The sequence below is a fragment of the Zingiber officinale genome, chromosome 7A, assembly GCF_018446385.1.
Source record: "Zingiber officinale cultivar Zhangliang chromosome 7A, Zo_v1.1, whole genome shotgun sequence".
In the NCBI taxonomy this organism is placed as follows: Eukaryota; Viridiplantae; Streptophyta; class Magnoliopsida; order Zingiberales; family Zingiberaceae; genus Zingiber; species Zingiber officinale.
Genome location: NC_055998.1, coordinates 54512806 through 54584894, shown reverse-complemented (window position 1 = coordinate 54584894; position 72089 = coordinate 54512806).

Genomic DNA, 72089 nt, shown 5'->3' with positions numbered 1-72089 from the left:
TCTTTTTCCAACTTTCTCCCGGGCGTAAAAGAACGAACTGGCTCTTCTAAATGGGGAGGGGGGAGGGCAATTCTATTGGATGACATATTTTTCATCCTACCCTCATACCAGGTAAAATATTCCCACTTCTTCGACTTGGTCGGATTTACCTTTAGCTGGATTGAAGTTTTCTAAGAAGTTTGAGAGTTCATGTTTCAGCAGGCTTCCCTTCAAGTCTAGTCAAAGGAGGTGTCAGTCGACTGACTAGACATGAGTTTATGTTTAGTTGAGTTACATAGCTTAGGTAATATTACGTGCTCGATCAGGCTTTTGCCTATTAAATATATGTAAAACTTATTTGTTTTTTATTTAACTAATGATACATATTTTTTAAACCATATAAGACTAAATGCCCCAAATGCGATCGATATATTATACACTCAATCAACTCCATTAACCTCGGTTGATACAAACTTATCTTTTATAGACGTATTAACTCAGCCTATATTGGCCTGTCTCTTATGCACGTGTTAACCCGACCGATATTAACTTGTCTATTATGAACGTGTTATCCCGGTAGACATTAACTTGTCTATTATAGACATGTTATCTGTTGGTGCGGTTAGCACTAACGGTCTAACTCAGGTTTTGATGAATGACAAATTAGGTTAAGTTAGGTTTGTCGTTATCTAACACTCTGAAAGAGTGTGCTAGCAAAGTCCAGACAGGTCGACGGGCTGACCGGATGTTTGACACGAAGTCCAAGCAGGTCGACGGGCTGACCGGACACTTGGCATAAAGTCCAAATGGGTCGACGGGCTGACCGGACATTTGGAACAAAGTCCAAGCAGGTTGACGGGCTGACCGGACGCTTGGCACGAAGTCCAGCTAGGTCGACGGGCTAACCGGATATCTGGCGAGAAGTCCAGATGAGTCGAAGGGCTGACCGGACGTCTGGCGGATAAGTAAAGGTAAGTCACTGGAGGGGAGTGACTGTAAGGACGCATTCCCGGGAAGGGAACATTAGGGGTCGATCCGGCTTAGATCCATTTCGGATATCTAAGTCGAGATCGTGACTAAATTTCGATCTCGGAAAGATGAAATCTAAGTCATACTCTTTATATTGAACTTATAAACTATGCTAACACTTTGTTTTGCAGGATATATGTTATCTACTTGCCTCGGACTAACCTTGTCTTGCAGGAGAAGATTTTCTCTGTAGAAAGGTGGTCCGGGCGCCCGAAGGAGATCCGAGCGCCTGGAGCCAACTTCTATCTAGTTCGCGGCGTAGACATGCGGAGCTCACTGGTTGGGCTTGTCACGTCACACCAGGGCGCCCGAAAGGGATCCGGGGCGCCCCGAGCCTCCTATATAAGGAGGGTCTAAGGAGGAGCTCAAAACAACAACTCTGAATTGACAATCAGCTCTCCTGTGCTCCTGCGACGTTGCGATTTCTGACAAGTTCTTTTCTACTGTCTCATTTCTGTTTATTGTCGGTTTTTATTTTACTATATAATTCCTGTACTGCATTTGTAAACACCCTTTTTGAATTATTAGTATTTGCCCATCGAAAGCACCCTTGTGTGCGGGCCTTGGAGTCGGAGTCGCCAAAGGCTCCGAACCAAGTAAATCCTTGTGTTCTCTTTGGCTTATTCTTTCTTTTCCACTGCGTTTACTTGGCGAATTTTTCATAATCGATATTCACCCCCCCCCCTCTATCGAACGATCACGGTCTAACAAGTTATATCAGAGCAGGTACAGCTCTGATTTGGTGCAACCACCAATCAGACAAGGGGGTGATCTATTTTTTAGATTTTTTTTCTCTTGCTTTCGGATTTCAGTTTTTTGTATAATTCCAAACTGGTATTATTATCTTTTTGGAAATCTCCTTCCGTCGTAATTAAATCTAAATTGGTACAACACCAATTTAGTTATTTTTATTTAATTCTTCCCGCACTACTAATCCAAGACCAAGTCTTGGAACCTCTCTATTTATTTTTTTTTTTGCAGATTAAAATGTCGCAGATCGAGGGCTTCAGCACAGTGCGACCTCCCCTTTTCAACGGGGATGATTTCCCGTACTGGAAGAAGCGGATGGAGGTGTATCTCAAGAAAGATTTCAACCAGTGGCTAAGCATCAAAAAAGCTTATAAACGGCCAGTTGACAGCTCCAGGAATCTATTGGATCCTGAACAATGGACATCAGACATAAAGAAGAAGGCATCAACGAAGAACAAGGTGATCAATACATTACAATGCGGATTAACAAGAGAAGAGCTGAACCGGGTCGGGCCGCATCAGAACGCTAAAGAGCTATGGGATAAATTGATCGAGTTGCAAGAAGGAACTAGCGACGTTAAGGTAACAAAAAGGGATTTATTATTAAATAAAATATTTAATATAAAAATGCAAGAAGGAGAAACAGCGAGTCAGCTGCACATGAGAATCAAGGATATCCTCAACGGGCTCCACGCAATAGGCCACCAGATGGACAATAGAGACCAAATCAGATATGCGTTAAACGCATTTCCACGTAATAATTTGTGGGCATCCATCGTGGGTGCCTACAAAATTTCTAAGAATTTAACTAAACTTAAATTAGATGAATTGTTTTATGAATTGGAGTTACATGAGCAGACTAACGCTAGAGCCGAGAAAGGTGTTGCTTTATATGCAGGTTCCTCTAAGAAGAACAAGCCTGAACCTGAAGAAGACTCTGACCAAAGCTCTGAAGATGAAGAACACCTAGTGAACCTGGTAAGGAAGATGTTCATCAGGAGAAAGAGAAGCTTCAGCAAGAAGGATCTACAAAAGATCAGTTCTCCAGCCAATTCGAGGAACGTAACATGCTTCGGATGCAATAAAAAGGGGCACTACAAGAACGAGTGTCCAAGACTGAAGATTAACAAACTAAAGCCAACCAAAAATAAGGCCCTCAAAGCGACGTGGGACGACTCCTCCTCGGACGAATCGGAAGCAGAAGAACAGAAGTACCAGAGCCACCTCGCGCTGATGCCCCGCGAAGCAGAGTCAAAAGATGAATCGGAAGATGAGTCCAAACCCGAATTGAGCCACGAGTCCGTACTCGTATCCGAAGGTTCCGAAGTGGTATTCCTAACCTTAAACTGAAAGTTTTTTAAAATTATTTCTTTCTTAAATAATAAGTTAGTTAAATTTGAAAATGGAAACAAATTGCTCCTCGAGGAAAATCAAATCCTCAAGGAACAAATTGTAAATAATAATCCAACTCAAGATCTAATACTTGAGGAGGAAAACCTATCACTAAAATTAGAAATTAATAACTTAACAGAAATATTAGAAAAATTTACCACAAGATCAAAAAACTTAGATCTAATTTTAAATAATCAAAAAGCATGTTACAATAAAATCAGACTTGGATATAAGTCAAACTCAGATAAAACTTTTAAATCTTTAATAACCCAACACAAACCAATGAATAAAGCCTGGGTTCCGAAAGTGTATTTGACCATGCAAGTAGGACCTAACCAATATTATATCCCTAAAGATAAAATATATTACGTAAAGTCAAATAAATCAAATAAAAAATCAGAATACAAACCTAAACAAAAAAAATTTAAAATCTAAATATAGTAGAACTCACCAAAACTTAAACTATCACCAAGTAAAGTATAACTATAAAAGAAATAGACATAAACTTAGAACTAAGTTCAGTGGATAGGACTATTTGGAAAACCTCGAAGGCATGGTTACTCTAATGATGTCCAAGTGACTCACCATAGCCCAAAAGTTTATCCAGAGAACGCCTATTTATTGATCCCAACGCTAAACCTGAATCTAACACAAGTTAAAAACAAACCCTAAAATTGAACCTAATTCATCTCACAAAATTATAGGATTCCTTGAATGAAAACATAGATCAGGTGAGATGACTAAGAACCTAAATGAAATTAATTAAATTAATTGAATTAAAATAAATTAAATTAAACTTAATTTAAATTAAATTAAGTTAAATTAAATTAATTAATTAAATTAAAATTAAATTAATTAAATCAATTAAGTTAATTTGTTAAATTAAACTTAATTTTTTTAACTTAAAAAATTATCTTTAAAATTAAATTTAATTTTTTGAATTAAACTTAAATTTTTTTAACATAAAAATTCATCTTAAAAATTAAACTTAAATTTTTTTTTAAATTAAAAATTTATCTTAAAAATTAAACTTAAATTTTTTTTTAAGTTAAAAATTTATCATAAAAATTAAACTTAAATTTTTTTAACTTAAAAATTTATCTTAAAAATTGAACCAAAATTTTTTTTAACTTAAAAATTTATCTTAAATTTTTTTTAATTTAAAATTTTATTTTAAAAATTAAACTTAATTCTTTTTTAACTTAATTTTTTTTTTAAAATTAAACTTAATTTTATTTAACTTAAAAATTTATCTTAAAAATTAAACTTAAAATTTTTTTTAACTTAAAAATTTATTTTAAAAATTAAACTTATTTTAACTTTAAAAAGTTACTTAATTTTTTTTTTTCTTTCTTTCGTTTAATTAAAAAAAAAGGGAGGAAGAAACCAGAGTCAAAAACCAGGGGCGGGCGCCCCTAGTATACTGACCCGGGATGCCCAGAAGGGACTCCGGGCGCCCCGCCCCACTTGACCCCGGGCGCCCCAAATGGATCCGGGCGCCCGGAACCCTCTATATATAGGGGGCAGGGGCGCCCCCTCCTCTCGCACCATAAATTTCTCACTTTCATCAAGGCTCTTTCCGAGCTTTATTACGAGACTGATTAAAATTAAATTTTACTTCGTTCTGCGGTTAATACGTTGTGCGAATCAACCAGGGTCGTCATTTCTAAATATATTCTGTGATGGCTCCTCGGTAAAATTCTTGTTCTTTGCTTAAATTTTTTTAAAGTTGTTGCATGTTTGTTTTTTTTAATTAGTATACTTTTGCTTCATAATTTAGGAAACATTCTAAATCTGGTGCTGGGTCAACCACTGCTAGCATTGACCCTAGGTTTCGCACTGACGAGCTTAGGATTAAGTTTGAGTCGACCATTTATATGGCCATTAGGACTAAATGTGTAGATAGATTGTTCTTTTTACGTTCGTGTGTTCCAGTTATAGAGGTTATAAACCACTATAACTTGCGGAACCTTGATGACTATACTAGTCTTTTAAATATAGGTTTGTGTGCTGAATTTTGTAACAACCTAGTAAAAGTAGATGACCTTACCTATACTACTAGAGTAGATGGCACTGATATCATGCTATTTTTAGTGCGGGAAGCATCCGACGATCGAAGCTCAGTTTCGATAATGGCAAAGGGATTTAAAGTTAAGATTTCTTATTATATAACGTGTTTAAATAAGGTTTCAGGAAAGTCCTAACTCTGGTTAGGCAGGTGAAAATCCTAAGGGGGGGTAACCGTAGGTCCTAGGGGGCGGTAACCCTAGGTGAAGGAAAACCCTAGGGAGTGGTAACCCTAGGTCCTAGGGGGTGGTAACCCTAGGTGGAGGAAAACCCTAAGGGGCGGCAACCTTAGGTCCTAAGGGGTGGTAACCCTTGGTGGAGGAAAATTCTAAGGGGGGGGGGGGGGGGGGTAACCTTAGGTCCTAGGGGGTGGTAACCCTAGGTGGAGAAAACCCCTAGGGGGTGGTAACCCTAGGCGGAAAATCCAGTCAGTCTGGAGGACCGGACTGGCATCAGGTAAATCTCCAGAGTAGAGTAGGTGAGGACGCGTTCCCCGTAAAGGGAATAGTAGGCGTCGGGTCGACCTAGGGTTTCCGGTTGAAAATCCGAAGTCAGACCCGGACAGTCCGGAGATTGTCATTATATTCTGTTATCATATTTACTGTTGTTTTGTGCTAACTTTATGTTGCAGGGTATGTGTTTAGGACTAACACTTTTGCAGGGACAAAGGAGCACAAGTTTACCTCGGATGAACAGTGGCCGAGGCGCCTCCATGGAGCTTGGAGGCGCCTCGCGTGCAAAAGATGAGCTGGCTGCGAAGCAGGCTTGGAGGCACTTTGAAGGAGGCTCAAGGCACCTTCGACAACTTGATGAAGGCACCTTGGAGAGGCTGAAGGCACCTTGAACCTGATAAGGTTCGACCAGTTCAGCCCTTATCTCCGCGGCTAACTCGGCTCATTCAAGGCGCCTTGGTGAATAGTAGAAGGCGCCTTGAACACCCTTTATAAGGGATCTCAACCAGCAGCTCATGATAAGTAATTCCAAGTAATCTCTCTGTGACCAGCTGCTAACGACACGATCCCGAACTGTTGTGACAACCACCCGACGACCCGGAGCTCCGAAACTTCAGTTTTTCTCACTGTCGTCGGTATAATTCAATTGTCTATTGTTAGCTATTGTACTTCATCTTGTAATCATTTTTGTCGAGCTTATAGTTGTTGCCCATGCAAAGCTATCAAGGATCGCGGGCCTTCGAGTAGGAGTCGATCTAGGCTCCGAACGAAGTAAAATCCCCTGCGTCTTTCTGTGTGATTGTTCTCTATTTATTTCGCTGCTTTATCTCTTACGCATTTACGATTCTGATAATCGAAACAAAATAGCCGTGAGCGCTATTCACTCCCCCTCTAGCGCTTCTCGATCCAACAATTGGTATCAGAGCGGGGTCACTTCGAATAGGTGAAACCACCGTTCGAGCATTTTTTGTGGCTTGTTTCATCTTTTTAGGCTAAAAATAAAACCTTACGCCTTTCGTTTTTTTTCCCTCCTAAATTGTTTTCGAAAAATTCATTCTCATCTCTTCACCACTTATTAGAATTGATAAAATATTGCATTTAGTAAAATTTGAAATAATATTTTTTTAATAATATTTTTTTATTATTTTATTATTTTTTCTCAAAATTTATGAATTCCTATTTCTATCTTTTTCCCGCACTACTAATCCAAGAACAAGTCTTGGAACAAGTTTTATTGTTTTTATTTTGTGAGATTCCTTCTTAATGGCCTATGAAGATGGGTACAGCTCCACATGCCTACCACTTCTGTCCGACGAGAATTTCAGATATTGGAAAGACCAGGTGGAGCACCAACTGAAAACTGAAGCAGAAATATGGACCATAGTCCATATTGGATTTATTCCTCCCACTGAAGAAGGTGTACCCATCACGTGTGACAAGTGGGATGCACAAATAATAAGGACATTTGAGACAAATGCAAAAGCAACTTGCATTCTCCTATGCGGACTAACAAATTCAGATCTTGATCGAGTTGGAAAGTTCAACAATGCTAAGGAGCTTTGGGAGAAAGTGCTCAAGCTTTATGAGATCCCTTCAGAGTTAGAAGATCGAATAGAACCTGAGTCTGAATATGGATTTGAATCCTCAGAGTCAGCCTCCGAACCAGACTCAGAAGAATCAGAGCAAACCGATATCATTGCACTGATGGCCAAAGACGAGATATTTGAATCTGAGTCAGAATTTGAAATGGCAACAGTCAAGGGGGAGGATCCTATCATGGATCTAAAAGGTAAAATTATAAATTCAAATTGTAAATCTCTTATAATCTGTTTTAAATGTAGGGAGAGAGGGCACTATAGAAACGAATGCCCCACTCGTAAGACTCGACTGGCACAATCGGAGGAGAAGGAGAAAATGATCAGGAGAGGGAAGAAATACATTAAATGCTCCAAATGCAAACTAATGGGTCACTGCAAAAGACAATGCCCAGAAAGAAGACCCAAGAATTCAGAGGGAGAAATCAAGGTTAGTACATTTACATTATATGAAAATCCAGTTATTGCAACACATGATTTCACTAGCTTAACTAATCCTGCTTGCTCTAGTATAGATTTCTCTTCAAAATTAGATTTGCATGCTAATAATGCAATGAATAAAATTAATTCAAATAAAAATAAGAAATTAACTCTTAGAAAACTAGAAATACAAAATAATATTTTAAAAGAAAAAATTGATAAATTAGAGAAGATTGTTAATAATTTAGTCAAATCATGAAATCTAGACTTGGGTTATAAGTCTAAAGTAAAACTTAAACAGTACAAACCAAGCTATAATCAAGTACCTTTTATTTACTAAACTTAATTTAAATAAAATGTAAATCAATAACATAGGAGGAGGCTCCAGAATAGCTGGCACCTCCGAAATTAATCCACCCGATAAGGGTAAACAAGACTAGACTACCCGGCAGGGTAATTAAGGTTAGATTAAAAGGAGATAGGTTTAAGTTGACCCACGGTACTGGTGAAGCTTTTGGATGATAGTACGTAAGGGAAGCTTGGGTCTCGTATGTCTAAGAAGATATGGCTTCGACCTGGTGCATTTGGCCAAGTGGAACTGACCGAAGCTACCCTTAAATGGATCCTAACTAGTTAAACCAAGGTTTAGTATTAAGTTCAATGGGTAGGACTATTTGGGAAACCTCGAAGGCATGGTTAATTTAATGAGTTCCTTGTGACTCACCATAGCCAAAAATCTTATCCAAATAATGTTTACTTGTTGAACCCAAAGCTAAACCTGAATCTAACACAAAGTTAATCATAATCCTAAAATTAAACCTCAATTCATCTCACAAAAATTATAAGAGTCCCTGATTGAAAATTTAGATCGGGTGAGATGACTAAGGAATTTAAAACTTCATTTCAAAATTATTTGAAAAATCTTTTCAAAATCATTTCAAAATATTTGAAATTTTTTTTTCAAAATCATTTCAAAATTATTTGAAAAATCTTTTCAAAATTATTTAAAAATCTTTTAAAAATCTTAAAACTTCATTTCAAAATTATTTGAAAAATCTTTTCAAAATCATTTCAAAATCTTAAAACTTCATTTCAAAATTATTTGAAAAATCTTTTAAAAATAATTTCAAAAATCTTTTAAAACTTCATTTCAAACTAATTTCAAAAATCTTTTAAAAATAATTTCAAAAATCTTTAAACTTCATTTTAAAAATTGTTTGAAAAATCTTTTAAAAATCATTTTAAAAAATTCTTTTAAAACTTAATTTCAAAATTATTTGAAAAATCTTTTAAAACTTAATTTTAAAATTATTTGAAAAATCATTTTGAAAAATAAAGTTTAAATATTTGAAAAATCATTTTAAATATTTGAAAAATCATTTTTAAAATTATTTGAAAAATCATTTTAAAATTATTTGAAAATCATTTTATTAATTATTTGAAAAATCATTTTTTAATATTTGAAAAATAATTTTAAAAAATATTTGAAAATCATTTTAAAAAAATTATTTGAAATTCAAAACTTATGTTTTATATCAACTGCAAAGACAACTCCATCTCACGCTCACTCATATGTTAAACATGCTTGTTAATCTAGAATGAGTTAGATGGAAAGTTAGGAAAATAAATTTTTCTTAACCTCTCATGCTTGAACTCCTGAACTCAAAGTGTCACGCCCCAGGTAGTCCCTGTCCGAAGAAATTTCGGCAGCATCTCCCCTGTACGGGTGACAATATGAATCCAGAATACATATATCTCTATACCTCGGCCACACCCGGCCGGAATAATACAATACAAATAAGAAACAATCCAGGCAGTTATATTCAGCATTTCCACACAGATATAATATGAACAATCCACGCAGTTATATAAAGAAAGAACGATATAGAATCCTCAAAGATATATGTAAACATCCTACTCCACTACAACGAAGAAAACAAAATCCACGAAGTAGTGAGAAAATCCGCAGCGAAAAACAAAAGTAGTAAACCCGAATGTACAATGTCCACAATACAAACCCACAATACAAGTGTATAAGATGCAAAAGCAAAATACTATCCGACAAAGAAAATCCTCGCGATAATGGGGCTAGCGACTGGAATCTCTCCTGATGGCCTCAACCTGAAAAATAGTAACAACGGGGTGAGTTCAAAGAACTCAGCAGGTAATCCAATAGGTATGTACAACAACATATAACTACCAGTAACATCCTATGGTACAGTACACTAAACCATAGAGCCTACAGTACAGTTTCCTAACAGTACAACCTACGGTATAGTCTCCTAACAGTATAACGAATATGCATAGCTGAAATAAACTGTAATAACCAGCAATAGGCATAAAGTACAGTCTATAGCAAGAATAATAGGAAAATGCATAACTGAAATAAACTGTACTCACCTGCGAGGCTTGGGCAAATGACTGTTGACATACATAGACAAAGATAGTCAGAGCAATAAGCATGTATCCTGTATGCATGTCAATCATATGCAGTCACTCAAGTGCATCATCCAATATGCAACAATCACAATAAATGCAATATGTGCATATGATGCAATATGACATGGTCACCCCTGACGCCAGTCAGCATCTCACACACAATGGTGAGACCGCGTGGGTAGGGTTGTGACACCGTGCACTCTGCCGTCACTACCCCTGAAGAGTGACCGAGTGGACGGGATGCTGTCGGAGTACACCTATCCTCCTACCTCAGACATAGTGAGGGAGCGCAATGCTCTCATCTCCCGGTACACAATGACGGGGAGGGACCCCTGTCCTGCTACCACGCTGCGTCACACTAACCCATGAGTGTACCAGCGGAGCCCTCGATAGAGCAACCTACCATACACACCCTGAGTGCTGTGCCACTACCCATATAGTGATCACGTGTGTAGAGGTCCATGTAGCCGGCCGACGAGCTCAACAATAATGGAGTCGTCAATCGCCCAGCATGCAATCATGCGATATGGTGCATGCGACTACAGTATGTCATACCTGAACATATCCTCCTCCATATGTGTAGATGCCAAACAGACAAACACATATATAACAATGATAATAAACAGCATAAGTCCAAGGACATCACATATAACAATGATATAAGTATCATAAATCCAAGAGCATGTATCAAACATGTAAAGCAACTAATCTAGTATAGTGGAGCACTATAAATATCCATATCCACGAACATATATACACATGGTAAGAAGTAAAGGTATACCAACCTAATGTATAGTAGATAACAGTAGAAGCATGTAGCAGGTATCAACTAAACTAAACTCAGGAAAATATTAACCACCAACACTAGTAAGTATATATAAACTGCACATATCATAAGACACTATCAAAAGATAAGTCAAAGGGTACCCGCCTCAAATAGAAGGTACGATCAAGCAATCCAAGGTCGAGACATCTATCTCGAATCAGAGTCCTGTGTCAAACAAACAATATATATTTTATTTAGCTAAATCCAAATGAATAGCTAAATAAAATCCCTAAAACTAAATTAGGGCAAAACCCTAATCACACAACCTCAATCTACCTAATTAATCTAATGGTTAATTAGGATTAGTTACCTAATCCCTAATCACCAACTAGATTACCAATCCAAATCTAAATTAAATCTAATAGTTGACTAGGGTTAATTATCTTAACCCTAATCATTCCATTAGATTTATCTACGCAAATAAATCTAATTACAAATTAGCAACTAAATACAACATGTATCAACTAATGATATACTAACCATCTAGTAATCCATATCATCTCCAATTCAAACTTACACATAAACCTAATTCATCCACACTAAGATCAGTCATCTAAAACAAAGAACAAAACCTACACACCTTACCTCGATTAAGCTACTGTGGATTGTTGAAACCAAAACAATATGCTAGATGAGATTACTGCTGGCACGGAAACACCACTGGAACCAAGACAACTCCATAGATCAGATCCTCACTGCTGAATTAGGTGCCTGTCGAAACTAAAGACACCACAACAAGGACAGAACAGAACCTCACCTCCTTGTATCGGATCAAGATGGGATCAAGATTGGAATCAATCGCATTACAACAGTTACAACAGGAATCAAGCAGGAATTCATTGATCGGATCAATATTGAAATCCAAGAATCAAACAACAGCTTATCGAATAACTAAATCTTACCTCACTGATCCCCAATGTCTCCAAATCCGTAACCTAATCCAGCCGCCAGGAAGAAGAAGAGAAGGTGCGTCGGTGACCTAGGGCTGTGATGAGCTCGCAGGTGATCGGAATCGGTGGCGTCGCCGACAACACTGGGAGGAGAAAGAGATCGATGCTCTCACCTAAGACTGGAGAAGGTCATCCACGATCGGATTTGTACCGGCGTCTGCTCCCCTAGGTCGACGGCAAAGTCGGGATGGTGAGGCTTCGGCGACGATCGAAGGCGATCGGAAAGAAGAAGAAAGGATCGGGCAGGAGAAGGGACTTTGCCTAGATCTGAGCGTACTGGTCGATGCCGGCAGAAGGAGATCACCGGAGCTCTCGGCTTGCTTCGTCCGCAAGAGAGAACAAAGGAAGGGGAGAAGAGAGAATCGAGAAGGAGGAGAAGGTTCGGGTGAATAGGGTTCGGCGATGGGTTTGGATAAGGAAAAGAAAAGAATTTATAAATTAAAACTTTTCCTCACTTAAATAGGTATCCCAAACAAGCTTTATCCGTGCCCGCCGATCGATCCCCTCTAAACCCTCCATACGAACTCCGAAAAATTCCCAGAAAATTTCTAAAAATTTCGGAAAAATTCTATAAGGCTATTTCTCAAATAACCCTATTATTTAAAATTTCGAGATCTCACACAAAGAATTTATTAAAGCATTAATTAAGGGAGAGTGATTTTGAGTTGATTTTAAAATTAGTTTTTCTTTAAAATAAAATTTTGACTTGACCTCAAAATTAAAAACTATTTTTGGCATGTCTTTGAAAATTCAAGTTATTTTTAACTTAGCTTTAAAATTTAAATTATTATGACCTAGCTTTTAAATTACAACTCTTCTAGAATGGTTTCAAAGCTAAGCCTTTATGTAAAACCTCTTTAAGCTAAGTACTTAATCAAGTATTCTTTAACTAAACTTAGTTAGATTATACTCTAAACTTAGCCATTTGGCAAGATGTTTTCTCAAGACAATCAGTTTTAAGATGAATATATAGCTAAGTATTTTCAAATTTAGCTAAATATTTTTTTATTTTTTCAAAAACATTTAGCTAAGTACTTTTTAAAGTTAAAAAGAAAATTAGCTAAGTGTCTCTCAAAGCAATTGTTTTCAAATGCTAAGTTTTGCTGAAAATGCTAAGTATTTTCCAACGCATTCTCAAAATTTCATCAAAACAATTTTTTTAAAAAACTAAGTCTTTTTAAGGTTAAATACTTAACAAAACTATTATCTTCATAAGTTTAGCTAAGTCTTTGATAGAAGTATTTTAAAAGTAGAAATCTTAGCTAAACTAAGTCTTGATCAAATTTTTTTTTAGCTAAACTCCCTCTTTAAAAACTAAGAATTTAAAGTGTTTAGATTTTCTAAGACAAAATAACTCTATCTCAGCTAAAAATATCTCTCAAACTAAAGGAAGAATTTTGCTTTCAAAATTTATGATAACATTTTTTATTTCACGTAGCTAAAAGTCTTACAAGAAAAACTAAGTGTTTATCAAAGGTATGCTTAACCCTCTATTTTTCTCTTTGAAAGATAAGATAAAAATTATCTTTCAAAGTTAAGCTAAGGCCTAGTTTTTATTCACTCTCTTGGGTATTTTGATATATGACAAAGGGGGAGAGTAGGAAGAAATTCAAAGAAAATTAAAATTTAAAGGAAATTAGAAAGAAATTTTTGTTTTGAATGTGCCTATGCTTAATTTATGTCTGTGCTTATTTATGTTTATCTTTATTGCATTTTTTACTTAACTTTGAATTTCGGTTGCCATAATCAAAAAGGGGGAGATTGTTGGTGCGGGAAGCATCCGATGATCGAACATCAGTTTTGATAATGGAAAAGGAATTCAAAGTTAAGATTCCTTGTTATCTAACCTGCTTAAATAAGGTTTCAGGAAAGTCCTAACTGCGGTTAGGCAGGTGAAAATACTAAGGGGGGATAACCTTAGGTCCTAGGGGGAGGTAACCCTAGGTGAAGGAAAACCCTAGGGAGTGGTAACCCTAGGTCCTAGGGGGTGGTAACCCTAGGTGGAGGAAAACCCTAAGGGGCGGCAACCTTAGGTCGTAGGGGGTGGTAACCCTAGGTGGAGGAAAATCCTAAGGGGGGGTGAGGGGGGGGTAACCTTAGGTCCTAGGGGGTGGTAACCCTAGGTGGAGAAAAACCCAAGGGGGTGGTAACCCTAGGTTCTAGGGGTGGTAACCCTAGGCGGAAAGTCCAGTCGGTCCGGAGGACCGGACTGGCATCAGGTAAATCTCCTGAGTGGAGTAGGTGAGAGCGCGTTCCCCGTAGAGGGAACAGTAGGCGTCGGGTCGACCTAGGGTTTTCGGTTGGAAATCCGTAGTCAGACCCGGATAGTCCGGAGACTGTCATTATATTCTATTATCATATTTACTATTGTTTTGTGCTAACTTTATGTTGCAGGGTATGTGTTTAGGACTAACACTTTTGCAGGAGCAAAGGAACACAAGTTTACCTTGGATGAACAGTGTCCGAGGTGCCTCCATGGAGCTTGGAGGCGCCTCGGGTGCAAAAGATGAGCTGGCTACGAAGTAGGCTTGGAGGCGCCTTGAAGGAGGCTCAAGGCGCCTTGGACAGCTTGTTGAAGGCGCCTTGGAGAGGCTGAAGGCGCCTTGAACCTGATAAGGTTCGACCAGTTCAACCCTTATCTCCGCGGCTGACTCGGCTCATTCAAGGCGCCTTGGTGAACAGTAGAAGGCGCCTTGAACACCCTTTATAAGGGATCTCAACCAGCAGCTCATGACAAGTAATTCCAAGTAATCTCTCTGAGACCAGATACTAACGACACGATCCCGAACTGCTGTGACAACCACCCGACGACCCGGAGCTCCGAAACTCAGTTTTTCTCACTGTCGTCGGTATAATTCAATTTTCTATTTTTAGCTATTATACTTCATCTTGTAATCATTTTTATCGAGCTTATAGTTGTTGCCCACGGAAAGCGATCAAGGATCGCGGGCCTTCGAGTAGGAGTCGATCTAGGCTCCGAACGAAGTAAAATCCCCTGCGTCTTTCAGTGTGATTGTTCTCTATTTATTCCGCTCCTTTAACTCTTACGCCTTTACGATTCCGATAATCGAAACAAAATAGCCGCTTGCGCTATTCACCCCCCCCCCTCTAGTGCTTCTCGATCCAACAACTATCCCCTACTACCATCCGGGACTTTTTGGAGTTACGCCCATCTACCTGTCTCTTTCAGTGCTATCCTCCCAGGGATCTACCATTTGGAGATCCCTACTCGCATATTACTCTTGATACAATTTATTCATATTTTTTGGTGGCGAGCGAGTACCCACTGTGACCCAGTTTATGTCAGTTGCCCTTTGAGTCCAAGACTACGCCATTTACAGGGTCTTAGTCTTTTGCATTCTACCACTGAGCACTCGTGACATCGTGGTCATGCATCCATTCCACTCTTTTCTTCTCTATGCCCTATGTCATAGGTTAGATATTGACATCAGCCTACATATCTTTTCCACCATTATCTACTCTACCGGATACGTGACTAGTGGACGAGTTCATATGCCTTACTGTCACATTCTGACAGCATATATGTCCTCTTTGGACATTGATGTCGCCAGAGGTGACATCCGCCCTATGACCGAGTTTGACATTATAGGAGCTAGGAACTTTTCCCTAGCTGGTGTCCATATAGATGATGAGGGTATCATGTCTTGGCAGACGGGGGCACAGCACCAGCCCAACCCAGATGCCCAGCAGGAGGAGGCAGAGCAGGATGAGTTTTTTCTAGCACTGTTTCCTTACGAGGCCGCTCCTGCCCCACCACCAGCTCGAGCACCACGTCCCACTCCTCGCACTCTAGCCGATCGAGTATCCAGACTAGAGAGAGCTATGTCAAGCCTCCAGCAGGAGTCCTCTGAGTTTCACCGAGACATACGACGAGAGGTGTGTTAGCAAGAGCCCTAGAGCCAATCATTAGATGATTGTAATTTGGACTTATTGTATCATATTCTATATAAATAAAGGCATTTGGATTTTGGTTATTATACTTACTTGTATTTCTGCCAAATAAACTAAGTATAATAATGTCCTTGAGTAGATGGTTCTCACCTATATCAATCGGTTAGTTGAACCGATAGTGAGATGATATAGGGAACACTACTCTTAATCATTCCTAGTCGAGTATTAACATTCAGGGACAATGTTAATGCAATAAGACTAGCATGTAGGTCAACTCGATGACTTGATCTCACAAGTCATGGATATAGAGATATCAAGTTGACACATGGGTATACATTAGAGAATGTATACTGAATGACCTGCCATGAGAAAGTATCATGGATCGTTATATGAGTGTCATATACTTTCTCATGTGGCTATTAGTATGACTACCAGTCCTTAGACCTGAAGTCACCATAGATCCCTACATAAGGAGTTATGTACTTTAGTTTCGTCAAACGTCACACGTAACTGGGTGGACTATAAAGGCGATTACTGGGTATGTAACAAATTATGCGGAGGGATGTGAGTGATGTAGATGGGATCTATCCCTCCAAAATGACGGGAGTGACATCGATATTCTTGATAGAGTGAGACCACGAAGTGCATGGCCATGCCCAAATGAGTCAATATGAGATATTGAGCTCATTTGATTGAGTGAGTCTACTTGGAGTTCAAGATTTAGATTGGTCAGACGATGACACGGTCTATGCCTCACATTGATCAATCTAGATGCCTAGGATAGAAGGACACTTGTCATATATTGTGAGGAGTCTCAATTAGTAGTCACAAGGTGAGGTTGGATCTCAACATTCTTGTAACTTGGGTAGTAATGATGTGTTGCTAGATACCGCTCATTACTTATGCTCCTAAATGGGTTTAGGGGCATTGCCAACGTTACAAGAACCTATAGGGTCACACACTAAGGACAATTAGATGGAGATTAGGTTAATATGATGAACTAAGAGGATTAGATTCATTTGATATATCAAATTGGATTAAGAGTAATCCAAATTGGGCTAATTGAGTTGGACTCAAGTTGATTCATGTATTCAATGAGCCTAATTTAGATTATAACTCAATAAATCAACTTAATTAAATGAATTAGATTCATTATATTAAGTTGGCTTGAATCAAATGGTTAGATTAGATCAACCATGGAAGAGATTTGGTCAAGTTTGACTTGACTTGAGAGGAAGATTAAAAGTCAAGTTTGACTTGACTTTATGCCACCTCATTGGTGAGTTGGCATTGATGTGGACCAATGATGATGCACCACATCATCATGGTTGCCACCTCATGGGAGTTACTAGTGAGTGCCACCTCATGGAGGTTACATTCCCTCTTTGATGACAACTTAATGCATTAATGAGGGGGTTACATTTGGGAAATGTGGCCGGCCACAATTTGAATGAAAATGGATTCATTTTCATTCAAGTGATTATTATTGCATCTTCTTCCTCTCAAGCTCTCCCTCTCCTCCTTCCTTGGCCGAACCACATAGGTGCTAGCACACCTTGGTTTTTGGTCATCTCCACCTAATTAGTTCGTGTGGATACTTCTAGAGGAGTGTCTATTTTGACACTCTCGAAATCCGGCACCGTTTGGACGAGCGGGAACGCGAAGGTCTTCGCTACAAGGGTAAATTTCTAAACATGTAGATCTAAGTGTAGATCTAGATAGTAAACTCGTACTCGTAAGTTTTTCGTAAATTTTCTTCGCACGGATCCATGGCTAGGGGCTTTCGGGGTTTCCGCGACGCGGAAAAGCGGTTTTCGCGGCCCGAAAAACCCAACAGTTGTATCAGAGCCACGTGCAAGGCTTGTACGAGTTTAATTTTTGGTTTTATGAAAACTAAACCTTCTGTGATTTTCTGTAAAATTTAGTTTTTTTTATGTTTTTATGGGTAATTTTTCCGTAGAAGCGAAGCACAAGTATCTCGGCACTTGTAGGCTTCGGCTACCGGGAAATTTTTCCTTAAACGGCTTCGTTTTGCCCCAAATCCGTTTGGGACAGCGGGCTTGGGTGCCATTAGATCACAAAGGAGCAACTCACGATGGTTAGATCGTGGGTAGGGGTACTGCCCCTAACCCCGCAAGGGGATTTGCTCCGCGATTGCACCCGAAATCGCTAAAAACGAACCTGCCGGAAAGATTTTTTCCGAAACGGCAATGTCTCGACCCAAATCATTTTGGGACAGCGAGTTTAGGAGTTGTTGGATCGCAAAGGAACCCTCACGATGGTTAGATCGTGGGTAGGGGCGCTGCCCCTGGCCCCGCAAGGGGATCCGTTCGTCGATTGCGCCCGAAACTGCTAAACGGGACCGCCGGGAAATTTTACTCGTAAAAATTGTAAAAAATTAATTTTAAAATTATAGAAAATTATGAAAATATATAATTTTGAATTATATATTAATTTTGTGATAGTCATGGCCCAAATGACCCAAATTAGATTTGGATATTGTGTTGTAATTCATAATACGGTCTGCGTGCCGTTATGTGTTTGCGCGTGTTGTATGTTTTTATTTTTCCGCGACCTGCGCGTCGTGCCTTTCTCATATATTCTGGTTGTAAATTAGATTTAGACTCGAATGTAACTCGAGTTTCAAATTGTAATGTACAAATTGAAGCGGTGGAGGGTCCACACGAGACGGAGTTCAGAGGCGGGCACGAGCAACACAAGGTGGTCAAAGGGAGGAGCTTTGAGAAGCTGTTGACCCTAGGTTGACCATTCGATCTTCTTATTGGCTTGAGAAGATCATAGTGGGGCCATGACTAAATCACAAATAGATTAATTAGTTAATTGCTTATGTATATGATGCATGTTTAATAAGTAATTAATTAATTAGTGCCTTACGATTAGATTAGATCTAAGTCGTGGACATGATGCACCTTTGCGATTAGATTAGATCTAAGTCGTGCACAAGATGCATCCTTTTCGATTAGATTAGATCTCGATCGAACCAACTCTAAATGCCTAATCGTGCCGTGATACCTATCACTACCTCGATCACATGTATTGTTGAATCTGCCAAAGCAGAGCAATACATATTATCTTGGTAGGGTACGGAGGGACAATCTTGGTCCCGCCTATCAACGCATGGGTAAATACAAACTCAATTAGATTGAGTATTCCTAGTTGCTCGGTTAGATCAAGTCAACTATAGGCATTCTTCCAACGGTTGGAAAAGATAGGTCAAAATCACATCTATATTAACTCTTGGGCGTATTAGTCAAAGCTAACTTGAGTTTTAATATAAATGCGGATATTGATTTTATAAACAAGAGTTGCATAGAGATGTAATTGGTAATCGTTACCTACCGATCATACTAAGCCTTGGGCGTATTAACCAAAGCTAACTCAAGGGTTAGTATGATGTGGATCTTGTCCCACAAGAATTATAGAATTCAGTGGGAGCATCATTTAGTTAAAGGCCTAATTAAATGATTAAGAATATGATATTTATTTCTGCTTTTATTCTGTTGTAGATAACCATGACGTCAAATACGAACACCTTCTCCCTACGATCTGTCCTTGAGAAGGACAAGCTCAACGGAGCAAACTTCCTGGACTAGTACAGGAACCTAAGAATAGTTCTCACTCAGGAACGTAAACTGTACGTTCTGGAGCAGCCCATTCCGGAGGCTCCTCCTGCCAATACCCCGCGAGCTGACAAAGATGCTTACAAGAAGCATCAAGATGACGCATTAGATGTGTCATGTCTAATGCTCGCGACCATGAACTCTGAGCTTCAGAAGCAACACGAGTTAATGGGCGCTTACGATATGGTTGAACATCTTCGTCAACTGTATCAAGGTCAAGCGAGGCATGAGAGATTTGAGATCTCAAGGGCACTGTTTCAGTGCAAGATGTCAGACGGGGCTCCTGTAGGCCCATATGTACTCAAAATGATTGGGTACATAGAGAACCTACAAAGGTTGGGGTTCCCACTTGGCCAAGAGCTGGCCACTGACCTGATCTTGCAATCCTTGCCGGATAGCTATAATCAATTCGTTCTAAACTACAATATGAACGAGATTGACAAGCCACTGCCCGAGCTGCTCAGCATGTTAAGAACTGTTGAGCTAAACCTTAAGAAGGCTAAGCCCAACACTGTTCTGATGGTTCAGAAACATAAGGGCAAGGGCAAGCCCAAAGGCAAGGGAAAGTCCCAAGCCAAGGGCAAAGGCAAGGCACTGAAGCCGAAAGGAGGGGTCGCCAAGGATGCTACCTGCTTCCACTGCGGTCAAACCAGGCACTGGAAAAGGAACTGCAAGGTATACTTGGAGGATCTTAAGAAGAAGCGAAGTGAGACTTCCACTTCAGGTATATATGTTATAGAAGTCAATCTATCTATTTCTACATCATGGGTATTAGATACTGGATGTGCTTCTCACATTTGTACTGATGTGCAGGCGCTGAGAAATAGCAGGGCATTGACAAAGGGCGAGGTGGACCTACGAGTAGGCAATGGAGCACGGGTTGCTGCTGTTGCTGTAGGGACTTACTTTCTATCTCTGCCCTCTGGGCTTGTACTAGAGTTAGTCGATTGTTGTTATGTGCCTGCATTAACTAAGAACATTATATCAGTTTCTTGTTTGGACAAGAAAGGTTTCTCGTTTACTATAAAGAACAAATGTTGTTCCGTCTATTTAAATGATATGTTCTATTGTAGTGCACCTCTGATAAACGGACTCTATATTCTAGACCTTGAGAGCCCTATCTATAACATAAATACCAAGAGGTTCAAGTCTAATGACATGAACCAAACCTATCTCTGACACTGTCGCTTAGGTCATATAAATGACAAGCGCTTATCCCAGCTCCATAAGGATGGTATGCTGGACTCATTTGATTTTGAATCATATGAGGTATGCGAGTCATGCCTACGAGGCAAGATGACCAAGATTCCCTTTAGTGGGCACAGCGAGAGAGCGACTGATTTGTTTGGACTCATACATAGTGATGTATGTGGCCCTTTCAATGTTGCTGCTAGAGGCGGTTATATGTACTTCATCACATTTACTGATGACTTCAGTAGATATGGTTATGTGTACTTGATAACACATAAGTCTGAATCCTTTGAAAAGTTCAAAGAATTCAAGAATGAAGTACAGAACCAGCTTGGCAAGAGTATTAAGATACTTCGATCCGATCGAGGTGGAGAATACCTTAGCCATGAGTTTCGTGACTATCTTGCTGAGTGTGGGATTCTATCCCAACTCACTCCTCCTGGAAAACCACAGTGGAATGGTGTATCCGAAAGGAGGAATCGTACCCTATTAGATATGGTACGATCTATGATGAGTCACACATATCTTCCGACATACCTTTGGGGCTATGCTCTAGACACGGCAGCTTTTATACTCAACCGAGTTCCATCCAAGGCCGTGATAAAGACACCATATAGGATATGGACTGGGAGAGATGCCCATGTGTCTTTCATGAGGATTTAGGGTTGTGAGGCTTACGTTCGACGTCAAGTCTCAGACAAGTTAGGACCCAAATCCGACAAGTGCTACTTTATTGGATATTCCAAGGAAACTAAGGGATATTACTTCTACATTCCCAGTCAGCACAAGGTAGTTGTGGCAAAGACTGGGGTCTTTCTAGAAAGGGACTTTGTTTCTAGAAAGACTAGTGGGAGCGCGTTCGATCTTGAAGAAGTTCAAGATGCGAACAATAGCACTGATGCCTCGATGGAAATTGAACTGGAACCACAAAGTGTTGTGGATGATGTTGTTCCACAAGGAGTTGGGGAACAACAACCAGTTCAAGTAGACATACCTCTTCGCAGGTCTGATAGGGTACGTCGTCAGCCTGAGAGATACTCATTTCTCTTGTCTGATCATGATGATGTTGTGCTCATAGAGGATGAGCCTACCACCTATCAGGAAGCTGTGATGAGACCAAATTCCGAGAAATGGCTAGAGGCCATGAGATCCGAGATGGAATCCATGTACACCAACCAAGTATGGACTTTAGTTGATCCACCTGAAGGGGTAAAACCCATTGGGTGTAAGTGGGTCTTTAAGAGAAAGACTGGCATGGATGCACTTATCTATAAGGGTCGCTTGGTAGCTAAAGGTTTCAAGCAGATTCATGGTATTGACTATGATGAAACCTTTTCTCCAGTAGTGATGTTTAAGTCCATTCGGATCATGCTTGCTATTGCAGCCTACCATGACTATGAGATATGTCAGATAGATGTCAAAACCGCGTTTCTAAATGGAAACCTACTCGAGGATGTGTACATGACACAACCTGAAGGTTTTGTAGATCCACAGCATACTAGCAGAGTATGCAAGCTGCATAGGTCCATTTATGGACTAAAGCAAGCTTCTCGGAGCTGGAATCTTCGATTCGATGATGCAATCAAACAGTTTAGTTTCATCAAGAACGAAGATAAGCCTTGTGTCTACAAGAAGGTTGTAGGGGATATAGTTGTCTTCCTCATATTGTATGTGGATGACATACTACTCATTGGGAAGGACATCCCTATGCTTCAGTCTGTCAAGACTTGGCTAGGGAGTTGCTTCTCAATGAAGGACTTAGGTGAAGCATCCCGCATTCTAGGGATACAGATCTATAGAGATAGATCTAAGAGATTGCTTGGCCTAAGTCAGAGTACATACATTGACAAGGTACTCCTTTGGTTTGCCATGCAGAACTCCAAGAAGGGATTTCTGCCGATGTCACATGGCGTGAGTCTTTTGAAGACTCAAGGTCCCTCTTCTAGAGAGGAGAGAGACCGCATGGATCAGATCCCTTATGCCTCAGCCATAGGATCGATCATGTACGCCATGCTATGTACTCGACCTAATGTCTCGTATGCTTTGAGCATGACGAGCAGAGACCAGTCAGATCCAGGTGAAAGTCACTGGATAGCGGTCAAGAATATTCTTATGTACTTAAGAAGGACTAAAGAATATTTCTTGATATATGGAGGCAATGATGAGCTAGCTGTAAAGGGTTACAGTGATGCTAGCTTCCAAACCGACCAGGATGACTATAGATCGCAGTCGGGGTTCATATTTTGCATTAATGGTGGTGCTGTGAGCTGGAAGAGTTCGAAAAATGACACAATAGCTAATTCTACGACAGAAGCCGAGTACATTGCAGAATCAGAGGCAGCAAAGGAGACAGTTTGGATCCGCAAGTTCATCACTGAACTTGGGGTGGTTCCTAGCATTGCTGACCCCATTGAGCTCTATTGTGACAACAATGGAGCTATAGCACAGGCGAAGGAACCTCGCTCACACCAGCGGACCAAACACATACTACGGCTCTTCCATCTCATTCGAGAGATCATCGAGGAGATGTGAAGATTTGCAGAGTACCTACAGAGGCTAACATCACAGATCCCTTGACCAAGGCTTTGGCACAGAAGAAGCATGATGGTCACACTAGGTCATTTGGGCTTAGAGCCTACACTGATTGGCACTAGTGCTAGTGGGAGATTGTTAGCTAGAGCCCTAGAGTCAATCATTAGATGATAGTATTTTGGACTTATTGTATCATATTCTATATAAATAAAGGCATTTGGATTTTGGTTATTATACTTACTTGTATTTCTGCCAAATAAACTAAGTATAATAATGTCCTTGAGTAGATGGTTCTCACCTATATCAATCGGTTAGTTGAACCGATAGTGAGATGATATAGGGAACACTACTCTTAATCATTCCTAATCGAGTATTAACATTCAGGGACAATGTTAATGCAATAAGACTAGCATGTAGGTCAACTCGATGACTTGATCTCACAAGTCATGGATAAAGAGATATCAAGTTGACACATGGGTATACATTAGAGAATGTATACTGAATGATCCGCCATGAGAAAGTATCATGGATCGTTATATGAGTGTCATATACTTTCTCATGTGGCTATTAGTATGACTATTAGTCCTTAGACCTGAAGTCACCATGGATCCCTACATAAGGAGTTATGTACTTTGGTTTCGTCAAACGTCACCCGTAACTGGGTGGAATATAAAGGCGATTACTGGGTATATAACGAATTATGTAGAGGGATGTGAGTGATGTAGATGGGATCTATCCCTCCCATATGACGGGAGCGACATCGGTATTCTTGATAGAGTGAGACCACTAAGTGCATGGCCATGCCCAAATGAGTCAACATTAGATGTTGAGCTCATTTGATCGAGTGAGTCTACTTGGAGTTCAAGATTTAGATTGATTAGAGGATGACATGGTCTATGCCTCATATTGATAAATCTAGATGTCTAGGATAGAAGGACACTTGTCATATATTGTGAGGAGTCACAATTAATAATCACAAGGTGATGTTGGATCTCGACATTCTTGTAACTTGGGTAGTAATGATGTGTTGCTAGATACCGCTCATTACTTATGCTCCTAAATGGGTTTAGGGCATTGCCAACGTTACAAGAACCTATAGGGTCACACACTTAGGACAATTAGATGGAGATTAGGTTCATATGATGAACCAAGAGGACTTGATTCATTTGATGGATCCAATTGGATTAAGAGTAATCCTAATTGAGCTAACTTGAGTTCGACTCAAGTTGATTCATGTGTTCAATGAGTCTAATTTAGATTTTGACTCATTGAATCAATTTAATTAAATGAATTAGATTCATTATATTAAGTTGGCTTGAATCAAATGGTTAGATTAGATCAACCATGGAAGAGATTTGGTCAAGTTTGACTTGACTTGAGAGGAAGATTAAAAGTCAAGTTTGACTTGACTTTATGCCACCTCATTGGTGAGTTGGCATTGATGTGGACAAATGATGATGCATCACATCATCATGGTTGCCACCTCATGGGAGTTACTAGTGAGTGCCACCTCATGGAGGTTACATTCCCTCTTTGATGACAACTTAATGCATTAATGAGGGGGTTACATTTGGGAAATGTGGCCGGCCACAATTTGAATGAAAATGGATTCATTTTCATTCAAGTGATTATTATTGCATCTTCTTCCTCTCAAGCTCTCCCTCTCCTCTTTCCTTGGCCGAACCACATAGGTGCTAGCACACCTTGGTTTTTGGTCATCTCCACCTAATTAGTTCGTGTGGATACTTCTAGAGGAGTGTCTATTTTGACACTCTCGAGATTCGGTACCGTTTGGACGAGCGAGAACGCGAAGGGCTTCGCTACAAGGGTAAATTTCTAAACATGTAGATCTAAGTGTAGATCTAGATAGTAAACTTGTACTCGTAAGTTTTTCGTAAATTTTCTTCGCACGGATCCATGGCTAGGGGCTTTCGGGGTTTCCGTGACGCGGAAAAGCGGTTTTTGCGGCCCGAAAAACCCAACAAGGTGCGACCGGAGGTCTCCGATCTATGACGAGATGTGCGACATGAGATCTCATACCTGCGACGAGACCTACGAGAGGATGACCGGACCCGACATACTGAGCTGTTGGCACTACTTCGTTCCTTTGATTCTGGACCACCTCCTTCATCATCTCAGTAGTTGTGATTGTTATATAGTTCTGTTATGACTCGATTACAGCTCTTGTAGTACATCTTGATCTACTGATTATCATTTCAGATTTGATTGGTTCTCTCTAATTTAGTAGATTAGGATCATTAAAATTTAAACTGCTTGCAAAATAATTGTTTCAAATCCTAGGTTAAAATTGTTTTATTTTTCAAAACTTTCCTACTTCTAGAATTTCAAAATAATTTCAGCCTTAGACTAGAAAAATTCCCTTAGAAATCATGTTCCCCTTGGACTAGCATTTGAGCATCTCACCAACATCTTAGTTTTACCTTGCTTGTGATTGACAAAGATAGAAAGGGGTGAGATGCATAGGCTAGTTGCCTGGACTTAAGATGCTTATGTCAGTGCATCAATATAAGTCTGGGTGTTAAATACCAAACATATATTAATCAAGTTAAGTTATTCAGTTTAGTCAAACACTAACTGATTACAATGCACTTAACTTGACTAACCAAGTGAAAGCTGCTATCTTCTAATAGTCAGTAAGTACCTAATTGGTTAGACAGCTATTTTGTATGTCAGGTTTAGGGGGAGGATTAAATCAACCTACTTTCACACTTAGCACCAAAATTATTTTCTTCACTTTAAAAATAATGTCTTTTCTAAAATTTTTTAATAAGTTTTGAGATTGAATTTTATAAACTAAGGTTTTGAAAATTGAAGTTTTTACAAACTTATGTTTGAAATATTTTTTATATAAATTTAAACTAGCTTTTACAAAACTAAGGGTTTAAATTAGATTTTATAAACTAAGATTTTGAAAATTGAAAAATCAGTTTTAATTAGTTTTGAAAAGTTTTTTTTTAACTTAGTCTTGAAACTTTGGTTTTAAAAACTCAAGTGTAGAAAGTGTGTCAAAATTGAAAATTTAAACCTTGATCTTGAAACCTTGTTTTTGAAAACTCATGCTTGTAAAGTGTTTACTTATGTTTGAAAATTAGACTATCAAAACTTAGCTTCCCTAACACATATACTTGAAAATTAGCTTTTAAAATTCTTCAAATATACTAAAACACTAAGTTATGTTGCTAAATTAGTTTTTTTTTCAAAACTTAATTATTTTACAAAAATTAAGAAAAGCTAAATTAATGTGTGTTAATTGTTTAAACTCCCCCAAGTTGACTTGACATCATTTCTTATAATTTTTACTTTGTCTGTACTCTGTACTGTTGCTTACTTGACTTATGTCCTTATTTGATGAATGCCAAGGGGGGGGGGGGGGGGGATAGGTGGTTAAGTTAGAGCAACAAAATGTCAAATTTAAAAACTAACTTAAACCTCAAAAATCATGCTTGGTTTTTGCATATATTTTCACTAACTTAACCAGGTTGTCATTCCATCAAAAAGGGGGAGATTGTTGGTGCGGTTAGCACTAACGGTCTAACTCAGGTTTTGATGAATGACAAATTAGGTTATGTTAGGTTTGTCATTATCTAACACTCTGACCAAGTGTGCAGGCGAAGTCCAAACAGGTCGACGGGCTGACCGGATGTCTGGCACGAAGTTCAAGCAGGTCGACGAGCTGATCGGACACTTGGCACGAAGTCCAAATGGGTCGACGGGTTGATTAGACATTTTGCACGAAGTCCAAGCGGATCGACGGGCTGACCGGATGCTTGGTACAAAGTCCAACTAAGTCGACGGGTTGACCGGATAGCTGGCGAGAAGTCCAGATGGGTCGGAGGGTTGACCGGACATCTGGTGGGTAAGTAAAGGTAAGTCACGGGAGGGGAGTGACTATGAGGATGTGTTCCCGGGAAGGGAACATTAGGTGCAAATCCGGCTTAGATCCATTTCGGATATCTAAGTCGAGATCGTGACTAGATTCCGGTCTCGGAAAGACGGAATCTAAGTCATACTCTTTATGTTGAACTTATAAACTGTGATAACACTTTATTTTGCAGGATATATGTTATCTCTTTGCCTTGGACTAACCTTGTCTTGCAGGAGAAGATGTTCTCTGGAGAAAGGTGGTCCGGGCGCCCGGAGGCAACTTCTATCCAGTTTGCGGCGTAGACACGTGAAGCTCGCTGGTTGGGCCTGCCACGTCACACCAGGGCACCCGAAAGGGATCCGAGGTGCCCCGAGCCTCCTATATAAGGAGGGTCAAAGGCGGAGCTCAAAACAACAACTCTGAATTGGCGATCTGCTCTCCTGTGCTCCTGCGACGCTGCGATCTCCAACAAGTTATTTTTTACTATCTCATTTATGTTTATTGTTGGTTTTTATTTTACTATATAATTCCTGTACTGCATTTGTTAACACCCTTTTCGAATTATTAGTATTTGCCCATCGAAAACGCCCTTGTGTGCGAGCCTTGAAGTAGGAGTCATCAAAGGCTCCGAACCAAGTAAATCTTTGTGTTCTCTTTGGCTTATTCTTTCTTTTTCACTGCATTTACTCGACGAATTTTTCGTAATCGATATTCACTCCCCTCTATCAAACGATCATGGTCCAACATTATCCCGACCGATATTAACTTGTCCTTTATAGTTATATTAATTCAGGCAATGCTTCACGCATGACTGACCCTTATTTTCTCCATTTTCCTTCTGACCCGGGTTCTGACAGACCTAATCCATCGTTCTTTATTACACTTAGTAAATTGCGCCCTTTTTCCAGCATTTTCTTGATTATGATTGGCCTTTCAATGGTAAGAGAATGTTGAAGGCACACGACCAGTTGTTACCAACTCTTACATGATTCGATTTGTCGCGTCCATCATAAATGCCCATTTATGGTCACATGACGCGTGTCTTTTCTTTTCTCTCTGTAACACCAGTGCTTACATGCTTCTATAATCAACGGTGTCTATTGAGAAAAGGTATTCTAATTTGACAGTTATTATATGTTCTTTCAACCCTAAACCCTTCATCTTCTTGTCGACTCTGTCCCTTTTTCCTTACCTTAGCGTTTCTTCCTTGTTGCAATCTTTGATTAATTCTCATGCTCACCGTCTTCTAGTGATCTTCTCTCTTAGCTCTCAGTAAGTAACTTGTTGTTCTGTTAACCCTTGCTTCTATCTAAGGCTGAAGAAACAATTGCCCCCTAGTATGTTCAAATTTCATCCTCTTTCAACAAGGATGCTAGGCTTGCTATTCGTAGGCAATATGAAATTCCTAGGGAATATGACATCATAATTCCTAAACTAGATGAGCATCCTCACCATCCTCCTACTAATTGCGTAACTGTCTTTAGGGATCAGTTGATAGGGGGTTTAAGGTTTCCCATTCCTCCTTTTCTAATCGAGGTAAGCCAATACTTTGACATTCCTCTTCAACAATTTGTGCTTAATGTCTTTCATTATTTGTGTGGCGCATACATGTTGTTTCGTACATTAGATATTCCTCCTACTCCTCAAACTGTTTTCATGTTTTCTTATCCAAAGATAATAGAACCGGGTGTTTTTCTTTTCCAATCTCGGACTAAGATGGTCCTTTTTGATGATATGCCTTCATCTCTTAAAGCCTGGAAATCTCGCTTCTTCTTTATAAAGTTTCCGGGACCTATTCCTTGGTCCCATGCTTGGAGATCTTCTTTACCCCCTTTGCCTGATATTAAGGAGTTTCATCTTCACCCTTCTTTTCCCCTTTATTGTGAAAAGTTGCTACGTCGTCACCTTTCCATCACTAAATGGATACGGAGCGATCTTCTGTATTTGTTTGGTTTGAGCCCGGTCAAATATAAGATACATGACTCCTTAGGTAAAGTTCTGTTTCTTCTTCTATTAATTTTTACTAACTAAAACATTTACGTCTGGAAGAGGCCGAACTTCATGCTAAAGAGTAAGAGCTTCTTTTTGCACTTAACCCGCCATCTTCAATTGGAGCCTCGGTTCCTTTGGGTGAAGCTTCTAGCTCTCAAGTGGTTCCTAAAGTTCTTGAGATTCTTCCGGCAGAAACTCCTGCTATCCCTTTGCCAACTGTTTCTTCATCAGTGGTTGTTGCTTCCTCACCAGCCACTTTCCTTCCCGTTGTCAAGCTTACATCCCCTGTAAGCTCAAAAAAATCCCTTGCTGAAATTGCCCCTAGCAAATGCCCGGGACACAAACTCACTAGAGCTCCTCCCTCTAAAAGGAGACTCATTCTTCCTGCTGAGGAATTACTCTTAGAAGGTTTTGCTTCTGCTACCCTTTCTTCTGCCGAGCCTACTTTGGCTGATCTCTATCCTTCCCTTATTTTTTCCTCCTCTCCTTCTTCTAGCAGTACTACCCCTGGTAGTACCTCTTTTACTTTTCCCCTATCTCTTCCAGAATCGGGGTCTTTACCTACTTTATCTTCTTATTTGGTTTTTGCTCCCCCTTCTATTCCAACTTCCTCTTTTTCTACCACTTCCTCTTCTATCCCTGTTCTTCCTATACTGCTGGGAGGTTCTTTCACCACTGCTCGGGAGGAAATTCTCCCTCTCTTTGGAGAACTTACCCCTCCCGAGATAATCGATCAATTCTCTCATGAGGAAATCAAGGTATGTCTGCTATTACTTATTTGTTATTCATCCATGACTGCTTTATGACCCATTCTTATGTTCGTAGCGATGGATGGCCAATATGGGTCTAGCTCGACTAATGCATAACTTATATTATGAGAATGAGAAGTTGAAACAACAAGTTGTTGAGATGTCCTCTACCACCCTCTCAGAAGAATCTAAGAAACAATATGAAGCTCAGCTTTAAAGCCTTTAATCTCAATTTAAATCGGCTACGGACCTCAACACTGAATTATCTTCTAAATTAGAGCAGTAGTTGTTGAGACAGACAAACTGAAATCTGATTACGAATCTATTTTAGCTGACAAACTCAAACCTTTACAGTTGAAGGATAATGAAATATCTTCTTTAAACACTTCCTTGAAGACAGCTAAAACAGAAGACTCCACAAAAGATGTTGTACTGAGGTCTTCCCAGATAGCTATGGTTGAGTACAAAGCTAGTGAGGATGATCACTTTAAGGATCGGGCCACAACCCTAATCAGATCTACCGAATTCAAGAGGCCGATTGTAAAATCTATTTTGTCAGCATATACTGCGGGAGCTGAGGGAGCTGTTAAGAAATTACAAGAGCAGGGCTTCCTATCTCGTGATCCTCCTCCTAACTTTTTGGATCGACGCAAACTGATTGATAATAGGCCTACTGATCTATTTCCCCAATTATCCATAGAGTGACCTTTATACCTTAATCCTGATTACTGTAAGGTTAACTGTTACTGGTCATGACAACTCTTATCAGAAACTAGTTTATTTTTGTGAAGTTAAACTTCTTCTTCGTATCTGTTGTTGAAAATTGTTTGTGTTAATGAATTTGTCTAGCCCTTTGGTTTACATGCTTATTTCATGCTTTTATCTTTTGTATTTATATGTTTTAAAATTATTCTCCCTCTACTATCAAACTTGTTCTTTTTCATTTATGGGGGTTTACTTCCTCCTTCCTGAATTTATCCCCTTCTGGTAACTGGCTTTTTCCTATTCACTTTATCCTAACATATTGAATATTGCCCGGTCTATTACCTATTTTTTTCTTCAGTACACTATAATACCATCAATTTCGATCGGCCTATTATAACCGGTTGACTTATGCTTATGTCTACAAATATCATCTGGTGCTTTATGTTAGGTTGTATACTAAAAGTCTAGCTTTTGTATAAACATTTATTTAGAAATAAAGAATCACAATGGTCAAATATCTATATTTATTTGTTAAATGTAATTTGTTCAATTAATTTATATAGTAGACAACATGGTGTGTGGTGTCACTCACAAAAGATCGTGTTGTCGAGTCTTTATAAATTATAAACAGTTGCTCGCGACTAAAATAAAAAGGAACAAACCGTTGAAGTAGTCGTAGTGTAATTAAGAATTGGTTTATCTTAACTAATAAATTACACTGATACACTCCAAGTGTATTGAGTAGGACCATTTTAGATAAGTTCTTTTTGTACTGACTTTATAAAAGAACTAGACCTTAGTTATTATGGAAGTGTGTGCTCTTAAACTTAATATAATAACAAACACATATATTTAGTATTTATTTCTTTGACTTATCAATGGGTGAGATTTAGCTCGATAAATCAATAAGCCTGATAAGTTGGGAAATGATATTACTTATAGTGTGTGTTGTTGTTTATAGAAGGAAACTGTGTCCTAGTAATCTAGGTTGAGAATGACCCCAAGAGGAGTTCATAAGGATTGTCATGTTAAACCCTGCAGGTGGACTTAGTCCGACATGATAATAAGGTTGAGTGGTACTACTCTTGGACTAAGATATTAATTAAGTGAGTTGTTAGTAACTCATTTAATTAGTGGACATTAATTATCTTAAACACAGGGAGACTAACACACTCATAATAAGAAGGAGCCCAAAATGTAATTTGGGATTGGTGCGGTAGCTCAATAATAGTTCTTTAGTGGAATGAATTATTATTGATGAAATTAAGTTGTGTGTTCGGGGAGAACACGGGAAGCTTAATTTCATCGGGAGACCAAAACCAATTCCCCCTCTCGGTCCCTATCATAGCCTCTTGTATATAAAGATTTATACCTAACACATACCCACATTTTACCCAACCTATAGGGACCGGCCAAGCCAAGCTTGAAGCTCAAGCTTAGGGCCGGCCAAGCCTAAAGGTTGAGCCTTAAGGTGGTCGGCCAATTGCTTGGAGCCCAAGCATAGGTGGCCGGCCACATCATATTAAAAAGGGATTTTTATTAAAATTATTTCTTATGTGGATATCATGGTTTTAAAAGAGAGTTTGAAATTTAAATCTTTCCTTTTATAGCTTTCTACAAAAGATTAAGAAAAGATTTGAAATCTTTCATTATTTGTAGATTGAAAGGTAGATTCTAATTTTTAGAAAACTTTCCCTTTTTAACCATGTTCATGATTTAAAAGAGAGTTTAAAAATTAAATATTTCTTTTATAAAGCTTCTACAAAAGATTAAGAAAAGATTTGATATCTTTCCTTATTTGTAGATTAAAAGATATTTTAATTTTTAGAGATAACTTTCTTTTTACCCATATGTTTAAAAGAAAGATTTTAATTTATAAAATTTCCATTTTTACAAACCACCATGAAGGGAAAAATTATTGGAGAATTTTTTTATAAATTTTTGGAGACAAATTAAGAAGTTTTAATTAATTAAAACTCTCCTTGTTTATAGCTTTAATGTGGTCGGCCATGTAATGTGAGAAGAGAAAATTATTTTTAATTAAATAAATTTTTCTTTTTATGGCAAAAGAATTAAGGAAGTTTTTTATTTAAATTTCCTTATTTTTCAAGACCAAGGATTATAAAAGAGGGGGTAAAGGTGTCTTCATGGCGAACGACTCTATTCTTTTTCTCTCCCTCTTTTCTTTGGTGTGGCCGGCCATAGATGTTTTCTTTTCTTCCTTTTCTTTCTTCTTCATTGGCCAAGCCTCATCATCTCATGGAGCTTGAAGGTGGTCGGATTCTATCTTGGAGAAGGAGAGAAAGGAAGCATCCCTTGGAGCTTGGTGGTGGTCGAACCTCATCCTTTCATGGAGCTATTGTGGTGGCCGAATCTTGCTTGGAGAAGAAGGTGGCTTTGGTGGATTCTCATCTCGGTAGATCGTTGCCTACACAACGTCTGAGATAAGATGAGGAATACGGTAAAAGATCAAGAGGTTATTTGCTTATAAAGAAAGGTATAACTAGTAATTATTTTCCGCATCATACTAGTTTTCTTTGTATAGTTATTTTTGGAAATACCAAACACAAGAGGCATATGATTCTAGAGTTTTTGGATTTGTATTGAATTTGTGTTTTCTTTGTTTTCCAATTTGTTATTCAATTGTTCTTTTTGGTTAACCTAGAGTTATTTAAGGAAATTAAATATTAGCTTTCCTTAAAAGGATTTGTCTAGGCGGTGGTGGTTGCTCACATATCCATGAAGGCCATGTGTCTCACCATGCAGTCCTGGAAGCCAATTTTGGAAATTAATATTTAATGGAATTAATAACATAGGTGGATTTGAATCAATAGTGTTAAGTTCCGCTTGCGATTCAAATCTAAACCATTAAGAACAGATAAGTTAAATTTGGAATCAATGATGTTAAGTTCTATCTACGATTCCTAATTTAACTTCTAAAGAACACAATAGATTATTTAAGGAAAGGTTCGACACTTTTACAAAAAATTTTGTACAGTGGAGCTGGTACGGTTTTCCTAGGACTAACCAACAATTAGTATCAAAGCTAGGGTTTGCCTCTATGTGTTTGGTTTTCAAATTAGGTTATGCACATGTCATACATAATTTAGGCAGGATAATAGTCGGATATGCTAACTTTGTGGTTGCAGGCTCCAACTATTATGACTTATAGATGTTGTGTGATTCGACCCTTGGACATGTCAAGGGCATTTTTTTGTGTGTGCATGATTATATGTAACTAATACAACAGGAGTTGTATTAGCCCTAGGATTTTAGAATTTTATTTTCGATCTAGATTACATGTACATTCTCTCGTGAAATATAGGATCGATATATGTAAAATTCTATTTTTGTCACGGATCGGATTCTTGCGAGACGTGGTACTTTTGGAGCACCAGAGGCGCAGCGGAATAAGAAGTAAGATGGATGCGTCAACTCTGTTGGTGTGGGAAGCATCCGACGATCGAACTCGTGTTTTGATAATGACAAAGAATTCAAAGTTAAGATGTTTTGTATTCTAACAAGTCTACTTGAGGATTTCAGGAAAGTCCTAACTGCGGTTAGGCAAAGGAATAAAACCCTAGGGGGTGGTAACCCTAGGTCATAGGGGGAGGTAACCCTATGAGGAAAGTCTTGGCAGGTCGATGACTTCAGGCAAAAAGCCCTAGGGGGTGGTAACCCTAGGTGGAAAGTCCTAGTGTCGCGAGCCAGGTGAAAGACTGGACTAGCCGGGAAGCGGATGTCCAGCAAAAAGTCTGGAAGTATCGAGTGCTGAGCAAAAGTCCAGTCGATCTGGAGGATCGTACTGGCAAAAGGTAAATCTCCTGAGTGGAGTAGGTGAGGACGCGTTCCTCGTAGAGGGAACAGTAGGCGTCGGGTCTGTAGCGCCCGCCCTCCCTGCTAACCCTAAGGGACGGGGCTACGATACTCTATGTATAAATTTTTCTTTTTAAAACAGCGGAAGACTTAAAATAATTTTCATAGTTTTAATAAAACTTTTCTTTTAAATTTCTTTTGAACTATACTATCACATGACATCAAAAATCATAACATCAAATCCAGTGGAACCATAACGTCAAGCCACACATGTTTAGGTATCACAAGTCATAAAATACCAATGCATAGTTCTTTAAAGAAACTTTAAGCAGGTTCTTATTTATTTGGTTGCCTAGCCACTGCCACACACATCTTCGTTGCCCCTCCTGCTGCTCCTCTAACTCATCCAGCTTTTTCCTTTATCTGTGGTACAAGGAAAGTAAGCTATGAGCACTCATGGCTCAGTAAGTTCCTTTCCTACTCACTAAAACCAACAATCAGCACATAATCAAGAATACATCAACAAGTCATAATCTAAACTAATCATGGCATAACATAGCATTCTATTCAAGCATATCATGCATCATAATATAATCACAACTAGTCATAGCATATCAAGCATCACCATGGCCGAAACATATACATAGTGCATTGCATAAAACATAGCTAAACATGGCATAACAACAAGTATCATGGTATATCAAAGCATGGCCGAAACATGTATATCAAAGCATCATACTATGGCCGAAACATGTACATCAAGGCATCATCATATCCATGGCCGAAATCTATATATCAAGCATCAACAAATCAATGGCCGAAACATGTCTATAAGGTATAGCATGAACATAACGTAATCATACCTTATCATGGCATATCATAATCAAGAGCATAACATGAAACATAGCATAATCATAAGGTGTATGCAATATGATTTTGGAAAGCATGTATCCGAAAAACATGTGTATGTCTCATGATCTTTTAAACCATTTTCTTTTACATATATACTTGAAAATAATCTCAACATAAGGGGGATCCCGGCTATGTACTACTTACATATTGCGCGCAACCTTGTAGGTCCAAGGTAGCAAGTCTTGAATCCTACGAGGCAAACATACTAGGCCCTTAGTCCTAGGGGCACTTAGGAGCTCATCCCTAACGAGGTCCTTAGTCCCCGGGGCACTTATGGAGCCCACCCTTGGTACAAGCCACTCACATATAAAGTAAAGTACATGTCATACATATCATGTATCATAAAAGCATGCATCACTTAGGCACACATCATATCATAAAGGTATGCATCACTTAGGCATACATCATGTCATAAAAGTATGCATCACTTAGGCATACATCATATCATAAAGGTATGCATCACTTAGGCATACATCATGTCATAAAGGTATGCATCACTTAGGCATACATCATATCATAAAGGTATGCATCACTTAGGCATAGATCATAAAAACATGCATATCTTAAGCATAAAGCATATCATCAAGCATGCATGATTTAACCACATATCATATCATGAAAACATGCATATTTAAGCACTAAACATAGCATCAAGCATGCATAATTTAACTACATATCATAACATAAGCATGCATAATTTAAGCACAAAGCATATCATATCATAAAAGCATGCATATCATGTAACGCCCACCCTTCTTACCCAACCAAAGGTGGCGCTACGTTCTTATACTACTTACGTACATGTTTTACTATAACAGCGGAAGAATAAAAACTTTAAAGAATTTAATTTATTAAGCATAATATCACATATTCTGATTTGTTCAAATGTGCATATATTGAACTTATAACTAAAAATATTAATTTGTCCGAATCGTCCTAGCCGAGCCACCACCACACACATCACTATCTGCTCCTCCTGCTGCTCCATTGTTCATCCAGCTTTCTCTTTTATCTGCGGTACAAGGAAAGTAAGCTATGAGCACTCATGGCTCAGTAAGTTCCTTTCCTACTCACTAAAACCGAGAATCATCGTATATCAAGAATGGATCAACATATCATCGTCTCAACTAATCATAACATAACATATCATTCTATTCAAACATATCATGCATATTTCTTATTCACATATCATTTCATAGAAGCATGAATATCATATCATAAAACAAATAAATCACAAGCATGAGACATACAAGGGCATCATATTCGTATCATAATATCACATGACATTATATCATATCATCATATAATTCAAGCACATATGAATGTAGGCAATGCATCGTGAATTTGAAAACTTATACTTAATAGTACTTAAAATTAATATCATCATTATTTGGGATCCCAGTTTGTACCACATACTTAATGCGTAGGTCCAAGGTAGCAAGTCTTGAGCCCTACCATGCATACATACTAGGCCCGAGTCTTACTCCATCGACCTAGGGCACTCAAAGGCCCATTACTGACGAGGCCCGAGTCTTACTCCATCGACCCCGGGGCGTTTACGGAGCCCACCCTTGGTACAAACCATAAAAATAACTTATCATGCATAACTATCATATCATGTCCTTAACAATCTTTCATGCATTTATTCTTTTCATTTCTTTTCATTATGTATAGTACTTGAAATTAATATCATCATCATTTGGGATCCCGGTTTGTACCACATACTTAATGCGTAGGTCCAAGGTAGCAAGTCTTGAGCCCTACCATGCATACATACTAGGCCCGAGTCTTACTCCATCGACCTAGGGCACTCAAAGGCCCATTACTGACGAGGCCCGAGTCTTACTCCATCGACCCCGGGGCGTTTACGGAGCCCACCCTTGGTACAAACCATAAAATAACTTATCATGCATAACTATCATATCATGTCCTTAACAATCTTTCATGCATTTATTCTTTTCATTTCTTTTCATTATGTATAGCATTTTCTATGCTATCACATATCATAACATAACCTCATTTCTTTTCATTATGTATAACATTTTCTATGCTATAACACATAATGGCATATTTCATAATATAACTTCATTATGCATATCATTTCGTAACTAAAGCAATCATGCATTCTAACTTATTATCATATCATTTTCATACAGCATGGCATAGACATATTTAATTTTTGTTCTAGGGTTTCTAGGGCATCTATCCCTTCATGGCCGAACACATAATGATTCATTTAGGTCATACAAACATGTATCACATTCACACATTATCAAGTTTTCATAAGAAGTACTTTTAACCCCTTAGGTTTCATTTCCAAGGCCTCTAGGTCCTTTAAACCTTACTTGGCCGAAATTCATAGAATATAAACTTCCTTTAAGTGGCCTAAAGCATGGGAAACCTAAGTAAATTTCATAGCAAGATTTACTAAGAACATCATACACAAGGTTGGATCATAAACAAGCTAGGACTCTTGTGATCTTACATGTCATAAATCATGTAACTAATTTTCTACATTCCAATTAAACATGAGAGCATTAATCATCTTTCATAACATAATATCACAGAGGTCATTGAGCATATTAGAATTTTGTTTAAGCTTCTCTAAACCATCACCTTACCATGGCCGAAATATTAAGAGTAAGGTTCATGAGTTTCTTTCAACATACAAGCATACAACTCTTAAGAACTTTATATCATGTCATATAAGCATAGTTATTTTAAATTCAAGGTCCTCCTAACCCTAAATTCTTTCTTGGCCGAAACATGAGAGTGGGGTTCTTTTGGTTCCAATCAACTTCCAAGCAAGAAAACCATAGGAAGGTCCTTAGCATTTCATAGAGGGAACCTTGCACTAGTTTGGTTAGACAATAATTTTCCTAACCTATTTACAATATTTTTGATTGAAATTCTAGGGTTACATACACCTCTGATCATGCATCATATATGTATAAAAACATAGGGAAAAACTTTCTTTCAAGGCATAGAAAAAGAATCCGAAAATCACATGAAAGCCTTGTACCGCAGGTGAGGGGAAGCTTACTTTCTTTGCTTAAGTTTCCTAGAGTTGAGAACTTGCTTGTGGACCTTTCTTCCTTGCTTGCTTTGCTCGGCACCAATGGAGGAAGAAGTGGCTAGGTCTTTTGGTGGAGGGGAGGAGGAAGAAGAGGAGGCTTCTTCCTCTTGTGTTGCTCGGCAACAAAAAGAAAGAAAGAAGGGGGAGAGTTGTTGCTCTCGGCAACAAGAGGAAAGAGGGAGGGAGAGTGCTCGGCACAAATGGAGGAGAGGAGGAGAGTGAGTTGAGGATGAAGCCCCCCCTCCATGCCTATTTATACTAAAGTGAGGGGAGAAAAACTTGACTTGATTCATCCTCCTCATTTACTTCTCCTCTTAATGAGAAAGAATATGCTAGAGAAATGCTTCTTGAGTTTCTCTCTTTTCTTTCTCTTAATTTCTCTCCTTTCTTTCCTTTAATTATAATTCTCATCTCTCCTCTTACAATATTCACTCCTATCACACTTGGTTAACACATGCATGCATCCACAAGAGAACCAAGGATCAAATCCTTCTCCTAACATATTTTTGTACAAAATAATTCATGTATATGCATTATGCATAAATATTTCATACATGCATATATAATATCTCATATTTCTTTTGTTTACATTAATTCCTTGCATTATAAATCATGTATAGAACTTTATATTCTCAACTTTATTTTCTTTCATAAAGTTTTAATCATCTAAATCCTTCCCATCGTAACATTCAACGTAGACTATCTACACATTCTTTTCATTACATTCGTACTCTCATTGCCCTTACTTTATCTAGGCTTTCTAGGGGTGTTACATATCATATCATAAGTCATAAATCACAAGCATACATATTAAGCATAAGGGTGTATCTTGTGATTATCCTATCATAGGAAACATGGTATCATATTTATCTTGGTTTTAAGCTTCCTAAACCCTTGTGGCCGAACCCCTTTAGAGCTCAATTTAGGTTAAACACAACATCCAAGCATGTGGCACCTAAATTATCATCATAACATTTTCATAGGAAGCATTATAAACATGATTAACTTAGTTTCTAAGTTCCTCAAGTCCCTAATTTCATATGGCCGAAACCTTAAGGTGTGAAACAGGGTTCCATATGACATAAAAGCATGGACAACTTTAAATCATATTTATAACATTTTTACCAAGGAACAAGGTAACACATTTGACACATTTGAATTAGTTCCTAAGTTCTTTAAGCCCTTAACATATGTCATGGCCGAAATTTAACAAGTTCTCATTAGGGCTACAAACAAGCATACAAGCATGTGAACTTGGACTAACATTATGTATAAATTCATACAAGGCATCATCCAATAGTTATGGCCGAAACATACCCTAGCATCATTTTAGGTCATAAAACAACATATAGCAATTGAACCTTGGCTTTCTACTTATCATATTTCATGTAGAGTGACATGAGCATATTTAATTTAAGTCCTAGGGTTTCTAGGGCATCTAAACCTTCATGGCCGAGACTTACAATGGTCCATTTAGGTCATGGAAAAATCATGCAAGCATGTGACACAATCAATAGTTTATCATATTTTCATAAGAAGCATTTTAACACCTTTGGTTTAAATTCTAGGGCCTCTAGGTCATTTAAATCCTATTTGGCAGAAACTCATCAGTGTTTAAACTTGCTTCAAGTAACATAAAAACATATGAAGTCATACAAGTTTCATAGCATGTGTAAAGACAAGCATAATGAGCATACATATGAATTGTGTCTTAGGCTTTCTAGGTTTCTTTTTCTCTTTTTCTTTTATTTTTTTCTCATGGCCGAAACCTACCATTCTTTAGCTAGGTTTTTAAGTGGCCTAAAGCATGAAAAACCTAAGTAAGTTTCATGGTAAAATTTACTAAGAAACATGTATATAAATTTGGTTCATGAACAAACTTGGACTCTTGTGATCATACATGTCATATGTCATATAACTAATTTTTCTACACACTAATTAAGCATGAGGGCATTAGACAACTTTCATATCTAAACATCACAGAGGTCTTGAGCATATTAAAATTTTGTTTAAGCTTTTCTAAGCTATCCATCTCATCATGGCCGAAAACCCTAAGAAAGAGTTCATGAAGTTCTAGCAATATTCAAACATACAACTCTTTTAAGATATTTGTATTCTATCACATGAGCATGTTTATTTAAATTTAAGGGTCTTCCTAACCCTAAACCCTTTCTTGGCCGAAACATATGAGTGGGTTTTCTTTTAGTTCAAATATCTTCTAAGCAAGAAAACTAATACATGATCCTTAATATTTCATAGGAAGAACCTTGTACTAGTTGGGTAAAACAATAAATTTCCCTAGCCTCTCAAAAATATTTTTGGCCAAAATTCTAGGGTTAAGTACTTCTCTGATCAAGCATCATATAGGTATAAAAACATGAAGAAGAACCCTTTTCCATGGCATAGAAAATCTATCATGTAGTGAAGACTAGTTAAACATCACTAGATTTTTGAAAGCTCTTCTTAGCCGAATTTTCTCAAACTTGTTTCTAGGTTTTAAAATCCTCATAAAATCCGAAAAACACATAAAAGCCTTGTACCACAGGTGAGGGGAAGCTTACATCCTTTTTCGCTTGTGGATCTAAGGTATGGTGAAGAAGAAGTAGCCTCTTCTTCTAGTTCCTTTCCCTTGATTCCTTTGCTAAGTCCTCCTTGTATCTTAGGTTTTCTTAGGAGAAAACCTTGGCTTGGGGCCAAAAATGGAGGAGAGGGGAACTGAGGTTTCGGTGAGGGAGAGGAGAGAATGATAAAAATGAGAGAAAATAGAATTTTCCCTTTACATATTCTCTTTTATGTTAAGGGGGAAGAGGTAGCAAACTTAGTTTTTGCTTTCCTTCTCCCTTAGCCTTTTTTTTCTATTTTATTTTTATTTTTATTTATTTATTTATCCTCATCATTCATGGTGAAATAAGGGGGAATGAATCCCCTTAATTCCTCTTTAAACATTTCGGCAAAATCAAAGAGGAAGAGGGAGAGGAAGGGAGGAAGGCAAGTTGCCTTTCTCTTGTTCTTTACTTGTTTCCTTTTGGCTAGCTTTTACTCTTACCTTTATCATGAGTTTCCCTCCTTTGCTATCAACATATTATTCCTATCCCAACTGGTTATTACCCATTAGTTCTATGAAATATAATATAAGAGGTTCAAGGTTCAATCCTTGACCATCACTTCTTTTTATTTCATTTTATTTCTTTTTTACTTCAACTCACTTCTTATTATTTTTCTAAGGCAAATTCATCATTCTCATATTTATTCTTAAAAGCATAGTGGGTGTTACAGGGTCGACTTAGGGTTTCCGGTTGGAAATCCGAAGTCAGACCCGGACAGTCCGGAGACTGTCTTAAATATTATTTATTATCCATGATGTTATTTTGGGCTAAATTTGTGTTACAGGATGTTGTTTGGACTAACATATCTTGCAGGTACAAAATAACGATGATTTTCCTCGGATGAACAGTGTCCGAGTCGCCTCCTTGGGGCTTCGAGGCGCCTCGGGTTCAAAATCATGAGCTGGCGCGAGGAGCACGCTTAAGGCACCTCGGAGGGGTATAAGGCGCCTTAGACAGCTTGGAGGCGCCTTGAATGGGCTTAAGGCGCCTTCAAGTCACGGCAGTCAAAAGATTATCCCAGCGAGCAGATCGGGATAAAATTCAGGTTTAAGGTGCCTCGGAGCTTGTTTAAGGCACCTTGAACACTGTTTATAAAGGAGGTTCGACCAGTAGCTCAATCCAACGTGTTCCAAGTCTTCTTTACTCAACGTGCTACTCCGAAAGACTCCCGAAAGTGCTGCTACAAGTCTCCGACGACCCAGAACTCTGAGATTTCTCGTTTTCGTCGTCGGTATAGATTTCTTTTATCGCATCTCTTGTAATACTTAGTTTGTAATAATCAAGCTTATAGTTGTTGCCCACCGGAAGTGATCAAGGATCGTGGGCCTTCGAGTAGGAGTCGTCTTAGGCTCCGAACGAAGTAAAATCGACCTGTGTTCTTGTGTGCTTGCTTATTTTTTCCGCTGCTTTAATTACTCTAACGCTGTTTTTGATTCCGATAAGTACGAAATAGCCGCGAGCGCTATTCACCCCCCCCCCCCTCTAGCGCGATCTCGATCCAACAATTGGTATCAGAGCGGGGTTGTTTTGAACTGGTGCAACCACCATTCAAAACGTTTTTTTTAGTGGTATTTTGTTTCGGAGTCAATTAGAAATTAGCTAATTAGCTAAAGTTCTAATTTTTTTAATCAGTGTTGCTCAAAGTTGGTCAATACCATTTGAGCTCATTATTTTTTTTCTCCCGCACTACTAATCCAAGACACAGTCTTGGAATAGATCTTTCTGTTTTTGCTTATCTAGGTCTAAAATGACTCAACAAGAAGGATATAGCACTGTTCGCCCCCCACTATTTTCCGGAGAAGACTTCGGATATTGGAAGGGGCGAATGGAGATATATCTGAAGATCCAATTCGACACCTGGATGATCGTCAAGACAGGATTGCAACTACCAACTGATACGGACGGTAAACCTACATCCTGTGAGAACTGGGAACCAGCCTTCATCAAAAAGGTGGAAGCCGACGCCAAAGATACCTGCACCATCCAGTGCGGTCTTACCAAGGAGGAACTCAACAGAGTCGGTCCCTTTTCAACCGCAAAGGAACTCTGGGAGAAACTTATCGAACTTCACGAGGGCACCTCGGAAACCAAGGTAAGTAAGCGTGATTTATTATTTAATAAATTATATAATTTAAAAATGCAGGAAGGTGAGACGGCGAGCCAGCTGCACGCACGCATCTAGGACATTCTTAACTCTCTTCATGCAATAGGACAGAAAGTCGAAAACCGGGACGTCATAAGGTACGCATTAAATTCGTTTCCAAGGAGTACATTGTGGGCATCAATGGTAGATGCCTACAAGGTCTCCAAAGACTTATCTTCTTTAAAGTTAGACGAGTTATTTTCTGAATTTGAACTTCATGAACAAACTAATGCACAGCCATCCGAGAAAGGTATTACTTTGGTTGCAGGTACGAGTCAAACACGGGAATCAAGAGTACGGCGAAAAATTGAATCGGAATCAGAAGACGAATCCGACTCATAAGATTCAGAGGATGAACTGACCAGCGAACTTGTGAACCTTGTGAAGAAGCTCTACAAGAAGAAGAAGGGCTTCAACAAGAAAGATCTGAAGAAGGCAGTTTAGTCCAAGGAGGCCCAACCGAACTCAAAGGTAAAATTCGAAGTCACTTGTTACGGGTGCAACCAGAAGGGGCATATCAAAGTCAACTGTCCTAACCAAAAGGAGGCCAAAAAGCAAAGAAGAAAGAAGGCCCTGAAAGCAACCTGGGACGAATCTTCTTTAGAGGACGACAACGATGAACTTGATCAAACAAGTCTACTCGCACTGATGGCCCGGGACCAGATCATCGAGAGCGAGTCAGAAGCCGAGTCCGAGCAAAGCCACGGATCCGCATCCGTTTCAGAAGGGCCAGAATCCAATGTAAGTATTCCAAGGCTTAACAATTTAGTTAATTACTTACTTCGCAAACTAGCTAAATCAAATCTTAGGATTAAATCACTTCTAAAGGAAGTAGTCGTCCTTAAAGAAGTGACAAAAACTAATTCTTTACCTAATCAAGTTCAAACTGGAAACTCTACTCAAGTTCAAAAACTTGAGGAAGAAAACTCTAGTTTGAAAAATCAGGTAAAAGATTTAAAAATTACTTTAGAAAAGTTTTCTCTGGGCTCCAAGAATTTGGATCTAATTCTTGGGACACAAAGAGCCATTTACAACAAAACTGGGCTGGGATATAAAAGTAAAAGAAATATAGATCTTATCTATCCTTAATAAACAAACAAAATAGTAAATCAGTCCAAGCATGGGTTCCCAAGTCCAAATTGATCAATCAAGTTGGACTTGGCCAATACTGGGTTCCGAAGGATAAAATATACTACCTCGATAAACCATACCGAGGATATGATCCAGGGAAAGCTAAAAGAAAAACTATCTTGAAGTTCTAAATTCAAAATTTAAAAATTCAAAATTAAATTCTAAATTCTAAATTCTAAATTCAAAAATTCAAAATTCAAAATTCAAAAATTCGAAATTAAATTCTAAATTCTAAATTAAAAATTTCAAAATTCAAAATTCAAAAATTTGAAATTAAATTCTAAATTCAAAATTCAAAATCAAAATTAAAAATTCAAAATTAGATGGTGGATCCAAACTAGCTGGCACCTCCAACTGAACTACCCGACAGGGTAACTGAACCTAATTTACCCGAAATGGGTAAAACAAGAGTAGATTACCCGGCAGGGTAATTAAGGCTAGTTTAAAAAGAGCTGAGTTTAACTTGAACCACAGTACCGGTGAAGTTTTTGGATGATAGTACGTTAGGGAAACTTGGGCATCGCATGTCTAGGAAGATATGGATTCGACCTGGTGCATTTGGCCAAGTGGAACTGACCGAAGCTACCCTTAAATGGATCCTAACAAGTTAGACCAAGGATTAGTATTAATTTCAATGGGTTGGACTATTTGGAAAACCTCGAAGGCATGGTTACTTTAATGAGCTCCGAGTGACTCACCATAGCCCAGAAGTTTATCCAAAAAATGCTTACTTGTTGAACCCAAAGCTAAACCTGAATCTAACACAAAGTTAAATTAGACTCTTAAATTCAACAATAATTCATCTCACAATAATTATAGGATTCCCTGATTGACAACCTAGATCAGGTGAGATGACTAAGAAATTAAAATTAATTATTTTAAAAACTTAAATTTCAAAATTATTTTAAAAACTTACATTTCAAAATTATTTTAAAAAACTTAAATTTCAAAATTATTTTAAAAACTTAAATTTCAAAATTATTTTTAAAACTTAAATTTCAAATTTGTTTTAAAAACTTAAATTTCAAAATTATTCAAATTTCAAAAACTTAAATTTCAAAATTATTTTAAAAACTTAAATTTCAAAATTGTTTTAAAAAACTCATATTTCAAAAACTTAAATTTAAAAATTATTTTAAAAACTTAAATTTCAAAATTATTTATTTTAAAAACTTAAATTTCAAAATTATTTTAAAAACTTAAATTTCAAAATTGCTTTAAAAACTTAAATTTCAAAAACTTAAATTTCAAAAACTTGAATTTCAAAATTACTTTAAAAACTCAAATTTCAAAAACTTGAATTTCAAAATTATTTTAAAAAACTTAAATTTCAAAATTGTTTTAAAAACTCGAATTTCAAAAACTTGAATTTCAAAATTATTTTAAAACTTAAATTTCAAAAATTATTTTAAAAACTTAAATTTCAAAATTATTTTAAAAACTTAAATTTCAAAATTGTTTTAAAAACTCAAATTTCAAAAATTTGAATTTCAAAATTATTTTAAAAACTTAAATTTCAAAATTATTTTAAAAACTTAAATTTCAAAATTATTTAAAAAAAAAAAAAACTCATTTCAAAACTATTTTTAAACTCAATAAACATAAATGTTTGCTAAATTACCCTGAGGAGTCTGTTTCAATCACGCTATCTTTAAATCCATTAAAAAGAAACCAATTCAACTACTTCATGTGTAGGAATTGGATCAATGGATGTTGGATAGTGGATGCTCCAGACATATGACTGGAGATAAGTTGAAGTTTACCAAACTCAAGTACAAGAGTCTTGGATCAGTTGCATTCGGCAACAACGGTAAACTTAAAGTAATCGGAAAAGGTAATATTGAACTTAGTTCCAATTTCATTATTCGAAATGTTTTATTGGTTGAAAATTTTAACTTTAATTTACTAAGTATAAGTCAATTGTGTGACAGTGAATACCTAGTTAATTTTGATAAATCTGGATGTCTAGTTAAAAATATTGAAAATCCAGAAATTAAACTTAAAGGACTTAGGAAAAATAACATCTACACAATTGATTTATCAATATCCTTAATAAAGTGTCTCCTGACACAACAAGAGGAAACCCAATTATGGCACAGAAGGCTGGGTCACACTCACACTAGACTCATTTCAAAAATGAGTCAAAATGGTCTAATTAAAGGTTTGCCCAAACTAAAATTTATTGAAAATTCAATCTGTGATGCATGTCAAAAAGGAAAACAAACCAAATCAACCCACAAGTCAACTAACCTAGAAAGATCCAAGACCATACTTGAGCTCCTTCACCTTGATCTATTTGATTCACATGGAGCCAAATCACTAAGCAAGAACCAATATTGCTTAGTAATAATTGATGACTACTCTAGGTACACTTGGGTAAAATTTCTAAAAACAAAAGATGAAACCTATGAAATATTTAGTAATTTTTGCAACTTAACGGAAAATGAAAAAGATACTAAAATTAAAAGAATAAGAAGTTATCACGGAGGGGAATTTGAAAATCATAGGTTTACCCAATTTTGTAAAATAAATGGATACCAACATGAATTTTCATGCCCTAGAACCCCCCCCCCCCAATAAAATGGACTAGTAGAACGTAAAAATAGAACATTACAAGAAACAGCTAGGACTATGTTAAACGAATATCACTTAAATCATCAATTTTGGGCTGAAGCGATAAATACTGCAAATTACATTCAAAACAGAATTTTAATTAATAAATTTCACAATAAAACACCATATGAACTCTACTATAATAAAATTCCCAATCTAAACTATCTAAAAGTATTTGGGTGTAAAGTTCACATTTTAAATACTAAAGATTACTTAGGAAAATTTACACCCAAATCTAACCAAGGAATATTCTTAGGATACTCCTCTACCAGTAGGGCCTTTAGAGTATATAATCAAAATACCTCAAATGTTGAAGAAACAACTAATGTAATATTTGATGAAGAAAACAGCTTACCTTATATAAATGAAAATGTTGACATTAATCCAAGAGCTATAGACGATGATGAAATCCAACCTAATCTTAATGAGTCAGAAGAACCAGTTTCGGACTCACAGATAAGACCAACTAGAGTAAGTACCTCTCACCCACCTGACCAAATTTTGGGTGACCCAAACCTAGGGGTCAGAACTAGATCATCCTATAGAAACCTTAGTCAGATTGCCCTAATCTCTAAAATTGAACCTAAAACTATAGAAGAAGCCCTGCCTGATCCAGACTGGATCATTGCAATGCAGGAAGAATTAGCCCAATTTGAGAGAAACCAAGTCTGGGACCTTGTACCTAAACCCATAGATAAATCAATAATAGACACCAAATGGGATTTTAGGAACAAGTTGGATGATCGCGGTGATATAATAAGAAACAAAGCAAGATTAGTAGCCAAAGGATTTAGTCAAGTCGAAGGCTTAGACTATGATGAAACCTATGCTCCAGTAGCTAGACTCGAGTCCATTAGGATGTTATTAGCCTATGCAGCAAATAAAGGATTCAAATTGTACCAAATGGACGTTAAGTCAGTCTTTTTAAATGGTTTTATCAAGGAAGAGGTCTACATAAGCCAACCTCCAGGGTTTGAAGACATAGACTACCCTAATCACGTATTTAAATTAAAAAAGGCACTATATGGACTAAAGCAAGCCCCTAGAGCATGGTATGAAAGATTATCTAATTACCTAATATCCAAAGAATTTATCCAAGGACAAATCGATCCAACTTTGTTCGTGAAAACTATAGGTAAAGACATCTTTATAGCCCAAATCTATGTTGACGACATAATCTTTGGCTCAACTAATTCAATATACTTAAAAGAATTTGTCAAATTAATGGAAAGTGAATTTGAAATGAGTATGGTTGGAGAACTTAATTTCTTCTTAGGCTTACAAATTAAACAAACTAAAGATGGAATCTACATTTATCAATATGCTAAAGAGTTAATTAAAAAATTCTGTATGGAAAATTCAAAAATTATAAATACTCCAATGGCAACCAACATAAACATTGACTCTGACCCTGAAGGAAAATCAGTTGACCCAAAATACTATAGGAGTGCCATAGGTAGCTTACTCTACCTAACTGCAAGTCGACCCGACATATTGTTTGCAGTAGGTATGTGCGCAAGATACCAATCCTGTGCAAAAGAGTCACACCTATCATACGTTAAAAGAATACTTAGGTATATTAAAGGAACTCTAAATGTAGGACTTTGGTATCCAAGAACTTGCACCTTTGACCTTTACGGCTACTCTGATTCAGATTATGCCGGATGCAAGTTAGACAGAAAAAGTACAAGTGGTAGCTGCCAGATTCTAGGTCAGTGCCTAGTAAGTTGGTCAAGCAGAAAGCAACATTGTGTTGCTCTATCCACCACAGAAGCTGAATACATAGCTCTAGGAGAATGTGCATCTCAACTGCTGTGGATGATGCATACGTTAAAAGACTATCAACTAGAGTATAAAAAGACACAAATCTTTATTGATAATATCAGCTCAATTAATCTCACGAAGAATCCGATTCACCACTCCAGGACCAAACACATAGAGATAAAACACCACTTTGTAAGGGACCATGTAGCTAAAGGTGAAATTCCACTCAACCACGTTGAGTCCAAATCAAACCTAGCTGACATCTTTACAAAACCTTTACCTGAACTTGAGTTCAGTGCACTTAGAAGGCAAATAGGAAAGTGTTGGGTAGAGTAGGGGTCTCATTTTGCTGTCTTGTTTTTTTAAAAATTCTAGGAAAAATTTTCAAAATTTCCAACTTCCTAGTTTTTCAAAATTCTGGATTTACTTATCATTTTTTTTCTAGGAAAAATAGTTTTCAAAATTCCCAATTTCCTAGATTGTTCAAAAAATTGAAATAGCCTAGGCTTTCCCCCTAGAAATCATGTTCCCCTAGAATTCAGCTAGAGCATCTCACAAACACCTAGGTATACCTTGATTGTGATTGAAAAACATAGAACGGCGTGAGATGCATAGGTTAAAGACTGGACTCAAGAATGCTTATATCTATGCATCAATATGAGTCTGGGCGTTAAATACGCAATATACATTAATCAAGTTAAGTCCTCCAGCTCTAGTCAAGTCTATCTAGACCAAAGTAACTTAACTTGACTAACCAAGTGAAAGCTACTGTCCTGTAGACAATCAGCAAGTAACTAAAGGTTAGACAGTTGATAAAGGATACTCAATTTTTTAGTTAAGAATGTTTTGAGCCTCAGGGCTCTGATACCTAGTAAGTTAAGTGATTATAACTCATGCTTGGACTTAAGGACCAGCTGAATTTGAACCTAAACCAAATTTAAAATATTATCCAAACTTAAGTTTACTATCAATACTTCCATCTATGCATCATTACAATCTTAATATTCACATCCTTACTGAGCCTAGCTAACTGTAAAATCTATCTTTGCACTTAACTAAGAAATATCTAGTCTATTTTTTTTTTTATATATGGCAAAGGGGGAGAGTAGTAAAATTCAACAGTTAAGTGGGAGCAATAGTTAAGGGGGAGCAACAGTTAAGGGGGAGCATAGAGTTTTAGCAAAATTTGTAATTAGCAAATTTGCCTGTATTAAATGGTGATTTATTTTTTGGATTACTTAACTTTGAATTTGAGTTGCCATAATCAAAAAGGGGGAGATTGTTGGTGCAGGAAGCATCCGACGATCGAACTCGTGTTTTGATAATGGCAAAAAATTCAAAGTTAAGATGTTTTGTATTCTAACAAGTCTACTTGAGGATTTCAAGAAAGTCCTAACTGCGGTTAGGCAAAGGAATAAAACCCTAGGGGGTGGTAACCCTAGGTGGAAAGTCCTGGTGTCGCGAGCCAGGTGAAAGACTGGACTAGCCGGGAAGCGGATGTCTAGCAGAAAGTCCGGAAGTATCGAGTGCTGAGCAAAAGTCCAGTCGATCTGGAGGATCGTACTTGCAAAAGGTAAATCTCCTGAGTGGAGTAGGTGAGGACGCGTTCCTCGTAGAGGGAACAGTAGGCGTCGGGTCGACCTAGGGTTTCAGGTTGGAAATCCGAAGTCAGACCCGGACAGTCCGGAGACTGTCTTAAATATTCTTTATTATCCATGATGTTATTTTGGGCTAACTTTGTATTGCAGGATGTTGTTTGGACTAACATATCTTGCAGGTACAAAATAACGATGATTTTCCTCGGATGAACAGTGTCCGAGGCGCCTCCATGGGGCTTGGAGGCGCCTCGGGTTCAAAATCCTGAGCTGGCGTGAGGAGCTAGCTTAAGGCACCTCGGAGGGGTTTAAGGCGTCTTAGACAGCTTGGAGGCGCCTTGAATGGGCTTAAGGCGCCTTCAAGTCGTGGCAGTTAAAAAGATTATCCCAGCGAGCAGATCGGGATAAAATTCAGGTTTAAGGCGCCTTGGAGCTTGTTTAAGGAGCCTTGAACACTGTTTATAAAGGAGGTTCGACCAGCAGCTCAATCCAACGTGTTCCAAGTCTTCTTTACTCAACGTGCTACTCCGAAAGACTCCCGGAAGTGCTGCTACAAGTCTCCGACGACCTAGAGCTCCGAGATTTCTCTTTTTCGTTGTCGGTATAGATTTCTTTTATCGCATCTCTTGTAATACTTAGTTGTAATAATCGAGCTTATAGTTGTTGCCCACCGGAAGCGATCAAGGATCGCGGGCCTTCGAGTAGGAGTCGCCTTAGGCTCCGAACGAAGTAAAATCGACCTGTGTTCTTGTGTTCTTGCTTATTTTTTCCGCTGCTTTAATTACTCTAACGCTGTTTTTGATTCCGATAAGTACGAAATAGCCGCGAGCGCTATTCACCCCCCCCCCCTCTAGCGCGATCTCGATCCAACAAACTCGACCCGATGGCGGTGGCTAAAGATGGCAGCAGCTAGGGTTGGAGCACATGGAGGACAGTAACAGGAAAAGGTCATAATAGTTGGAAAATAATTTCCATATTTATTGCTTTTATTTACTGTGATGTGTGTGTATGCATATGATGTATTCTAGGATAATTTAAAATTCCTCACTTTAAATAACTAAGTGGGAGAGGGATTTATTTTAATAAATTCCAGGGTCTCCATTACTGGTTTGTAAGTGATGCAAACAAACTTGCGCGTTGGCTCTGAGTGCCTTCCTCCATATCGGATGAGTGTGTTTGCGGATCACTAGATCAAACTTCCATTTAGGATGACTATAGGAAATTAATTAAGAGCGTATGATCTTCCCCATCGGAAGGGGCACAATCTTATTAATGGACTTAGTATCAAGTAATGGTATATACTTAGGCACGTCTAATAGTATCCTCTCCATCGAAGTCACTACTATTATTTGTGTGACCGAAGGAAAACCAACTATTAATTTGTCAAAAAGATAAGTTGACAAGATAATAAAATTAAAACTCCCTCATATAAATGTCGAGTTTTTGTATACGACCACACTATCGTGGCATACAAAATTCACGGTGTATGAGGTAATTTTATTTCTCAGGATGACAAGAAAATAAAATTAATGGGAAAAACTCCTCTTACAAATGTTTGGTTTTGTATACGTCCACACGATCGTGGCATACAAAATCACGGTGTTTGAGGTAATTTTATTTGTCATAAAGACTTATTGACAAGATAATTAATGGGTGAAACCCTCCTCTTACAAATGTTTGAATTTGTATACGTCCACACTATCGTGGCATGCAAAATTTACGGTGTTTGAGGTGTTGGTGAATTTAAATGATATTGTTTTGAGGAATCAATATTATTTCAAATTCAAAGTTTTTGACCAAATATTTGATATACCAACTATTTATTTTATTTGTCATAAAGTTAGGATGACGAGATAATAAAATTAATGAATAAAATCTCCTTTTTGATTTTGTATACGTCCACACTATCCTAGCATACAAAATTCATGGGGATTTTAAGGTGTTGGTCTTGACCAAATATTTTTGTGATTCTTAGGATTTAAAATGTTTGTCAATCCCCTAATTGTTATACTATAGAATAGACTTAGTAGTCTCAATTGTAATGATTGGAAATAGGACTTGGACATTTAGGTAGACTGTCCTCTTAGAACTAAGAACAAAATAAGTGTGTTTCATTCATTAGTTAATACAGGATTAGTGGTGTTATCTACCGGTACCTGGTGTGTAGATACGGGAGCCACTGATCATGTCTGCAATTCATTGCAGAGGTTCCAGGAAACCCAATAACTATATGAAGGGGAAGTCACCGTCTACATGGGCACTGCTGCAAAAGTGGTAACTGTTGTAGTGGGAGATGTTTATCCTATGATAGGAATAAAATATGGATTTTAAGAAATTATCTTTACATACCAAGTTTAGAAAGAATTTGATTTCGGTTTCTAAACTATCGAAGAATAGATATTCTATCTATTTTGATAACAAACTTGTTATCAAGAAAATAGGAAAGATATCTATTCTGGTACGTTGGTTGACAATTTATAAATCAAATAACTCCCACAATGCAATAAATGGAAATTAGTAACACATCTTCTAACTTTAATAAGAGAAAGGAACCTTCAGAAATGAACCAATCACATCCTTGGCAGTCTAAGGCTAGGTTATATTAACTTGAGTAGGATTCAAAGGATAAAAACCAATGAACTCTTAGGTTCATTGGTAGTGGAAATCTTTCCAATCCTACGGGTCTTACTTGGAAGGAAAAATAACCAAGAAGCTTTTAAAGTCTAAGGGGTATAGAGCCGAGGATGTGTTGGAATTGGTTTATTCTGATTTGTGTGGTCCTATGACTATCCAGATAAGAGGTAGGTGTTAGTTAGAGCCCTAGAGCCAATCATTTGATGATTGTATGGACTCATTGTATCATATTTTTGTATATTAATAAAGGCATTTGTTTGGTTATTATACTTATTTGTATTAGTGCCAAATAGACTAAGTATAATAGCGTCCTTGAGTAGAAGGTTCATACCTATATCAATCGATTAGTTGAATCGATATTGAGATGATATAGGGAACACTACTCTGAATCATTCCTAGTCGAGTATTAACATTCAGGGACAATGTTAATGCAATAAGACTAGCATGTAGGTCAGCTCGATGACTTGATCTCACAAGTCATGGATATAGAGATATCAAGATGACACATGGGTATACATTGGAGAATGTATACTGAATGACCTGCCATGAGAAAGTATCATGGATCGTTATATGAGTGTCATATACTTTCTCATGTGGCTATTAGTATGACTATTAGTCCTTAGACCTGAAGTCACCATGGATCCCTACATAAGGAGTTATGTACTTTGGTTTCGTCAAACGTTACCCGTAACTGGGTGGACTATAAAGGCGATTACTGGGTATATAACGAATTATGTAGAGGGATGTGAGTGATGTAGATGGGATCTATCCCTCCCATATGACGGGAGCGACATCGGTATTCTTGATAGAGTGAGACCACTAAGTGCATGGCAATGCCCAAATGAGTCAACATTAGATGTTGAGCTCATTTGATCGAGTGAGTCTACTTGGAGTTTAAGATTTAGATTGATTAGAGGATGACACGGTCTATGCCTCACATTGATCAATCTAGATGTCTAGGATAGAAGGACAATGTAACATATTGTGAGGAGTCACAATTAGTAGTCACAAGGTGATGTTGGATCTCAACATTCTTGTAACTTGGGTAGCAATGATGTATTGCTAGATGCCGCTCATTGCTTATGTTTCTAAAGGAGTTTAGGAACATTGCCAACGTTACAAGAACCTATTGGGTCACACACAAAGAACAAGTGGATGGAGATTAGGTTCATATGATGAACCAAGAGGATTAGATTCATTTGATGAATTAAATTGGATTAAGAGTAATCCAAATTAGGCTAGCTTGAGTTAGACTCAAGTTGATTCATGTGTTCAATGAGTCTAATTTAGATTATGATTCATTAAATCAATTTAATTAAATGAATTAGATTCATTATATTAAATTGGCTTGAATTAAATGGTTTGATTAGATCAACCATGAGAGAGAGATTAAGTCAAGTTTGACTTGACTTGAGAGGAAGAGGAAGAGTCAAGTTTGACTTGACTTTGCCACATCATATGTGTGACTTGGCATTAAGTGGCCAATGATGATGTGCCACATCATCATAGTTAATACATGATTATGCCACCTAATGGAAGTTACACTTCCTTCTTTGTTTTAATGTGGCCGGCCACATTAATGAGAGTAATTACTCTCATTATGGCCGGCCTCTCAAAATGAAGGGAATTGATGTTTTTCATTTTAATGGTTATTAACTCCTTCTTCTTCCTCCTTGGGTGGTCTCTCTTCTCTCCATGGTGCTATTGCCGTGAGGTTCCAAGAGTGGAGAGGGTGATTTGAGTTCCCAAAAGTAGAAAGGGTAAGTGAAGGTCACATAGAAGAGTGTTCTTGGTTTTTATCCTCTCTTCTTTGATCTCCTTTCTTCTTCCATTCCATCTGAGAGTCCTAGAAAGTGCTAGCACACTTGGGGTCTCTCTTCTCCATCCTTTGAGTGTGAGAGACACTCCTTGTTCGTGTGGATATCATTAGAGGAGTGTCTACGTTGACACTCTCGAGAACCGGCGTACCGTTGGACGAGCGGGATTTGCGAAGGCACGCTTCAAGGGTAAAATTCTTCACATGTAGATCTAGGAGTAGATCTAAAATTTTGAAACTCGTACTCGTAATTTTCATTCGGTTTTCCTTGCACGGATCTATGGCTTTGGGTGATTCGGGGTTTCCGCGACGCGAAAAGCGGTTTTCGCGGCCCGAAAAACCCAACAGTAGGTTCAAAAATTTTGTCTATTTTATAGACAACTATTTGAGATATAGATACATTTACTTGATGCACTGCAAGACTAAGTGCTTTGATTAGTTCAAAGAGTACAAGGCTGATGTGGAGAAACATCAAAGTAAAAGTATCAAGTCACTATGGTAAAATCGTAGTGGTGAGTACCTCTTGGGAGAATTTAGGAGTCACTTATCAGAAGAAGGGATTCAATCCCAACTAACTGCTGGTACACTATAACGACCCGCCTTCTACTACTAGGCTGTAAGGCCGATTGCTACAGTTATGCTAAGCTAACTGTGCGGAAAACTGATCTAATTTAAATTTTAGTTGCTAACTGATAACTATTCTTGGTTCTACAAGTGCTGAAGGATGTAATATGAGGGATACAAGGTGTATCCTACATCCCCTATGGACTAGAAGCTGATCTGCTAAGTTTCTTGGTCGAAACTGAACTTCCCAATCGATCCAGACTGAACTGGATCGATTGCTCTCTTTTGGATCGATCCAGACTGCTACTGCGCTCGGGTGATAATCTGGATCGATCGGCTGATCGATCCAGGCTCACCGATCGATCTAGTGATCGATCCAGCGTGCTTCTGTGCACGGGACATTATTTGGATCAATCGGCTGATTGATCCGACATAAGTCAATCGATCCTATGATCGACCAAAAACCTTTCTGTTCAGGAGGAATAGCTTGGATCGATCGACCGATCGATCCAGAGGCCTTCTGTTCGCGACAGAATGTGACTGGATCAATCGGCTGATCGATCCAGAAGCCTTCTGTTCGCGGCATCAGCCCTCAATCGATCTATGGATCGATCGGAGTTTCTGATTTCGCACTGAAACTCTGATTTCAGCATTAGTTCGTGCCAAAATCTCACACAACAATTATACAATGCATGGAAAACATTCTAATATCTACTAACTAGCATTCTAACATGACATAGTGCAAGGTTCATTAATTCATAGCATTTAAACCACTAGAAATGCATAAAAGTGTCTTAAGAAAAGAACTAAGTTCTTAATTTGCTAAACTCCCTAAGGATCTTCATTCCAGGTTCCTGCCACACACAGCATCACTGCATTGACCATCAGCTTCCTCTGCTAATCCATTTTACCATTACATTTATCTGCAGTATAAGGAAAAAGTATCTGTAAGCTTAAAGCTTAATAAGAAACCATCTACCTCACAAAAACATGCAACGATGCAAAACATGCTTTTAAAGAATGCTATTTAAAAACATGAACTGAATTTGCTAAAACATGGCATACATAATAAATCTAAGCATGGAGTTATCTCATAGTATCAACTAGGAAAACTAGGTTGAAACTGAAATTGAAACTGAGCTAAAACTGAGCTAGTGCTGATCTTAAACTATAATCATATAATTAGATTACGAGTTTGAAAGCTATTATCATAATAAGTGAAAATAGTTATCATGTTGCCGCTTGGGCCCGACAACTGTACTTGCTGTGCGCGCATCCCTAACTAGACCCAGGTTTGCAAGTCCCTAATTTAGCAGGGTTTACTAGGTTATCTGAACCTAGGGACAACTGTGGGAGCCTAACCCAATGCACATCTGGTCCAGTACAGTGCAACTGAAAATAAAATACCGATATAGCTGAATTTACTTATCTTGCTGTTACTAGGTTATCTGAACCTAGTGCTAGGTTGTCTGAACCTAGAGGCGACTGTGGGAGCCCACCCATTGGACCGTAGTCCCACGAAAGTCTAACTAAGCTATTTTAAATCCTTCTATTGCATTTACTGAGCTATTAAAAATGCCTAAGTTACATTTTACTGAGCTAATCATTTAATCGAACATCTAGTGTGCTTAAACTCTCCCCTCTATTAGGGAGACTACCTCTAGGCACCCGACAACATCTAAAACCTCCAACTGAAGGGGGAAAGACGTGCCCGGCCCATCTAAAGGTACTCACTAAATCCCTAAACCTGCGAGGAGGGTTAATACACCCTATGTGTCGAAAAAACTGCATATGACTAAACTAATGCATAGAAAACCAAACGGAAGCTACTTATACTGCAGGTGAGGGATTTCTTACCTCTTGTTTGGATTTTCTTACGATTCTAATCGCTAGATTTCCGGAGGAGACGATCCTTTCGACGATCTTCTCGCGTCTATGTGTTCCTCTCGCAGAGGGGAGCGTCCTCGTGTCGAAGTCATCGCCGGAAAGCGCCCTTGGAGCGGAACCCTAGCCTTCCTTGTGGTTGGTGCCGAGAGAAGGAGAGGAGAAGGGGAGTCGGCGGTGAGGGTTTGAGGAGAGGAGAAATCACGATCCAAAATAACCCTTCACTTAATTATTTCCTATTTATATTAAGTGGTAATTTCGGCCCAACTGAAATATAAATATAATTGATCCCTTTTCCTTTCAGCACGGCCTTGCTGGGTTCACTTGGTTACTATGGTTCTCCATAAGTCATAGGACCCAATAGGTCTCGGGATCAATTCCCGCGTAGGCTACTTTACGGTCCTATTTATTTTTGCTACTTCCGTTACTCTAAAATTCTGTAAAAATATCCTAAAATTCCAGAAAAATTATAGAATATTTCTAAAATAGTTTTGAGAATTTTCGGGCGTTACAATCCCCCATACCTTATAAAAAGTTCGTCCTCGAACTTAGAACAATTCTGGGTACTTCTGTCTCATGCTGACTTCTGTCTCCCAAGTTGCCTCTTCTGCTGTGTGACTGTGCCAAATAACCTTGACTAATGGTACCTCCTTGTTCCGCAATTTCTTAACTGCTCGGTCTATTATCTGAATAGGCCGACTGTCATAGCTGAGGTCTTCACGGATCTGTACCGACTAGGGCTCAATCACCTAGGTGGCATCTGGGATATGCTTCTTCAGCATAGAGACATGAAATACATTATGGACAGCTGACATTTCCTAGGGTAGCTATAGCTCATATGCTACCTTGCCCACTCTTCTGCTGATAAGGTATGGTCCCACGTATCTGGGACTTAGCTTGCCCTTCTTCCCAAAACGCATTACTCCCTTCATGGGAGCTACTATGAGGAACACTGTATCCCCAACTGAAAACTCTAAAGGTCTGCGCCGTATATCAGCATAGCTTTTCTAGCGGCTCTAAGCTGTTTCTATCCTCTGGCGGATTTACTGTATAGCTGCTGTGGTATCTGCCACTAGATCTGTCTGAAGTTCTAGCTCTTTCTGTTCACCACTCTCATACCAGCAGATTGGAGATCTACACCTCCGCCCATAGAGAGCCTCATAAGGTGCCATACCGATAGTGGCCTGATAGCTGTTGTTGTATGCAAATTCTGCTAGACTCAGATATTTGCACTAACTTCCTTTGAAATCTAGGGCACATGCTCGGAGCATATCTTCGAGTACCTGATTTACTCGCTCTGTCTGTCCATCTGTCTGAGGATGGAAAGCTGTGCTGAACTTTAACTTCGTGCCCAAAGCTGACTGTACACACTCCCAGAAGTGTGATGTGAACCTACTGTCCCTGTCTGAAATAATGGTTTGTGGGACTCCATGTAATCTAACGATCTCCTTGAGATACAACTAAGCTAGCAGTTCCATGGAGTAGGATATCCTGATAGCTAAGAAGTGGGCTGATTTAGTCAATCTGTCAACTATTACCCAAATGGTATCAAAACCATTCGTGGTTCTTGGTAATCCCACGATGAAATCCATAGAAATGTCTTCCCACTTCCATTCTGGGATCTGAATAGGCTGCAAGACTCCTCTTGGTCTCTGATGTTCTGCCTTAACCCTCTGACAGGTTAGGCAGGTGCTGACATATCTAGCGATGTCTCTCTTCATCCCAGCCCACCAAAAACGCTTCTTCAAGTCCTGGTACATTTTGGTGGAGCCTGGATGCATCGCATAAGGAGTCCTGTGAGCCTCATCTAGAATCTGCCTCCGTAGTTCCTCCTGATCTGGAACACAGAGTCTGTCGCCAAAGTACACTACCCCGCTATTGGACACTCTGAACTCTCCACCTCCTGATTCTGCTATCCCTTGCTTGATTCTCTGAATTTCAGGATCCTGCTCCTGAGCTGTCTGGATATCATCAAGTAGGGTGGATGCTAATGTCATAGTAGAGAGCTATCCGACTATGAGTTCGAGACCGAAATCTGAGATCTCCTTCTGTAGGGGCGGTGACATGGCTGCTAGAGATAATAGGGCAACACTGGACTTCCTACTGAGTGCGTCTGCTACCCTATTTGCTTTTCTTGGGTGGTAGAGGATGTCTATATCGTAGTCTTTGACCAGCTCTAGCCATCTGCGCTGTCGCATATTCAGATCCTTCTGAGTGAAGAAGTATTTCAGACTTTGATGATCTGTATACACTCTGCACTGAGCTCCATACAAGTAATGTCTCTAAATTTTGAGAGCGAACACTACTGCTGCAAGCTCAAGGTCATGAGTAGGATAGTTCTTCTCATAATCCTTGAGTTGTCTGGAGGCGTAGGCGATCACCTTGCCATCTTGCATCAGCACTGCTCCTAGTCCCAACTTCGAGGCATCACTATATATGTCAAAGCTATCTGCGTTCTCTGGCAGAGTCAGAATAGGTGCACTGGTCAATCTCCTTTTCAGCTCGCTGAAACTGTTCTCGCAGTCCTCTATCCACTGAAATTTTCTGTTCTTTCTGGTAAGAGCTGTCAGTGGGGAGGCTATCCTGGAGAAGTCCTCTACGAATTTCCTGTAGTAACCCGCTAATCCCAGAAAACTTCTGATCTCGCTGGCGTTCTTGGGTCTTTTCTAGTTGCTCACAGCTTCTATCTTACTGGGGTCTACCATGATACCATCCTTTGAGATGATGTGACCCAGGAAGGACACCTGATCTAGCCAAAATTCACATTTTGTGAACTTAGCGTACAGCTGATTCTGCTGAAGGGTCTGCAATACTATTTTCAGATGCTCTGCATGTTCTTCCTGAGTTCTGGAATAGATAAGAATGTCATCGATGAACACGATAACGAACTTATCTAAATATTCCCTGAATACCCTGTTTATAAGATCCATGAAAGTAGCTGGAGCATTTTTCACACCGAAGGGCATGACTACGAACTCGTAGTGTCCGTATCTAGTCCTGAATGCTGTCTTGGGTATATCCCCTTCTTTAACTTTCACCTGATGATAACCTGATCGGAGGTCTATCTTAGAGAACACTGCTGCTCCCTTTAGCTGATCGAACAGGTCATCAATTCTGGGAAGAGGATACCTGTTCTTGATGGTGACTTGGTTCAGTGCTCTGTAATCTATGCACAAACGCATGCTTCCGTCCTTCTTCTTCACGAACAATACAGGCACTCCCCATGGCGAGTGACTAGGGTGTATGAAGCCTTTGTCAAGCAGCTCCTTTAGTTGCTCATGAAGTTCCTTCAGTTCTGCTGGAGCCATGCGGTAAGGTGCTTTGGAGATAAGATTTGTACCGGGAATGAGCTCTATCTCAAATTCAATCTCCCTGTCTGGTGCTAGACCTGGTAACTCCTTAGGGAAGACTGCTGGGTAGTCACATACGACTCGGACCTCTGCTAGCTGTTGGTCCTTGTTTTGACTGGTACTGACTATATGTGCTAAAAATCTCGTACATCCTGAATCCATTAATCTCTGTGCCTTCATAGCTGAGAGAAACCTCTTGGCCTTTCTCTTGGGTTTTCCAATGTACTCAAACTGCACTTCTGCTTCAGGTTGGAATATGACTTTCTGTTTACGGCACTCTATGGAGGCACCGTATTTGATCAAGAAGTCCATCCCGAAGATGACATCGTAGTCGGTCATATTAAGCACTATCAGGTCGCAAAAGAGCTCTCTGTCTGCTATAATGACTGGCACTGCTCTGAGCCAGTGCGTAGATGCCATAATTTCTCCTGAAGGTAAGGTCGTCAGGAACTGACTACTGAGTATCTCTGGAGGTCTTGCTAACTTCTCGGCAAATGCCCTGGATATATAAGAATGGGTTGCCCCAGTATCGAATAAGACAGTTGTACTTTGCTGTAAAATACTAATCTGACCTGTAACAACTGTCGAGGCATTTGCTACGTCCTCTCTGGTCAGTGAGTAGATCCTCGCATTCATCATAGCTGGAGGGGCTTCTAGTCTGCCCTGGCTGATATGTGGACCATCTAAGGTGGCCTGCATCTGATGTAACTGAGCTGGCTAGCCTCCATACTGAATCAGCTGTGGCTGAGGAAGACTGGTCTTGTTTGGACACTGCTTGGCCATATGCCCTTTCTGTCCGCATTCAAAGCATCCTCGTGTGCCCTTACGATAAACTCCAGGATGGAATTTCCCACAAGTAGCACACTTTGGATAACTGGGCTGCTTACTGGCTGGTCCTCCTTTTGGATAACTCCCTGGTTTGTGCTTGTTGCTGGAGTTCCCTTTCCAGTTAGAGCCATGAGAGCTGTGACCCTGCTGTTTCTGAGTGCCTGAGCCTCCTTGACCTTTAGCTTCTGAGAGGACTTGCTTCTGCTGCTTGATGCTATTCTGGTAATGCTCAGTGATTAGAGCACTGCTCACTAACTCTTCTGTGGTTTGTGGCCTATGAACGCCACCAGCCACGTTCATTGCTATTTCCAGCCTCAGCATCTTGAGCATCAACCGGATTCGTTCCCTTTCTGTGCTGACTAACTCAGGGCATAGACAAGCCAATCTGTTGAATTTCTTCACGGCTTCCTCCACTGAGAGGTTGCCCTGGCGAAACTCAGTGAACTCATCGTAATGGCGGTTTGTGACCCGCGTGTGAAAGAACTCCTCAAAGAATTCTTTCTCGAAGTCTGCCATGTCATCTGATTTACTGGGCACTTCGCTCTGATTCTCTCCCACCACATGCGTGCATCTCCTGTCAGACAGAAGGAGGCGCACTTCACCTTCTCATGTTCTGGCCAGTCCAGAAGCTCCATCGTACTCTCCAGTGTTTTAAACCATGTCTGAGCATCCCATGGTTCACTGATGCCTGAGAAGTTCTCGGGCTTGACTCTCTGCCACTGGATCAAATAGGCTTCTCTCTTTGCCTCTACTGCTGCTGGGGCTACTGGTGCTGTAGGCTGGACTGGTGGAACCTCTAAGACTACTGGTGTTGCCAAGTTTGGCTCCGGGGTGACAGTGGGAGTGTTCTGCTGACTAGCCTTTAAGGTGGCTATTTCCTGTTGCTGTTCTGCTAGCTGCTGCTGTAACTGAGCCACTATTGCTGTAAGGTCTGGGGGAGGCACTGAACTGCCTGCCTCATGCTGGGGCTCAGTGGCTGGTGCCCTTCTAGCTGGGCGTCCTCGTGCCATTTCTAGAGACATAGAGGACATACATAACTAATACAATCATGTTTATAGAATTTCTACTATCATGTTTAACTAGCTACTATAAACATGTTAAAGCTATCATATATAAGCATGCTATAATTATCCATAAACATGAAAGCAAGACATAATTAAAGTAGAGGTATTCTTACTTGGAAGCTGCAGGTTCAATGCTAATGTGTGTGTAGGAAGTATGGAAACTGCACTGATACCACTCTGTAACAACCCGCCTTCTACTCTTAGGCTGTAAGGCCGATTGCTACAGTTATGCTGTGCTAACTGTGTGGAAAACTGATCTAATTTAAATTTTAGTTGCTAACTGATAACTATTCTTGGTTCTACAAGTGCTGAAGGATGTAATCTAAGGGATACAAGATGTATCCTACATCCCCTATGGACTAGAAGCTGATCTGCTAAGTTTCTTGGTCGAAACTGAACTTCCCAATCGATCCAGACTGAACTGGATCGATTGCTCTCTTTTGGATCGATCCAGACTGCTACTGTGCTCGGGTGATAATCTGGATCGATCGGCTGATCGATCCAGGCTCACCGATCGATCTAGTGATCGATCCAGCGTGCTTCTGTGCACGGGACTTTATTTGGATCGATCGGATGATCGATCCAACATAAGTCAATCGATCCTATGATCGACCAAAAACCTTTCTGTTCGCAAGGAATAGCTGGGATCGATCGACCGATCGATCCAGAGGCCTTCTGTTCGCGACAGAATGTGACCTGATCAATCGGCTGATCGATCCAGAAGCCTTCTGTTCGCGGCATCAGCCCTCAATCGATCCATGGATCGATCGAGGACCCCCGATCGATCCATGGATCGATCGGAGTTTCTGATTTCGCACTGAAACTCTGATTTCAGCACTAGTTCGTGCCAAAATCTCACACAACAATTATATAATACATGGAAAACATTCTAATATCTACTAACTAGCATTCTAACATGTCATAGTGCAAGGTTCATTAATTCATAGCATTTAAACCACTAGAAATGCATAAAAGTGTCTTAAGAAAAGAACTAAGTTCTTAATTTGCTAAACTCCCTAAGGATCTTCATTCCAGGTTCCTGCCACACACACCATCACTGCATTGACCTTCAGCTTCCTCTGCTAATCCATTTTCCCTTTACCTTTATCTGCAGTATAAGGAAAAAGTATCAGTAAGCTTAAAGCTTAGCAAGAAACCATCTACCTCACAAAAACATGCAACGATGCAAAACATGCTTTTAAAGAATGCTATTTAAAAACATGAACTGAATTTGCTAAAACATGGCATACATAATATATCTAAGCATGGAGTTATCTCATAGTATCAACTTGGAAAACTAGGCTGAAACTGAAATTGAAACTGAGCTAAAACTGAGCTAGTGCTGATCTTAAACTATAATCACATAATTAGATTACGAGTTTGAAAGCTATTATCATAATAAGTGAAAATATTAATCGTGTTGCTGCTTGGGCCCGGCAACTATACTTGCTGTGCGCGCATCCCTAACTAGACCCGGGTTTGCAAGTCCCGAATTTAGCAGGGTTTACTAGGTTATCTGAACCTAGGGACGACTGTGGGAGCCCAACCCAATGGACATCTGGTCCAGTACAGTGCCACTGAAAATAAAATACCGATATAGCTGAATTTACTTATCTTGCTGTTACTAGGTTATCTGAACCTAGTGCTAGGTTGTTTGAACCTAGAGGCGACTGTGGGAGCCCACCCATTGGACCGTAGTCCCACGAAAGTCTAACTAAGCTATTTTAAATTCTTCTATTGCATTTACTGAGCTATTAAAAATGCCTAAGTTGTATTTTACTGAGCTAATCATTTAATTGAACATCTAGTGTGCTTAAACTCTCCCCTCTATTAGGGAGACTACCTCTAGGCACCCGACAACATTTAAAACCTCCAACTGAAGGGGGAAAGACGTGCCCGGCCCATCTAAAGGTACTCACTAAATCCCTAAACCTGCGAAGAGGGTTAAATACACCCTATGTGTCGAAAATACTGCATATGACTAAACTAATGCATAGAAAACCAAACGGAAGCTACTTATACTGCAGGTGAGGGGTTTCTTACCTCCTATTTGGATTTTCTTATGATTCTAATCGCTAGATTTCTGGAGGAGACGATCCTTTCGACGATCTTTTCGCGTCTATGCGTTCCTCTCGCGGAGGGGAGCGTCCTCGTGTCGAAGTCGTCGTCGGAAAGCGCCCTTGGAGTGGAACCCTAGCCTTCCTTGTGGTTGGCGCCGAGAGAAGGAGAGGAGAAGGGGAGTCGGCGGTGAGGGTTTGAGGAGAGGAGAAATCACGATCCAAAATAACCCTTCACTTAATTATTTCCTATTTATATTAAGTGGTAATTTCGGCCCAACTGAAATATAAATATAATTGATCCCTTTTCCTTTCAGCATGGCCCTGCTGGGTTCACTTGGTTACTATGGTTCTCCATAAGTCATAGGACCCAATAGGTCTCGGGATCAATTCCCGCGTAGGCTACTTTACGGTCCTATTTATTTTTGCTACTTCCGTTACTCTAAAATTCTGTAAAAATATCCTAAAATTTCAGGAAAATCATAGAATATTTCTAAAATAGTTTTGAGAATTTTCGAGCATTACATACACCCCAACAGAATGGTGTAGTAGAAAGAAGGTGTGAGGCTCTTATGGAATAATTAGATCGATGATGAGTTATTCAGAAGATTACCAAATTCGTTTTAAGGATATACACTGGAAATGGAAGTGAATATAGTACCTTCTAAGTTAGAACTCTCTACTCCCATAGAATTGCAGAATGGGCGTAAGCCTAGTCTAAAGCATATTCGGATTTGGGTAGTCTAGCACATGAGAGACACTGATAAGTTGGGCAGGAGTACACTTGTTTGTGAGTTATCCTAGAGAAACGAAAGGAGATTTATAGTCCTTAAAATCGGAAGGTCATTGTTAGCACCAATGACCGATTTCAGAAAAGGACTATACAATGAACCACAAGCCCATAAGTAAAATTGTTCTTAAAGAAATGGCACCTCTAATCTAGTACCAACTGTACAAGATGAAATATCACAAGAAACTGCAACACGTATCACAAATGATACACAATTGTAGAACGTGCCTCGTTGTAGTGGGAGGGTTGTTAGGCAACCTAAAAGATTCATGTTTTGGGAGAGTCTTTGGACTTGATCCCTTGTGGACATGAACCTGATCCCCGGACATATGACGAAGCACTCCAAGATAAAGATGCAACATCTTTGCAAAGAGCAATGAAAAGAGAATTAGAATATATGTATTCTAATAAAGTTTGGGAGCGTGTAGAACCACCAAATGGTGTAAAAGACATTGGGTGAAAATAAGACTACAATAGTAAAAGAGGGATAGACAGGAAGGTGGAAACTTTCAAAGCAAGAATTGTTGAAAAAGGAAACTTTTTCACTGGTAGCCATGCTTAAGTCTATCCGGATTCTTTAATCTATTACTTCTCATATGAACTATGAGATTTAGCAAGTGGATGTCAAGACAGCTTTCATTAATAGAATTCTTGAAGAAAATATCCATATATGGAAACCAGAAGGATTCATTGCAAAGAGCAAAGAGCATCTTGTGTGTAAGCTCAATCAGTCTATGAACTGAAGTAAAGCTTCAAGGTCTTGGAACATCCAGTTTAATAAAGTAATCCAGACCTATGGATTTATTTAATAACCGAATGAGTCTTGTGTATACAAAAAGTGTGATGGAAACGTGGTGGTATTTCTTGTACTATACATAGATGACATTTTTGGTAGTTGGAAATAATATCAAAGTGTTGTCAGAAGTAAGGGTATGGTTGTCCAAGCAATTCAATATAAAGGACTTGGGAGAATGCATATATTCTTGGGATCAAAGTAATAAGGGATCGACAGAAAAGAATATTTTATTTATCCCAAGCTTCATATATTATAATAATCCTTGCTCGTTTTAAGCATGCAAAACTCCAAGAAAGGTTTCTTACCTTTTCAGCATGGAGTAGCTTTATCTAAAGAGATGTCTCCGAAGACATCAAAGGAGATAGAGGAAATGAAGGTAGTTCCTTATGCTTCGGCTATTGGAAAGCCTAATATATTCTATGCATGAGATCGGATATCTGTTTTGCCCAGTGCATAGTTACCAGATATCGAAGTAACTCAGGACCAGGACACTAGACTGCCGTAAAGCATATATTGAAGTACCTGAGAAGGACTAGGGATTATATGCTAGATTACTAAGCAGATGATTTGATCCCTATAGGTTACACGGATTTTGACCTCCAATCAGATAGGGACAATAGTAAGTCGACCTCGGGGTTTTGTGTTTACTTTTGGAGGTAAAGCCATAACTATGGAGGAGTGTTAAGCATAGGTGATTTTCAGACTCTACTATGGAAGTTGAGTATGTGGCAGCCTCAAAGGCAGCCATAGAAGCTGAATGACTCAGTAACCTCAAGATGGACTTAGATATGATTTCAGGTTTGTCCAAAGATTATTATAATTTATTGTAATAATAGTGGTGCAATAACAAACTCGAAAAAAACCATGAGTCCATAAGGCAAGTAAACACAATAGAGTGCAAGTACCACCCAATACGAGAAATTGTATAAACGAGGAGAAGTTGTTGCCACCTAGATTGCATCAGGAGATGACCTATATATCCTTTCACTAAGGTCCTTAAGGCAAGAGCTTTTGATGGACATGTTGAAGGGTTGGGAATCAGATGAATGGTAGCATTTATGGCAGCATAGTCTTTTAGTATAAGTGGGAGATTGTTAGAGTGTATACTAAAAGCCTACCTTTTGTATAAACATTTATTTAGAAATAAAGAATCACAATGGTCAAATATCTACATTTATTTGTTAAATGTAATTTGTTCAATTAATTTATATAGTAGACAACATGGTGTGTGGTGTCACACACAGAAGATCGTGTTGTCGGTTCTTTATAAATTATAAACAGTTGCTCGCAACTAAAATGGAAAGGAACAAACCGTTGAAGTAGTCGTAGTGTAATTAAGTATTGGTTTATCTTAACTAATAAATTACACTGATACACTCCAAGTGTATTGAGTAGGACCATTTTAGGTAAGTTCATTTTATACTGACTTTATAAAAGAACTAGACCTTAGTTATTATGGAAGTGTGTGCTCTTAATCCTAATATAATAACAAACACATATATTTAGTATTTATTTCTTTGACTTATCAACGGGTGAGATTTAGCTCGATAAATCACTAAGCCTGATAAGTTGGGAAATGATATTACTTATAGTGTGTGTTGTTGATTATAGAAGGAAACTGTGTCCTAGTAATCTAGGTTAAGAATGACCCCAAGAGGATCTCATAAGGATTGTCATGTTAAACCCTGCAGGTGGACTTAGTCCGACATGACAATAAGGTTGAGTGGTACTACTCTTGGACTAAGATATTAATTAAGTGAGTTGTTAGTAACTCATTTAATTAGTGGACATTCATTATCTTAAACACAGGGAGACTAACACACTCATAATAAGAAGGAGCCCAAAATATAATTTGGGATTGGTGCGGTAGCTCAATAATAGTTCTTTAGTGGAATGAATTATTATTGATGAAATTAAGTTGTATGTTTGGGGCGAACACGGGAAGCTTAATTTCATCGGGAGACCAAAACCAATTTGTCCTCTCGGTCCCTATTGTAGCCTCTTGTATATAGAGATTTATACCCACCATATACCCACTTCATAGCCAACCTATAGGGGTCGGCCAAGCCAAGCTTGAAGCTCAAGCTTAGGGTCGGCCAAGCCTAAAGTTTGAGCCTTAAGGTGGCCGGCCAATTGCTTGGAGCTCAAGCTTAGGTGGTCGGCCACATCATATTAAAAAGGGATTTTTATTAAAATTATTTCTTATTTGGATATCATGGTTTTAAAAGAGAGTTTGAAATTTAAATCTTTCCTTTTATAGCTTTCTACAAAAGATTAAGAAAAGATTTGAAATCTTTCCTTATTTGTAGATTGAAAGTAGATTTTAATTTTGAGAAAACTTTCCTTTTTTAACCATGTTCATGATTTAAAAGAGAGTTTAAAAATTAAATATTTCTTTTATAAAGCTTCTACAAAAGATTAAGAAAAGATTTGATATCTTTCCTTATTTGTAGATTAAAAGAGATTTTAGTTTTTAGAGATAACTTTCTTTTTATCCACATGTTTAAAAGAAAGATTTTAATTTATAAAATTTCCTTTTTTACAAACCACCATGAAGGGAAAAATTATTGGAGAAATTTTTTATAAATTTCCGGAGACAAATTAGGAAGTTTTAATTAATTAAAACTCTCCTTGTTTATAGCTTTAATGTGGCCGACCATGTAATGTGAGAAGAGAAAGTTATTTTTAATTAAATAAATTTTCCTTTTCATGAAAAAAGAATTAAGGAAGTTTTTTATTTAAATTTCCTTATTTGCCAAGACCAAGGATTATAAAAGAGGGGGTAGAGGTGCCTTCATGGCGAACGACTCTATTCTTTTTCTCTCCCTCTTTTCTTTGGTGTGGCTGGCCATAGAAGTTTTCTCTTCTTCCTTTCCTTTTTTCTTCATTGGCCGAGCCTCATCATCTCATGGAGCTTGAAGGTGGCCGGATTCTAGCTTGGAGAAGAAGGAGAGAAAGGAAGCATCCCTTGCAGCTTGGTAGTGGCCAAACCTCATCCTTTCATGGAGCTATTGTGTTGGCCGAATCTTGCATGGAGAAGAAGGTGACTTAGGTGGATTCTCATCTCTGTAGATCGTTGCCCACACAACATTCGGGATAAGAAGAGGAATGCGGTAGAAGATCAAGAGGTTATTTGCTTACAAAGAAAGGTATAACTAGTAATTGTTTTCCGAATCATACTAGTTTTCTTTGTATAGTTATTTTTGGAAATACCAAACACAAGAGGCATATGATTCTAGGGTTTTCGGATTTGTTTCGAATTTGTGTTTTCTTTATTTTCAAATTTGTGATTCGATTGTTCTTTTTGGTTAACCTAGAGTTATTTAAGGAAATTAAATATTAGTTTTCCTTAAAAGGCTTTGTCTAGGCGGTGGTGGTTGCTCCCATATCCAAGAAGGTCATGTGCCTCGCCACGAAGTCCTGGAAGCCAATTTTGGAAATTAATATTTAATGGAATTAATAACATAGGTGGATTTGAATCAATAGTGTTAAGTTCCGCTTGCGATTCAAATCTAAACCATTAAGAACAGATAAGTTAAATTTGGAATCAATGATGTTAAGTTCCGTCTGCGATTCCTAATTTAACTTCTAAAGAACACAATAGGTTATTTAAGGAAAGGTTCGACACTTATACAAAAATTTTGTACAGTGGAGCCGGTACCGTTTTCCATGGACTAACCAACACTTTTTACTTAACCGGACTCCGTCCAATCTAGTATAATCGTCCAACATGATATAGTCAATTTTGACCGATCTATTATATCTGCAAATATCGTCCTACGCTTTATACTTAACTAAATCTCGTCCGATCTAGTATGACCATTCAATATGATATAGTCAATTTCGACCGGTCTATTATATCTTCAAATATCGTCCGGCGCTTTATACTTAACTAAATCTCGTCCAATCTAGTATGGCCATTCAATATGATATAGTCAATTTCGACCGGTCTATTATATCTGCAAATATCGTCCGGCGCTTTATACTTAACTAAATCTCGTCCGATCTAGTATGACCATTCAATATGATATAGTCAATTTCGACCGGTCTATTATATTTGCAAATATCGTCCGGCGCTTTATACTTAACTAAATCTCGTCCGATCTAGTATGACCATTCAATATGAGATAGTCAATTTCGACCGGTCTATTATATCTACAAATATCGTCCGGCGCTTTATACTTAACTAAATCTCGTCCGATCTAGTATGACCGTCCGGGTTTGTTGTTTAATCAGATAGATAGTCTTAAGTTACCCGATCGACCTTATACCTGATTGATTTTCCTCATACCTCTTTGATTCTTTAAGAATCAAGTGCAGAGAGAGAGAAAAACTTGTCATGTTTTTCGAGGATGATTGCTAAGCTTACCTTCCTTTCCTTTGGATTCGGCCTTCTTTTTTGAATTTGATCCCCTTCTTTTTTTGTACCTAAGTTTTTCATAAATTATTATTGATCTTCGGATTTCTTCTCTTTCCAGTTTTCCCCTATCTTTTTAAGGGTTTTTGGACGCTCTCTTTTGATCCCCAACTATTCCTTCTTCTTCCTCTCCATTTGGTCATCTTCCTTCTGTTATTCCGCCATGGCCACTCCTTCCCCAGCGTGGTTTCTTTCGTGCGCTTCTAACCTTATCGATTCAAAAGAGGTGGAGTTACAAATGAACTATGGTTTTCCTTCCTATATAGTTTGCCCTACCTCTCAAAGTGGTCTGCATCTTCCTCCTCTAGGACGTATATCTATCTTTTGGGATCAAGCTTTACAAGGTTTCCAATTTCCTCTTCATCCCTTTTTCATTGATGTTAGTATCTACTTTGAAATTCCTCTTAATCAGCTTACTCCTCGATCTTTTTCTATCCTTGTGGGTTTTGTTGGGGTATCTAAACTACTAGATTTTCCTATGTCCCCTCGCCTTTTTCACTACTTCTTCATTCCCCGCCAAGTAGATATCGGTATCTTTAAATTTCAGTCTCACCCTAAGGCTATTTTGTTTAGTGGGATTCCTCCTCAAGAGGAATGGTATCACAAAATTTTCTTTTATGCGTCTTCCTTCTCCCCCTCCTTTTACTACCAACTGGATATATGACCTTCCTCCAGTTCCTAGCACTGACGACCTCCTTACTAATCCCTCAGTTTCTTCTGCCTTACCCAAGTTAAAGGGGGCTAAATTTTGTTTATCGGCCTTGATTGTGGAGGGTCTAATGTTTCCCTTTGGGATAAGCTCCATCGAAACCCCCTTGGAGGTCTCTTTTGGTATGTTCAGACATTCTCGACTATGTTTATTAGCCATTTGTTAATTACTTCTATAATAATGCCTAATTTTTATATTTTAGCTGATGCTCCTCTACCTCCTTTTATGTACAAGAACACAACTATGACCAAGTCTTTTTTGAATAAACTTGGAGAAAAATTGCTACAGGCTCGTCGAGCTAATCCTACTACCTCTACTCTGGGTTTATTATCTAAGGAAGAACAAGCAGTGGAAGCTATTGCTTCCTTGGAAGAGGAAGAAGAACAACCTTTTGTTGCCATACACAAGAAACCCAAGCTTACTAAGGAAGTTCCCTTTCGTGGCACTTTTGGTACTTCTGTGCAGATCCCCATTGTTCCTTCACCTATTTCTTTTGAGAGAGATAAAGAACTAATGCCCCCTACTCACATTATCTCCAACCTTTCTCTTAATATGATGAGACCGGGTCTACTTATTCCCTCCTCTTCTATTATTGTTTTAGCTACTTCTGCTTCTCAGAAGGCTACTACTACTTCTGCATCCTCTCAACCTCTTTCCTTAGCCTTACCTCCTCTGACTTCTAGACCACGAGCTAAAAGAACACCTTGCAGGAGATCTTCTCCGAGTCCAAGACCATCAGCTATCCGTGCCTCAACAACTGAATCAACTTTCATTGCTTTGACATCTTCCATCCCCTCTAGCTCTTCCTCTATTGTTCCCATTTCTACCACTTCCTCTCCTTCTCTTCCTTCTTCTTCCGCCCGGCCTTCTTCACCTTCTGTCCCCCCACCTCTGTTTAGACAAGCTATGGGTCTGCCCTCTCAAATGGGACAAGTTTCGGATCCTCCTAGTTACGGTTCTCTACAGCTATAAGGCCTGTTGGCTGAGTCTTGGCTACATAGCCAAGAGCTGTTAAGG